The sequence below is a fragment of the Prinia subflava genome, chromosome 2, assembly GCF_021018805.1.
Source record: "Prinia subflava isolate CZ2003 ecotype Zambia chromosome 2, Cam_Psub_1.2, whole genome shotgun sequence".
NCBI classification, from domain to species: Eukaryota; Metazoa; Chordata; class Aves; order Passeriformes; family Cisticolidae; genus Prinia; species Prinia subflava.
Window position 1 is genome coordinate 64341341 of NC_086248.1, and position 71566 is coordinate 64412906.

General features: G+C 41.1%; 2 protein-coding genes across 5 annotated transcripts; both read left to right on the plus strand.

Moving 5' to 3' along the window:
• The first annotated feature begins 13881 nt into the window (after positions 1-13881).
• IFNGR1 (interferon gamma receptor 1) lies at positions 13882-37782 on the plus strand. Of its 3 annotated transcripts, XM_063390287.1 has the most exons (8): positions 13882-13946; positions 13982-14102; positions 23359-23473; positions 23873-24045; positions 25417-25565; positions 26249-26423; positions 27446-27561; positions 32796-37782. In XM_063390287.1, exons 2-8 carry the CDS (start codon positions 14015-14017, stop codon positions 33294-33296), a joined length of 1317 nt encoding a protein of 438 aa, XP_063246357.1. In that variant the 5' UTR covers positions 13882-13946; positions 13982-14014; the 3' UTR covers positions 33297-37782. The 3 variants fall into 3 exon arrangements, with proteins under 3 accessions (XP_063246357.1, XP_063246356.1, XP_063246358.1); XM_063390286.1 differs by having other exon boundaries at positions 13902-14102; XM_063390288.1 differs by lacking the exons at positions 13882-13946; positions 13982-14102 and adding an exon at positions 14471-14494.
• A 4836-nt stretch (positions 37783-42618) lies between these two features.
• IL22RA2 (interleukin 22 receptor subunit alpha 2) lies at positions 42619-50063 on the plus strand. 2 transcript variants are annotated; one of them, XM_063390289.1, is made up of 7 exons: positions 42619-42676; positions 42763-42851; positions 45545-45695; positions 46481-46659; positions 47915-48084; positions 48506-48684; positions 49793-50063. In XM_063390289.1, the coding sequence occupies exons 1-6, from the start codon at positions 42654-42656 to the stop codon at positions 48659-48661; spliced, it is 768 nt and encodes a 255-aa protein (XP_063246359.1). In that variant the 5' UTR covers positions 42619-42653; the 3' UTR covers positions 48662-48684; positions 49793-50063. The 2 variants fall into 2 exon arrangements, with proteins under 2 accessions (XP_063246359.1, XP_063246360.1); XM_063390290.1 differs by lacking the exon at positions 42619-42676 and adding an exon at positions 44311-44517 and having other exon boundaries at positions 42683-42851; positions 49793-50062.
• The last annotated feature ends 21503 nt before the right edge of the window (positions 50064-71566 follow it).

A 71566-nucleotide genomic window follows, 5' to 3' on the forward strand; every position in this document is an offset into this window, starting at 1 on the left:
GAAGAAGCGAGCCGCGGAGACGCGATCGAGAATCGCGGGAGAGCCACGGCCTTGAGCGGAGACAGCGGGCAAAGGAGCCGTGAGCAGTGCGCTGGGGAGGATCCGCGGCGCGGGGAGGCGCGCACGGCACAGCGCGCACGGGCACACCCGGGACACCTCCACACCGAGCTCAAAAAGCGCTCAAATGCGGGAAATCTTGGGTCACGAATGTCAGCTGGCCAAAAACAGAGAATACGAGCGTGGGCACTTATATTGCGCAAACGGTGGATGAAAGAGGAGAAAAGGAAATTGCGAACTTTATTACTATGGCGTAGAAAACAACGTGAGAGCAGATTTACAGAAAGCCTTTTCTATCGAAAGGTGGGAAGAGCTGGGGCAGTTTTCGTGGGCAGCAGCCATAGGGGACGATGTGGTAGCCACAAAATCGTTACCTACGTTGTATTTTATTAGAAATTCATTTTAAAAATTACAATCTGCTGAAGGGACCGCAGCTGCTGCGGCAACCGTCCCCCCCCCCCCGTCCCCCCCCCCCCCGCCCCCGGCGGGCTCCAGAGACCTCTCGGTCAGTATCTCCTGTGTCCGCACGTCTGTTTCTGTTCCCTCCGCCCAGGAACGACGGGAAAGTTACGTTTTGATTCCGTTTTTCATGTTGAAAAGACTACTAAAACATGTTACAGACGCTTGGAAGCCGCTTTCAGCCTAAGCCGTGTGCAGACGCCGGCCGCAGGCGGAACCGAGCGGAAACGCACGAGGCGGGATCTGATTGCGTGCGCCTCTGCAAAATGCTTCCGGCGGGACACGGTGTCCCCAGGCGGCGCGGCGTGGCAGTGGCTGCTTCCGCTCCCCAGGAAGCCGCCGCGGCGGGCGGTGGCCGTGGTGGCCGCGGTGGCCGTGGTGGCGGGCAGTGGGCGCGGTGGCGGGCTGTGGCCGCCGCGGCTCCGCGCGGGTGAGGTTTTATCCTCCAGGAACCCGCGAGCCCCGGGCACCAGTCGGTTCGCAGCTCCATACGGAATCCGCGAGCTCTGCAGACGGCAGGAAGCGGATAACATTTCCTGCAACCCAGCTCCGTTTGGGAGGTGCCCGTTCCAATGGCATTCCCGGCGAGTGTCGGTGCGTGGGGCTTTTCAAAATAAAGTAAAAATGTAAATAACCTGAATCTTAGCACGTGCACACAAATCACCTTCTGACCAAAAAATGAAGTAGTAAGAAAACCACCAGCCAATAGGTGTTGCACACGAGGTCTGTGAAAACTGCAAAATAAGTCATGTGAATAAAGAGTTGGCTTTTTCCATGAAGAAAATGATGTCTCGGCTAATTTATTACGGTACGGGACAAAGTCGTACAAAGATCACACCTCTATAATTCCTTAAACAACGGACAAAGTCTGGGGCTAAGACTGGATGTAGCTGCACCTAGACTTTTCCCTGAGAATGCCTTTAGAAAGCAAGGGAGTTTCTGCACCTCATGAGTCAACAGGAGCACTTCTCTAATAAACTTCATCTGAACTCCACAACAATAAGTTAAACCCAAACCAAACCAAAATAAAGAAGTTATGAGACATAATCGCAAATAAACATGCTTTTGTCAGGATAATAACATGCTCTGTCATCAGTTCTCCTTCCTACGAGAAGCCTAGAAATCTCTAAGGGTTCTTGGGTCTTCTGCATGTCTTGTGGTGTGTAACCTCAGTTTATTTAGGAACTGAGGTTCTCTTCTGTTTTTAGTTCTGCAGACAACACAGAAAAAGGATTTCAAAACTCCTTGAGGGAACTGGTAGCTGAAATGTTCCCTATCATGCAACACTCTTGCACAACTTGAGCCTTTAGCATTCTTTATCAACCACAGTTGGTAATTTTTGCAGATTCTTGTCTACTCTTCTATAATTGAATTGAAGAGATATACTCTTATATAATATAATTGAATCATGATCACCTACTCCAGCTTTGCACAGTGTGACCCCTTTTAATTTCTGCATTACACTTCTTAGTTTCTGGATTCATCCTAGAACTTCTGTTAGGCTATGGTATATTTTAAAGAAAGATTCTTGATTTTGGTTTAATATAAAGTGCTAAAGATCCTGTCTGTCTTCTGCATAATTTGTTCTGACATGATGTACTGTTAATAAATATGTAAATACCTTTTATGAATTGCATCTGTTTACAACATTTTCCATAGAGTGAAGATCCATCTTCTATTAGAAAACTCTTCCATGTCCAGGGAGACCACAATTTGTCCTTTGTCAGATAAACTGTACTAACCAACTTGGTTTGCTTTCTTTTTACCAGGAACAATTTCCAGATCTCAAATTATTCTTTCCTGGATGCACTTCAATTTTTAAGCCATCTAGGCAGCGTAAATAGTCACGACATTGAAGCATCTACCCCAATTGTTTACTCTACAGTTATAACATCGTATCTGTTCCATGCTTGTCTGTTGTTCTTCCGTTTATGCATTCCAGTGTTAGCTGAGCTCTCCGATATTCAGCTTCCCATTGGGAACTCATAAGAAGCAGCATCCTAAGTAAAATCAAAAGTCCATCGAGTCCTTATCCTCATGGTGGCACTTAGGATAGGTTATGTAGAAGCTCAGATTGGGGAGTGCACTCATTTAGATTCAAGGCACATACAGATAGAACCTCTTCTTGATAATACAACCTAGATCTAGCCATGTGCCTCCCCAGCAAACTCAAAAGTTAAGTGTTCCCCATTGATCCATTTATTGGTACCATGTGATGTTAAACAGGTAAAATGTATGATGTCTGTGCTTTTCTTTTTTCCACCACAAGCAACTTGATATACACCTTGCCAACTGTACTTGATTTGAAGGAAAAGCAAAAACAATTTGATATTGTTACTTTAAACAGCATTCTGGACATATTCCTCACAAACACACTATACTTCTGAAGTTGGACATAGAGGTAGTAGGTTTTTCTGATTTTTTTCCTAAGTTTGATTTTTTTTTTCCTATATAATAAAAGTATACGGACATCTAGAATTTTTCTGGAAGTAGCACAAAGTCCACAATTAAACAAAACTCACAATGAACATATGCCGCAAACAATTAGTTCAATGACAACACTTCTAGATTTTCCTAAATGCAAACTGCATCCAGCTGATGGCCTCAGCCCCCTCTTGCTTTGACTTGGGATGGAAGCAGTGTAACTAAATATAAGGAGAAGTTGACAAGTCAAAAGGTCAGACCTGCAAAGCTCATTTTGATCTATGAGTGCTTATCAGTCAATCTATGAATTTACCAGTGACCGTCTGAATTATCTTTACATATGTTAAAAATATTCTAACTCAGACAAAACAGAAAGAAATTACGTTAAATTAAAACAATGTAGGCTTGCTGTAATTTCAGCCAAACATACATTTGCCATCAGAAGACCATATAGATGGGATTTTTTTAGTCTTTTAGTCCCTGTTTTGAGAAAAGAAAGTATTTCTTGGAAATGTTTAATGTCATTTAAAAAACAACACTGCAGACAGTCAGCTTAAACATGGTGTAAAGCCGTTGTGTTAGATTAGGAGTCCTTCAGTGCTTAACTTGCAGATTCTACAATGTTAAAAATGCACATTAGTGAAGTAGCTACATCCATTTCTCTCTGTATCTGTGTTTTAATGTGAAATTCAAGGATACCCAGCTGTGGACAGAAATGTCATTTAGTCTGTGGGTTTTTTCACTGCCTCTCAAACACAGATTTGATTTCTTCCATAGTTACTGTATGACATACATGCTAACAATAGCACCCCTTAGTTCCTCTCCTTAGAAGGAGAGAAAACTGAGGAGGTGCTGGTAGATGTCCCCTGTACAAGTCATTTGACAAGGCCTGCAGCAAGACCAGAAATGGAACCCTGGCTCCTAAATCATGGCTTTCATATTTCCCTTCTTCTTGCTACCTCCTTTACTCCCTAAATCAGGCTATTTCTTTTCTATTTAGACGCATTATAAACATTACAACACCAGAACTCCAGTTTTTAGAACTTCCTCAACCCACATGAAGTGTTGTATCACATACAAATAGTTTTCCAGTTTGATCTGACAGATGGCTTTGGGATGATAACATACCAAAGCAATGAATATGAGCATTTTGGCTGCAAAGCAGATCACTCAGTCACAGTGAGTTTGTCACAATGTTCAGACAGGAAAAGAAGATTAGTAACTATGTTTATATTAATTTTTCTCTGTTAGTCTGTATACTGGTCTCAATCACTAAATTTATCTGCTTGCCCTCCTTTTCCAACAATTGTTTGTTGTTTCCAATAACAAATGTCAAGATCACAGCTCTTGGGGAATCAATAGCAACCACTCATTTAAATACAGAAACAATTGAATCATCTGCTTTATGACAGAGAATTAAATCTAATAATCTACTTTTTATGCTTTGAAACATCAATAGCTAACATTTGCTTTTGGGCAGAAAGCTTAATACCTCTAAGTGTCAGCACAAAGAATAGCATTCAGTTTCTTGACTTAATTTTGCCAGCCAAGTCACTGATCCTTCAGAATTGCAGGAACTGGATGAACAAGTGCCTGTTTATAATTCCAGTCTCTTGAGGGAAAAATAGCCACATCCTCTTTAGTGAAAATAATATAAGGGCTTGGCAATGAACACAGTCCTCTGGTGCTTCTGGCTCCCTTTTTGACCCACTACACATTTCTGTAACCTGCAGCTTTATTTATGTGTTACCAACCCAAGACAACCCTCTTCCAGCCACAGCAGGCAGAGCACAAACGCCTCATGGTCCCCTTGTCAGAGCTCTGGGACACGCAGTGCTTTGCCAGTCAATACATCAGGGCTTGGATTGCAGCACAAGATGTGCTGAAATATCTCACACAAGCTAGGCTGCCATAGGAAAAAAAAGTAGAAAAAGACAGAAGCATTTTTTGGCTTCCACCCAGAAACCAAAATGTCAGTCGAAAGTAAAGGGACTGTTTTGCAGCCCATAATTGCTGGCAAACTTCATCCTTAGCCCAACATCACTGACAAAGACAATCCTGTGAAAAGCAATACTTTTATGTCATGGCTTAACAGTGCAGTAGAGTTTCATGACATGTGTTAACATTTATTAAATTTTGCTCAAAATGCATACCATTAGGAGAAAAAGGATGAAAATTTTTAAAAGACCATTCTTTTCTTCATACCATATTATTGGTGTTTTGAGACCAATATGAAAATGAAGATTTTTATTCTCTGTCTGTAAAGTAAAGTAAAAGTAAAGTCCATATTTACTTTATATTAACAAGGTTCTGAGTGTATGAAATGCTATCTTGAGTCTTCATTTTTTATCTCATATCTGCTATTATTTACTGAACGCACTGTTACTGCTTTTTATTCTAACTTACAGAAACTTTCAGGGATTTTTGTTTCCTTTATGAGCAAAAAATTAAGATTGAGCCATGGTTTCTTTTCTAACAGAACCTGAACACAGTAAGAAGCAAACAAGAAGAAGAAATGTATTTTCTAATACAGTCAAGCTTTCTCAGAACCACTGCTCTTCCTAAAATGTTCCTGTTCTTTGTTTTATTCCCTATTAATTATTTCCTCCGTTCATAGTTTGGTGGAGTTTTATACTTTTCCTTCCTGTTCTCCACATGTTTCTGAGTATGGTTTTCTGCCATGTGTCCCTTACCACCATGTTCCCAAAGTTCATCTGATTTGCACAGTGGCCTCTATTCGAGCAGTAGCTCTGGGTGTTTCTGCTGTGAAAGGTGTGCATGCCCTTGGTGCACAACTGCAGTCCTGTCTGCCAGCTGCAGTGAAGTTTTGCAGTCCCAGCAATTAAAATACCTTCTCCCTCAGTTCTGCCCATCTTCCCAGTGAAGTTCAGAGGCATGACATTCTGTATGGACCAAAAAAAGTGAAGGAAAAAGAAATAATAACAGATTATGAATAGCAAAAAATTCAATTATTATAGAGAAGCCAAAACTCTGAAGAGCATTCACGTACAAACACCCTGCCACACATAGCCTTCATAATATATTTTTGCTGAGCAAAATCTTTGCTGTTGCCCAAGGGACTCCAATGCAGACAGAAACAGGGCATCTATGCAGGGTTCCAGAGGGAGGTACTCCCCATTCCCCCATGCTGAAGATGCATCTGGCCAGGGAGAGAGGAAGCCTGGCTGTGAAGGCCAGTGATCAGAGTCCTTCAGCAGAAGGGGAGTCCTGGACTCTGGTTCTTACTGGTAGAAGTATTACACTTTTTATCTACTTGTTAGGATACCAGGTGACAGCGTGGCAGCAACCTAGTTGGCCACCCCTTTTGGCCAGCAAGTATCAGTGCTATGCCTTTTGGCCTTAAAAATATCTTGGAAACAGCATCTTCCCAAGGACACTCTTCAAATTTTCTTGTTCTTCACTTTTGCTACACAATCCTGAGCCTGTCCATACATTGTCAGCCTCCTTCAACAGACCAAAATGCACCTGACCAAAGGTAGCTGCAAGCCCACATACCTTCATTTCTTCCCAGTCTGATCTGGATGTCTTTATTTGTATCTGGTATCTCAGGAAAGCAAAATTCTCTACAGATCATTCACACTTCCAAGTTATGCCTCTTCTTTTTCTATGGTGGATTAACTTCTGGTTCCTATTAAAGTCTTATCCCAGACTGGATTAATAAGGTACTTTCCTGTGGTTAAATTCTCCTGGATCTCTCCAGCTGACAACTTGAAATTTTCTATTCATTTTCGCTGATGTTTATTTGCACCATGAAGTCTAATTGAGCTGAACAAACCTCAAAGAGAAACCAGACAAATTCTACCTGTGCTAACATTTTTTTATTAAGTAGATGTTTGAAACTGGGCTTACATTTGCTTTGTTTAGGTTGGAAGAGATTTAGTTTCAGGACCCTGGGCTTTGCAAAAGCTGGGATTGTTAGCCAAGGAAAGACTTGGACTAGGATAGCTACAGGAATGAGATAAGGTGTGCAAATCCCTGTGGGAATACGGGTGAAGGGGACGCATGGAGGAACAAAGATGTTGCAGGCAGAAGAGGCTATGAAGGGACCGGTCGAATGTAAACAGGTCCAATGAGTGTTTGTCTGTCCGAGCCCTGCGTGACCACTACAGTCTGTCCCTTCCAGGGGTGAGTGAGCTGAGAGAGGGGCTCTGCACCAGGGGCTGGAGCAGGGCTGTGGGTCACAGCCTGGGTGCCTGTGCCAGCTGCTGGGGTGAGTGTCTGTGTCTCCCACAAAGTGGAGGTGTGGGGCGAGGAGGGAGTGTGTGTGCTTACCAGCAAACTTCAAACTAACCAGTGAGTAGGGGGGCCTCAGGCTGGGGCATCACGCTGACAGGGAGTCAGTGATGCCATGTCTGGGGGCCTTGTGAACAAGGGGTGTCTGTGGAATGAGACGAGTGCATGGGTGTTTGCAGTGAGCCTCAGTGTGGACCAGCAGCAACTGGGAGACCTGTGGGGGAGGCAAGGGAGGGCTGGATGCAGGCAGGTGACCATCAGAGGGGTCATGCTGGTGCCCAGGGGATCCATGAATGCATGTGTGCATATGCACTGCAGAGTGTGATGTGTATGCCTGCACCAGTGACCTGCTGCCTCTGCCAGTCCCAGCAGAGGGGACTTAACTGTCTCTATTCTATGTGAGCTGCTGCAGGCAGTGCCTTACCTGAGGAGGTGGCCTCTCAACACCACTTGACACCTTGTTTCCCTTCCAGACTGTAGAAGGAATTAGCGATTTGTGCATCTGACTTGCAATTTTTCCATGCTCATCTTCCCTTTTTATTCAGCAGACGATTACAAGAGAGAGTAGATGACTCTAATTACGATAATCAGGCCAAGAATAATTGCTTTTCTACAACCCATTCTGTATCTTTGTGAGCCTACATGTGTCTCTACAAATGCATGTACCTGCATCCTGAACATTTGTACTGGAACAAGAAGTTCAAAGGTGCATTTGTTATCTAAGATACCAGAAAAGTTTTTTTTTCTCCAGGTTGACTTCCATAAAAACAAATGCCTTTATGAGAACAAAGACTGGTGTACGATTTTCTGATGTGATTGTGAGTAGTTTTGTCTTACTCATTCACTATGTAGGTTCAACTATTTGATCACTGAAGCATGTCAAGCCCTAAACTTTAACAAAACAATTCTACCAACAAGTAATTTACCTTTCTAAAACCTAGACTCCACTTCATGTCCCAAGATGTGTATGATGTTTAACTCCTTGTCTTTATATGGCTGTCCTCCCAAAGCCAGAAAACCACTACAAGTTTCATGCTGTTCTTCAGTGAAAACAAAAGTAACTGTAGAAAAGTTGTCAGGAACAAATCAGGAAAACAAAATCACACAAATTACTAACTGCTTGGTTAGCTGCCTGTTGGTTGAGTAGCAATATGTTTTACTTTTGTTCTACAGTACGCTGTATAAGTTTGTTACAGATCAGTCTTAGGCACAATTCCACAATCTAAAGCTTTCTTGACATTTTCCTTTTTAACAAGTAATTTCTTAGTTGATGTAATGAGATATGAATCCCTTTGTTGGTCTTACTATGTCAGAATTGTGCCAGTCTGTGTGCAGCTCTGCAGGACATTTTGTTTCAGTATGCTTACAAATGAAACACATGTCCAGTAAAAATCAGAAAGACTTCCTATTAAATCAAGTGCCTTTTCTCTTCTTTTAACAGGTTTTACTTCTCTTTTGGCACTATTTCAAAGTATTGTCAGAAGAATTTTTTTCTCTTAGGGGGATGTAGTTTGCTTTTTTCCTACAGCTTTTAAAAGGAAAGGTTTGGAGGCTATCAAAAATATTCTTTACAAGACAAAGAAGCTCTAAAATACAATACTCTAAGCAGCTAATATTTATATAGTCTTCAGTTCACTAGTAATACAGATAGATTACCAGAACCCTTTTCACTGCTATAGCAGGTAGTCTTCTTTAATAATTATTTATAATATAAACAAACTTTATTACTAACTAGAGTTTCATTCCCATATTATCATATAAAATTATTTTTTTATTATAGTCTGAAACTGTTCCAAGGTTTAATCTCATGAAAATTAGAAACTTTCTTGTAACTTTCAGCCTTAATTCAAGCAGGAACATTTTGTATTTTGTGATTTTGTGTAAACTTTATCTTTTGATTTAAAAACCATGAATATATTTGTAGAGAGAAGTCTCAGTTTCAGTCTTTTCTTTTCCCAGACTAGACAAGATAAGCACTTTTAGCCTCTCCTCAGAATACCTACTTTCAGCTGTTGATCAGAATAGCTCCTTTCAGCCCCTCTTCCTGCAATGTTCTCTTTGGACAGACATGAGCAGTCAGGTGCACTGCTGCAGAAAGCATCTACCTGCTTCCTCAAATGCTAGAATCGCTATTTTCCTCTCTCCAGTGGATTCAACACATTTATAACTTATTAGCCTGATAGCTGATAAAAGCATCTGATAACATTTTTCATAGTTTATTAATTATCACACAGTTCAATTGTGGCAAGTTTCCCAACACAATAAATCATTGGATAGAATAAAGACCAGGTGTTTGTTCTGGCTTCAGCTGATCTGATAGTTTCCTGACCCACCACTAATTTATAAAATATCCTTTTGTTGTTTTTAAGCAACAGAAGTATAAGCCAAACAAATTATACCTAATAAATAGCCAAGGTAACAAAAAAAAGTTGATAAATTTGGAAAGGTGTGCGTCTTTGTAAGTCTCTGCCATCTGAGATTTCTCCAAGACTATCTTTTATGTTCCTGGAAACGCCCAACAGTGTCCTGCTCAGGACACTGTTAATAATCTCTTTCCCTGTGGGATCCTGAACTGACCCCTATTCCATCTCAACTCCACCCAAGGGTAACAGCTTAAAATGTGCTCAAATGAATTACTGAAGTTCCTTATTTTCCTCTTCCTGTTCCTAATCAACTGCAGGGCACCTATTGCAATGGCTGCTTAATTCTCTTTGAAAGCTTGGCTGGTATCAATACACACACTGGCACTTTCATTTTGATTCATCTATTCGAGTTCACCTTCTTCCTCTGCTACTCATTCCAGTTACTGTTTATTTGGCCTCCTCCCTTTCCAGATAATAGAACTTGCTTCAGCAAACACATATTCACATAACATTTTTTCCCACGAACAGCAGAATTAATGAAGCCTGGTTTCCTACAGATTTATGTTGCTGATTCCCAAGTTCCATCCTCACACCTTGTCCCCCACAATACCTTCACTGTGCAAAAGCAGCACTTTAAATGGCCAGTGTGAGTCATATACCTGCTGCTTGGCTCAGCACTCTACATCCATTGCACAGTCAGAGATATCAAGATCTTATGGTAGTGGCCAAGGAGGATACATTGCATTCCTTTGTCTGACTGGAAAATATTTCTCAAAATACTTTAGAATTAAAATAGAGGGGGCTCCAATGGAGTTCTCTGTTTCTTGGAACTGTGAATTTAGAAAGAATGGGTAGCCAAGGAAAACAAAAATGGGCATGCATTTAAAATGACTGCTGGAGAGTTAGGAATGATGCTTCTGGAAGATCAAATGTGTATTTTTACTGTAAGTGTATACGAGAAGATTACTAAACTTCCTGACAGATTAATGGGACGCACAGAAGTGAAATGATCACAAATGAGTGCTTTTTAATTTTATTTATTTTGGGACTGTGTATGTGTTTGATTGCTTTTACCTTTGGAAGGTGAGCACAGCTAGTGCTTTTAATCAATGGGGGAACTTCTGGTTAGACATAACTTCTCTGTGTCTGTGAGTTCTCTTTATGATAAAATTTAAAGAAAATGTGGTGCAATGACTGTGGTATTGAATCCAAGGAGCGGGCATTTCAGTCTAAGAGAGGTGAAAATCCTGTACCTACTTCTTCAAGGATGGCAAAACTACTGCATGTGCACGTGAAGGCACAATAACCCTGTGACACAACTACATGATAACTAAGAAAACAAAGAAGCAAACAAACAAGCAAGCAAAAGGCTATCAAATTTTGTTCCACAATGTGTGAACTTGTCTATCTTGTCAGGACCTTTTCTGACAGAAAGGCACATGACCAGCACTTGAGCTGAGAGTGTGAAGAGCAAAGGAGGAAGTTACAAGACAGTTTACATATTAGCCAATTTTTTTTTTTTCCAATGTGTAACACTTCAAGACAAGGATAAATTTGAGCAAGCTGGCAATGTTTTGGTGGTGATAGACTACATTGACTGCACAGTGAGGACACCCCCTGCCAGGAGCTGTGTACAGGGTTCTGGTCCCACAGGCAGTGGGTACGCCAGGAACAGTTCTTGTAAGTGGAATTATATTTACTTTATCCATAAAGAGCTGGCTTAATTTTTATTCATTGATTTCCCCTTTCATGCTTTTTCAAGTTTTTGAAGTATTGTCATAAAACACCCACAATCTTATTGTTATAAATGAAGGTCCCCAAAACATCCAAATTAAATTTTAGCAACAACTTTTAATTGAGATGAATATAATGATATTGAGATTAATACAAGCATATTGAGGTAAATACATATAATGCAAAATTTGGCATTAATTAAATCTGATTACGGTTCTGATATAAGCAAAACCAATCAGGGTACGGGGTGGGATCATTTCCCTCCTCACGTATGAGGAAAACGATTTGGTCTTGAAGTTTATATTCTATAGGTTAATGCATATGGATTAATGTTTCCCGTGCATCTCCTCCTATTTCCAATTCTTGAAATCTACGTCACTATACCTCCACGGCTCGTGCTCCCCTTGTTGCTAGGGGGTCTTCTGGTCTTTTGGTGGTCTTCTGGGATGAAGGCAATCCCTCTCCCTCGCTGTCCTTCGAATGACCTTACAGGTTGCACATGCGTATTGAGTGTTGTGTTACGTAAGTATTATGTTTCACAAAAATAAGTTTTGCATTTATTAATAAAACTACAACTTCAGATCTCATCCAACTTTGTCCATCCCAAGGACAATTTTCGAGCCAACTTTGTTCATCCAGGATCAAATCCGTCTTGGGACTTTACTTCTCTCAAAGCTACATTCTGCATCCTATTTTTTTTCATGCAACATCTGCTAAGGAGCTTATCTGCTTTGTAACCTAATTTCCTTTATCGCTTTATAATATATATATCTTTTCTAAAATATTGATATAGTTACAATTTTCATTAGCATGAATCATAATCCATTTATAACACTTATCAAGCTCTATTTATGTGAAAGCCACCTTAGGTACACTCTCAGCCTTTGATATAACTGTCAGAACACCTAAATTCTATCCGGGGCTGGTGATGCCTTGCTCTTATTTAATTTTGCATAAAATATCATTGCAATCACAGAATCACATATGCTGGAGAAAACTGTTGCTATCACCAAATCCAACTGTTATTGAAACACTGCTAAGTCACCACTAAACCCTGTCTCTAAGTGTAACATATGCAATTTCTTTTATCCAGGGATAGTGACTCAACCACTTCCCTGGGAAGCCGTGTTCTACGTGTGGTTTTGCAACCACATTGATGTAGAAAATTTTCCTAGTATCTGATCTAAACTTCCTCTGTTGCAATGTAAGGCTATTTCTTCTTGTACTGTCATTAGGTGCCAGAAAATGCATTATGTGTTAGAAAATACCACACAAGCATGTCACCATTCAGGAAGTTAAAATCCACGCGCCAGTGAGTGCTCAGTACTTCATTCAAGGCAGTTAAGTGTGCTTTGGTTGTAAAAAGCTTTGCTAGTGCACTGCATGAAGCACAAGGGTGACTCTGTAAGGGTTGTTTGCTACACAAAGTCAGTGTAGTTTCACAGTCCATTTTCTTCAGTCAGCACAGCTGGGAGGAGATGTTGGCTCTCTGCCCCACACTGATCCTACACCCCGCAGCACCATGTCTCATCACCTCTGGGAACACCACGATCTCTGAGGCCCTAACAGGTTTCTTCAGCATCCTTTGCTAAAGGAGAGGAGAGCTTGTGACCTTCTCTCTACTTGCTACTCATTCTTTCCCACACAGCAAATTGTGCTGTCTCCTGAGTTTTGCCAGTGTGGATAGCAGATGGCAAGACAATTAATTTCTCCACACTTTTCTCTAGGGAGTGAACTAATGCTAGGGACAGGAAATAAAGGTGAGGGAGCAGCTGAACTTTTTCAAAGAGAGTTATTTGAAAGGGGAAGCATAACATTTCAGACAAGTAGCTCTGTTTCTTCCTCCCTGTCTCCTTGAAAGGCTGAGAAGAAATGTGGATGTCAAGGATCCATCAAGGTGCCTTCATTTTAGGTCTGGAAAAAGCATTATTTGGCAAAATCACTGACAAAAGCCTAAACAGCAGCAGCATCCTCGTCACAGCTGCAGAGGCACGTAGCAGAAGAGGGTTCTTCTGTGTCCTACTCATCTGGCCCAGGGTGGCCTTGAGTTTGGAAGGTTAAGGTGCAGAATTACCAGGGACACGGGATGGGAGACACAGGATGAGTAAGGTGGGAAAACTCCGTCTCCATCCTGCTCGGCAAACGTCAATTTTTTGAAGTGCATATACATTTAGGTTATTTCCAAGAAAGAATAACGCCTCTCAGCGTAAGTTAGGATTAATCTACGTGTATGAGTTCAGTGTGCTGTTTCTGAAACACTCCACAGGGTGAACACTGCTTGGGTTTTTTTTAAGAAATGGGGAGGAGAGCACAAGTCGCAACACGACGAGCTGAACGGTGCTTTCCAAGCGGCTCGGGCTGACAGGTACGGCCCAGCACCAGCACTTAAAACACAGCATCAACAAACCCAGCGTGGGCACAACACCCTCCTCACTGCTGGGGACGCTGCCGAGCCACGGTTCGGCGGCTCCCCGCCCCTTCCCCGGCGCCCCGCCGGCGCCCCTCGGGCGCTGCCCGGCTGTGACCCGCCCGCCCCCGCACCACCGTTACCGGCATCCCGCCCCTTCCTGGCGGGCGCAGGCGCCGCAGCGGAGCAAGGCGGGGCGGGCGGGTGCGGGCGTGGGGAGGGCGGCGGGGCGCTCGCTGTGTGCGGGGCGGCTCGGCTCGGCTCGGCTCGGCTCGGCTCGGCTCGGCTCGGCTCGGCTCGGTCCCCGCCGGGCGCCATGTGGCTGCCGCTGTCCCTCCTGGCTGTCGCGGCGCTGCAGGCGCCCCGCCGGAGCGCGGCTTCCCAGGGGGAGCAGCCGCCCGCAGGTAAGGGCGGGGCGGGGGAATGGGGCAGCCCGAGCGGGCCGGTGGGCAGCGCGGGTCACCCGAGGGGCGGCGGCATCCGCAGCGGCCGTGCCGCGCCCCGTCCCGGAATCCTCTGCCGGCCCCGCGTCGCTGCCGCCGGCCGCGGCGGGCGCAGGGAGCCGCCGGGGCAGTGCGGGCGGCGGGGGGGAGCCCCCGCTCGCCGGGGCTGTGCCGTGCTGGCCCGGCCCCGGCCGAGCTCTCTCGGTTCGGCCCGGCCCCGGCGGCCGGGCCGTGGCGCACCGGCGGCGCGCTGGTGACATCAGCGTTCGTTTGGGCTGTTCGCACGTCTGGGCACACTAAGCGAGAGCGGCGTGCGCGTCGGCCGGGCCTGCTCCGCTGTGCTTTGTGACTTCGTATGTCCAAAGAAGTAGAGAAACTGGGGATTTCGGGGTCAAAATGGGGAGCACGGGACTGGGGAGTGTAAAGAAGGTATCGGAATCACGGCCCGGAACACGCGTATTCTGGCCAAGCACTCCTGGGCAGGAGGGGTGGCTTGCCGGAGGGTAACAGCGTTCTGTCTCTGTTTGCACAGAGTTTTGGCAAGTAAATGACGAAAGAAATAGTCAGGCTTACTAGTTTCTTTTTAAACTGTAAAGGTTAATTAAAAACAGAGATTGCTGTCTGATACTCAAAAGGGAACATGCATTTAATTTTTGTTGAGACTACTGAGAGCTGGCTGTGTGCCCAGGCTCCTGGGATTCTGCAGATGGAGATGTCCTGGAGTTCAGATCCATGCCCAGGTGAAGTGAGTGAACTTGATCGCCCCTGAGCATGGGCCACAGCATGCTTTGGAAGTCTGCTTAGTTTTGTCTGATACGGACTACCAGTGCTAAAAATGACAGTCTGCCTGTATTCTTGTCCCTTAATAGTTTGCATTTTGAATATCCAGTTTGTTTGACTTGGTGTCTGATTGTATCTGGCAGATCTTGCAGGGAAGGAAATGTTTTCCCATGTTGGATCAGTAAGGTGGCTTGGTATGTTAAATATTGTCTTGTTTCTCTGACTTACTCTCTTTTAAGGGCATGCTTTAATTGCTAATAAAATCCGCCACTTGTACATTGTATTAAGCATTTTTTAGAGTAAAAAACAATACCAATAAATCACTTGTCAAATAAACTTGCTTCAATCCAGCCTAGTCCAGCACAACAGTTACCTCTGTAAGCACAGAGAGTAGTGCTGTGGTGTAGATGATGTGGCGAGCTGCCTAGAAGCAGAAAGCTCGCATGGAAGTGCAGCAAACCTTCAACTCAAAGGAGCAGAATGTATTTTTGAGGTAGGCTTTGAAAACTCCAGCAGCATTTTTTCTTGGTGACTTGCACTCACCACTATAAGTAAAAACTTATTTTTTTAGTAAACAAAAGCATCATGAAGGGAATTCTAATGGACAATTCTGTGTATTAGTTGAATGAAAATGCTGGTTTTGTATGTAATGACGATTAAAACGTCCTTACTTCATTATAATATTGATGCAAGCAGATGTGCTGACCTACAGGGGAAGAAATAAGGTAGAAGGGGAAGTCTGAAGCATGTTTATGATGCTGTCACATACTGAGTAGCAGAATGGATCAGGTTGGAAGTGATCACAGAGGGACATCTGATCCAGCCTTCCTGCTCAATCACAGTCATCGTAAAGCACATGGCACAGGGTTGCATCCAGGTGGTTCTTGAGTAGCTCCAGTGAGGGAGACTCCACAGCCTCTCTGGGGAGTCTATCCCAGTGCTTGGTCACTCACGTAGTAGAGAAGTTCTTCTTCATACTGAGGTCGAACTTTCTGTGCATTAGTTTCCACCCGTTGCCTCTTGTTCTATTGCTTGGCACAGTGGGGAACTGTCTTCCCGGCACTTCTCCTTCAGCTGCTTTTGTAGGTATTGGTGAGGTCCCCTCTCAGCCATCTTCTCTTGAGACTGAACAGGCCCAGCTCCCTCAGCCTTTCCTCATAACATAATTGAGATGCCTCAATTCCTTGATCAGTTTTGTAGCTCTCTGCTGTACCTGCTCCATGGGCTCCATTTCTCTCTTGTACTGAAGAGCCCAGAATTTCCATGGCAACAATTGTATGATTTTTTTTCCCCTTAAATCTTGCAGGGCTTTCAATGTGCCAGTAATATAATACTACATATATCAAGGCTGAGTGTGTAATGAAGAAATGTTCAGTCATCTTCATCTGCCATTGTAGGATGCCATTTTCCTTAGGAAAGGAATGAAGCCAGACAACCCAGCAGCCGGAGCACCTCCTGCAGTTCCTGCAGCTGGGTGCCTAAAGTGCCTGCATGGGCAGGCCCCTGACTCCACAGTGGAGCTGGGCACTAGCTGGTGGGAGCTCTGCCTGTATTTTAGTGTCAGGAAAGACAGATATATGGTCAAGGTGAAGAAGATTTAGAGGCTATGGTGGTGGTTCAGGTGTTTGCTGCACTTGTAAGCTGCATTTCCAAGAACATGTGTAGTTCATTTAGGCAGCTGACTTCCTGTTGTATGTGATAATCATGGTGGTCTTGAATTATTGTCTATGGTTCAGATTATTGACATTCATAGCATCTGACTGTCAAGCTGCAAACAAAAACAAATTAGGTAGTAGAAAGTGCTGTATTTAGATATAATCTATTAAAACATCTATATATATTATCATCTATAAAAAAAGGGATGAACACTCATAAAATAGATAAACCAATATTTAGCTTGTATTATTTCATCCATTTTTAAGTGTCCATCTTGTACAACTTGCTGTGTTTTTTCTCAAGATGGTGATCTCACTCTACCTCTTAGTACAGCTTACAACCTTGTGGAGTTTTTTATCATAAACAATGATTTTAAAAACTCCACAGAACAATGTCAAACCCCTGAGCTGTTAGAAAATAAAATTCTGTTGTAAATAGAAGCTGTAAAAATGCTCCATATACTGTGTATAATGTTTATTCATGATGCTTTTGTATCATTTAAGTTCAGTAAATATTTAAAAAATTAATAGCTTTAAATCTTACGCCAGTCATGGTACTCATTTAATTTATAAACTAATTCCTTTGTGAATCTGAGGTCTTTCAAGAACTTCTGGTATAACCTTCTGCATAAGTTGCTGTTACATGCATTAAGTTAAACTTGTTTGCAGTAAATTTTTTAAAGAAGTACTATCCAGGTATGGGAGTGGCATTACAAGAGAAATCCATGTCCTGGGTTGGTTTCTTTTGGAGGGAAAAATGAAAGTGGGCAAAGGCAAGCACATGCAGACATTTTCACATACACCACGTGGCTGCTGCCACTTAAAAGAAAGCCAGTCAGGCAGCAGGTACAAAATTTCTTCACCTTGCTCCTTGGTGCTTGCCAGTCTGCCAGGCTCCCAGCCAAGCAGAGCCAGCAGGCAGCTCCCCTGCAGCAGTCTGATGGCAGCAGGAGCTGTTTAGTGCCTGGCCTGCCAGAAGTGCCCAGAGAGGGGCCATGCTAAGCCGTGTGCTGCGGAAAGGGAGCGTGGCCCAAGGCAGAATCGCAGCTCTGACAGGCGTTTCCCATTCCTCCCCAGGGACATGCTTGGTGCTCCTGCAGCCTGTGGTGAGCAGTGACCTCTTCTTGCTCAGTTCCGGTCCTGTGGTGCTGGGCACTGCTCCTAACTCTCCTCTAGCCCTCAGATGGCCGAACTCTGCTTTTAGTGCAGGTCCATTTCGTTTGCTTTAGAACAGATTGAAGTGAGGATATGAATGATTGGGAGGACCATTTTGTCATGATTTAACCAAACCCCACGCGACTGCTTGTTCACTTCATTACCAGCAGGACTGGGGAGAGAATCAAAAGGGTAGAAGCTGGAGAGCTCATGGATTGAGATAAAGACAGTTTAACAGGAAAAGGAGAAGCTGTGCACATAAGCAAAGCAAAACAAGGAACTGATTCACTGCTTCCCATGGGCAGGCAGGTGTTCAGCCATCCCCAGGAGAGCAGGACCCCATCATGGGTATGGGTTACTTGGGAAGAAAAACACCATCACTCCAAATGTCCCACACTTCCTCCTTCTTCCCCCGACTATGTCCTGAGTGTGATACAGCACAGAAAGCAGCAACACCTTGGCCACTTGCCAGCCTCTGTTATCGCCATGGCTCTTACCGCAGTGTTCCCACCACACTGCTGTGAGGTGATAAGCAGTACAGCAAGCAGTGAAAGCAACAAGCACCGGACTCTGTGCAGTCAGGAAAGCGAGCCCCAGGGCAGGCACAGGAGCCTGCTCATTACTAGCTAAACAGCACTAGCAGCTGTAAATTCCATCTAGTACATCCCAGTCGGGTCTGTCGCTATATCAAACTCTTTGAATCCCAAGCTGAGCACAAAAAAAAATCAGGGAAATGCAGGCTTCAGAGATAGACTAAATTCTTTTTATGTGTTATTTTTCATCCTTAGCATTGACTTGCTGCCTTCTGAATCCATCTGTCAGACTACTGGTTGCCTTTTTGCCACCTTTTTTTCCGTTTGAAGTTTTTTTTTCAATGGATATGGCTGCAGCATACTGCAGAAGCATTGAAAGGTAGTGCAAATTTATCTGACTTTTTTCCCTTGTCTTCATTTTCATGGGTGGTGAAAGCTAAGGAGGGTGACTTGTTTACATTTGTGAAGTCCTCAGAACTGCTGCCCTTTGTGGTTGCAGTTAAAGTGGATATGTGAGCTCAGGTCCCCATATGGGCGATTCATGTAAGATTTGGATTCAGTGAGCCTTGTGGGTCCCTTCCAACTCAGAATATTCCGTGAATCTGTGAGCTGAAGCAACTGTAGGTAGAGCACAGGGCTGGCACAAGGAAGGCACACTTTTCCAGTCGGGGCCCAGAAGGGACCGACTGATTACTATTGCAGCTGTCTGCCTTTAAATGATGAGTTAACCATGATTCTACAACAAAGTTCAAACTGTTGTCCCTCTTGGCCTGCTGAAGTGGCTTATAAGTGTTTTCCTACGATGTGTCACTTGGGGATTATAAGGATATTTTTATTTTTAATGGAGCTCCAAAAAAACAACAAACTTTCAAAATATGTTTTTACTTGTTTTTTTTTTGCAATTTAACTTTTCAAGCCTTCAATTTGTGCTTTTGGTTTGTATTTCAGTGCCTAAGTGATGTTTAAAAGTTACGTATTACTTGAATGACCTTTTATAAAGGCTTTTAGGGCTGCTGTTGTCTTAGATAGCTGTACCACAATCTCTGCATTGTGGATTCATCAGACCCTGTTCAGTTACGTGCATTATTACACTTCAGCTGAATTCCACTTGCATGAGCAGTGGTGACAAGTCCCTCTGTGTGTACAGTAATGCTAGAATGAGGGAAGGAATTTCAGTCTTACGTGAGGTACAAGTATCAGCTTGAAGGCTGTCTCATTTTTACTTCTCAGAAATGCCCAGTTTATTGAATTAATTTTTCACTCTAGGTGTTGCCAAGGCTCAGTGAACAGGTAGGACATCTACATATATACAAAATATTAAGTCCTTCTGCATATGTTTTAAAAATAGATTGTATTGAGTGTATGGCTGCTTCAAAATCGTGTTTTGTAAGTACTTTCCATAGGTAATATTGTTGAGGAACACTTACATAGTGAACAAGAATGTCAGGTTTCAAGCTGGTAAAGAAATCTTTCTTTATGTCTGTAAGGTTTGCATATGTCTGACCCTAGTGAGATTTGTGAGAGATGTGCAATGATTGGTTTTGACTCAGGGAAGTTAATGTATAAAACAAGTTAGACTTATTCTTCACAAATTATAGTTGTCTTAAGGTTAAAACAAGCATTTTCTGCCTTGATGATACACACTTTTGAAGCAGAACTGCATTATATATTGTGTGCAAGTAGTGGATTAGTTCTAACATTTATCTGTCTTAGTCTAAGAAACAGCTAGGTACACTTGTTTATGTTACTCTGAAGAAACACCTCCAAACCAACCCAACATCCCCCTTATTTCTTAGCAGCCTGAAATCAGGCAGCAGCAGATACTTGCAGTGAAACAAGTCTTTCGGTGGAGGTTGGCTTTTAATTTCCTCCCACATGAAGGAAATACATCCTTCCTGTCTGCTATTCAAGTTTGCTGAAGATTTAAATGTCTGCTAAATCTTAAATACATTAGTTGACATAGTTGCACATTGAGAAGATGTTTGATTATGTGTATATACATTCATGTCCCACAATAGTCACACCTGATGAGATCTTTGCTATCAGTATGGCAGCAATAGTTTGGATTGTTTGCATGTGGACAAATAAGCACATTTCTGTCCAAGTTATAAGCTGATGCAGGTGTGAATTTGCTGAGATAAACTGTGTGGCTGTATTCCCATGTCTGTTTAATGCTAAACTTCGGGGTCACCCTGTGGTCATGCTTATCTTTACTTTTACCCCTCTCTTAGACTGCTACCTATCCTTTCCAAAATTCCAGTTCTTTATCCTCAGAATACAGGCATGTTTAATTTCTTCTGGCATGTTTAAAGAGGTGAGTCTGATTGGCCTACCTTTGCCTTCTTTTCCTTTATTCTATGGATGTGGAGCTGTTTTCTGAAGTTCCTTTTATGTTGTTATACAGTGCACATGCACACACAATTTTTTATGAAAAAATTTTTCTTGCTGTTCTCTGTTGGCTTCTCAGCAGCCAATATTTGCAGTTCACCTTACAAGGCAAGGTGAACTGCAGATGGGAATCACTTTGAACTGGAGACAAACTAGAACTTGTTGAGTTTTCTGTGTCATGCATTATGACATGAATTGCTGATCAGTTTTCTTCTCTCTTTTCATACTTGCTGTCTCACTGTTTGAATTTGCACCTTGACTGTTGCTGCATTTATTTCTTGCATTTATGTTTATTATAAATTAAAAGGAGTTTCATGTTTAACAATTACCTTCATAGCACTAAGTGCTATTGTCATCCTCCACTTGTGCCTGCACAACATAGAATGTGCTGTAACATATTTAGAAGAACGAAGGCTTCATTATGGGTTAAGTTAAAGTGCTCACATAAAGTATTCTGGCCTCTTAACTGGCAACATGCAGAAGTGGCATCTGTAAAGATTAGACATTAGCACTTTGAAAATGTGCAGTGTCCTCTGTGGTCTGCACTCTTGATGCTGGAGAGAAATGGGACTGTCCCCAGGCGCTGTCTCTGGGCTGTCTGGAGAAGAAATCATTAGAAATCAGATAGCCAGCCTGAGTAAAGGAGCTGTGAGCTAGACAACAAAGACCATGTGTTGAGCTTCCTCTGCAAGGCCCTGCATGCCTTGAGAGGGTAGACAGCACCTCCCAGTTCAGTATCACATTTGCCCAAGGTACATTCAACTCCTGCATCCATATCATTGGTAAAAATACTGAAGAGAACAGGCCCTAGAACTGTCCCCAGGGAGCACTGCTGGTCCCCAGGCAGGTGCAGCCCCATTCACAGCAACCCTTGGAGCTCTGCCCTTCAGCCAGTTCTTCACTCAGTGCACTGTGAGCCTGCATGTGCCAACTTGTTTGGAAGAACACAGTGAGGGACAGTATGAAAAGCTGTACTAAAACGTAGAAAAAGTACATCCACTGCCTTCCCTTCACCCACTAGGCAGGCAATAAATCAGTTAAACAGGACTTTAACTTTGTGAACCCCTGTTGACTGTTCCTGGTGATTGTATTGTTCTTTCAGTGTCTTTTTTTGAGAGCACCTGGCATGATCTTGTCCATCATTTTTCCAGGTGCTGAGGTTAGGCTAACAGGTCTGCTTTCCTGGGTCTTTCCTGATGCCCTTCTTGTAAGTTGGCTGGTGTCTAGTCAGCAGGGCCTCCCCAAACCTTAGGCAGAAAATGGAGGGGTCCTACTGTAACATTTGCTACCTCCTTCAGTGCTCTGGGGTCAGCCCCATTTGTTAGGCAGTTTCTTTTATATAAGAGTACTCAAAAGTTAGAATTTTGTAAGGCTAGCTACACTGTGGCTTAAAACTGCATATTCGAAGTAATGTTTGTGTGCTTTGGTCCATCTGTGTGCTTGACACCTCTTGTGTCACCTTGTCACCTTTTTTTTTTCTTGTGAATTTGATTATTATCTTCCTTTTTTTCCCAATAGCTGAAGTACCACTCTTGTATGTTTAAAACATAAACCACAGAACCATTTGCAGAGTAATCTATATTACATCTGTCAAACCTTTGTGGTCAATAGCATATCTCAGCCTCTGCGTATTACTTTCAGTAATGTGTTAAATTTGTGGTCTTGTTCTCAGGATGTGAAAATTGTTTACTTTCCCTAAATATATCACAGAGTGAAGTTGCAGTACTTGCTTAGTGAACAAGAAGCACTGTAGAGCAGGTCAAATATGAGTTCCCTCAACATTTTGTGGAAGCCACATTGAGAATACTAAGGGCACCAAACCAGACATTGAGAAGCTGAGTTGTAATAGTTAAATTTGGTTAAGTGACCTTCATTTCTCTTCTCTTCCTGAGTGTCATGTGACAGCCTTCAACAGTTACATGATCCTGTAATATTCCTTCCCCTGCAGCTGCTCCCTTGATATCCCTATTGTGGTTGCTGCTTGAAACAGATACTTGCTGCACGGGGAAGACTGTCAGTGTTGCTTCTTATTTTTGGATTGCTTTACTGCATTACCAATGATATTGTTTGCTAAGTGTACTTCAAATGTGTTCCTTCAGATGGAGCTTTGTAGCTTCAGTGTTCAAATTCCTTACAAATGTTTGTGGCTTATTTTGGCCATCACAGCTTACTAAAAATACTGCTGGAGTGGTAGAAGTATCACTGTTAAAAATTCATAGGGAATCCAGGCTTACCCTAGCAGGCCTGTTGTATTTTGGCCTTGATACTCCAGCTCTGGTACCAGCCACTTGAATTCAGTTTCTGAACAGCAAGAGAAATCAACAGGAACTGGGCTAATCTCCTCTAACCTGAGTAAAGTCTTACAACCTGTCTTGCTGTTATATCAGTAAAAAACCACACAGGGATGTAATCCTCCCTGCTTATGGACCTGATACAGGCTGTCTGATGGACTTGCTTTCAGTGGACATGGGTTATCTGACGTTGTTACAAAGACGACAAAAGCTGTCTCTAGGAGAGATGGAAAATAAATCAGCTTACATGACTCATAGGTGTTTGTACTAGTGACAGACCAGCTCGTTTGGGGGAAGTATTTGTGATTTTTATGTCTAACTTGTTGCCTTTTCCAAATAATTTAGAAGAACACTTGGCTGTTCTTGTGTTTGCAAAGGTCTGTTCATCTAAGTGCAATTGTTCTCTTCATTCTAGTGCCTTCACCAACAGAGATTGTAGTAACATCTGAAAATTTCAAAACAGTTTTGCATTGGCAGTACCCACTTATGTCTGAAACTCCTCATTTTATTGTGGAAATCAAGCCTTACAAGTAAGTTCTTACTATTTTGTTATTTCCTATACCTGATATTCTCTAGGAGCATATAAACGCAGTCAGTATGTGGCAAATTCTTTTGTTTCTGTGTGATGAAATCATGTAGGGTAAAGATTGCCCATGTGTAAATTAAGGCAAAATTTGTCAAGTAATAGTATGGTTGAGGTTGGCTGAGATCTCTGGAGGTCATCTGGTGCAAACCCCTTGCTCGAGGAGGTCATCCATGATTATGTCCAGTTGGTTTTTGAATATCTCTAGGGGAGGAGATGTCACAACCTTCCTGGGCAATCTGCCCTCAGAGGTCCTGGCCACCCTTACAGGTTTTGTTACTGGGAGTGTATTGTACAGAACTGTGCAGTTGAAATTGTATTAACTATTACTTCATCTGTTTTACAGTTTAGGTTACTATAGGAACGTCTCAACCTGTGTGAACACTTCAGCTCATTTTTGTGATCTCTCAGAGGAAATATGTGACCCTTATTTATCTAATTGGCTTCGAGTTAAAGCTGTTGTTGGGTCACAACAGTCTGAATATGTTGAGTCAAATGAGTTTATTTTGCAAAGGCATGGTAAGTTATATCTAAACTAAACCTTAGTAATTACCTTGGTAATTATTTCTTCTGCTCTGTTACTGCATTGCATTTGGGAAGATCTTAAAGCCAGGAGTTCAAGATGAAATGAAGCGTGATGAGTGCTTAGGAGGGACTTCGTGGTGCTTGTTAGCTCTGACTCTGTGGTCTCTGAGTATTCGTTCAAAATGTCTGAAGGCAAGAAGGTGATGCTGATGGTGCGCTCTGAATTCTCCCCACGTTCTTGCCTCAAACACCAGTTTAGGGTAGGAAACTCACCAGGCAACATGGACCTTTAGCCACCACTGAAACAGCAATATCTTGCTTGACACTAGAATGCTGTGTGCTGATGGCTTCAGGTATCTAGGTACTTGTAACTGGATAACTAAGTTACTAGTTCTTCGTGTAAATCCTTTGGACTGCTTTGGAAAAAATGCCTTTAACATCAGTACTGTAAAAGTAAATTTTGTGTCTACAATCCTGTGTGGTAGGGACTGGCATTGCATGGGCAGTGCAAAGGAAATGCAGCAGTCAGGAAAGACTGAGAGACTTCTTACCATGCTTGATCCATTCCTGACATACAGCTTTCAGGAGACCCTGGCCCATGAGATTCTGACCTGAGTTATGCTTTAGCTAGAGCTGGATTTCTGCATTGCTGGAGCTGAAGGAGTGGAGTCCCTCTTTGCATTCAGCTATGATTCCGTTCCTACTCAGCAGTCCTATGACTTGAAACAGTGGCTGGTTTCTAGAGTTTGACAAAGGGACACAAGTCATGGTAGTAATGCTCAGTTTGACAGTTTCCAGAAAACTGGTAGCCATGTATGGAGAGACAAAATCCTTTTCCCATTGAGCAAGAAACACATGTTCAGTCAGACCATTAGACACGAAAAATTCACATAGGCCATTGCCTTGGAAAATCCAAAGTTTCCAAATGGTGCTCATGTTGAGATTTGTTTAGCTTTTCATACAGCCGTTTTTTCAGTGCAGTGTTGTTTTCAACTGAGGTGATTTATGGTGGGATCTAGTCAGCAGGACCTTGTGTTTGGTTCTAGTTCATGTATATGTTTAAGTGCTGTTAGTTTTTTGTTGTCAGCTGAATTTTTATGGCCTTGTGTGTGTAGGAAAGTTAAATTGCTTAACACTTCTTCTTCATAGACAATCTGTTCCCATTTTAGAAACTGAGTAGTTACTCTATCCAAATGCCTCCATTACTGCTAAGCAACAGAGAGATCTTACCACAGCTGTGCAGTATTAATAGCATGGAAATAAATACATAATTCTCAAATCTCTGATGATTTTGGAAAACTAACTATAAATACATATTTTGTGTTAAAAGCTTTGGCTTAATAGCAATGGTGCAATGTGTTGCAGGAAAAATAGGACCACCAAAACTGAACCTCTCAAGACATGGTGATAAAATCATGGTTGATATTTACCATCCTGTATTCCCTCTTTCTTGTATTGAAGACATTTATTCAACGCTTCAGTACAGGGTGACTGTTCGGGATAGTAAAAATGAGGTAGGTTCCAAAAATGAAATTGAAAATTAAAACACTTGCTTACCTTAAATGCCTAGACTAGGGATTTATGCCTATGCCACATGGAGCTACCAGATACCAAGAAAACAGATGAAAACCTAACATGTTGAGTGCATTACAATGAGATATGTGAATAAAAGATCTTTATTTTAGTTGTCCAAATGAGTGCTTACAACAAAAATTAGATTATTGTATTAGCTGTACACAGGATAAGTGTTACTTGATCACATGCTGCTGTTTCTGCATACATGCTAAAACACTGGTAACTTAACTCGTGCCCATCTCTCTTGTCTGAAGAGACATTTCATTTAAGAAAATTACCTTTCAAGATCTTTATACCAGTTTATTTAGCAATCATGGAGGGTGAAGGTGAGGAAAATTACAACAGGTGTGTTTACTTATGGTTGTCTTTTCATATGCATCCAGGTATAAGTTTTATAAATGTGAATCTTTACTATGAACAGCAGAAATTTTAGCTGGAAAATACCATGCTCTGATCAAATACAACATCTTAAGGTAGCTGGTACGTTAATGGTCTTTTGCAAGCATGTGGGTGATGCAGAAAACACATCTAATAGTGTTTTAACATTTTTTGAAGTGGTGGAAGGTACTGTAATGTTGTTCTAGTGAGTCAAATGATACAACATGTCTTCCATCTTTTTCAGACTGAAGACCTCTATGAGGACAACTGTACAATGCATAAGTGTAACCTCAAAATCCCAGTTCCTAGTGAAAGTTCCACTTACTGTGTTTCAGCAAGGGGATTTTTTTTTTATGATCTGATGGTTGGCGCTCCATCAGAGGAAAGCTGTACTGCTGTTCATCTTGAGCAGACATTGAGTAAGAGCATTCTACTGCTATAATAAGAACATACTGAATATGAAGACAGACTTGATCTAGCAAGTATTTGATGCTTTGGATGTCTTTGGGAGAATAGAAAAAGTAGGAAAAGCTCAGTCATTCTTTTCCAAATGCGCTTTGACGGTTCTGACCTTTACAAATCATGTACTATTTTCAAGTGACCCTGAATTTTTTGGGGGGTGTTCTTCCTGTGTTGCTGGTGTTACAAAACCTGTTTCCATTGCACATGACCACTGGTATAATTAAAAAAATCACAAATGGATCATTCACTGGCTGTGTGGTTTTCATAGGCATTGTCTCTTCTAGCAACTGGCTTTTTGCTCAGCCTCATCACTGAGGATAATGTGCGCAGACTTTTAACTGGAAGCTTCTATAAGCTTACTATCATTAAATTCAGATATTATTATCTTTTTCTTAATTAAAGAGAGAAAAAGGCAGATAGTAACCCAAATTTATATCTCTCAACCTCTTACAAACATTGTGGTTGTACTTCATCATGGCCTGTAATTTCAGCAAACATACAAAATTAATAAAAGCAGTTTTCTTGAATGCAAAGGAGAAGCTGGATGAGGGAGGGCATTAAGGAGAACTGGACTACTGGAGTCTTAGTAGTAATTGTTAACAATTCTGTGTTTTGAAGATTTCATATTTTACTTTGATTGTACATAAACTCTGTGTAGTTATGTCAGTTAATATGCTATCACATAGTGTACAAATGTCATCATTCCCATCTGTCATCTCTAAGGAACAAAAAATTAATTGCAAAATTCCTTTATTTCTTTAATAATCTGTTTATATAAATTGAAATGCTTCTGACATTCAAATTTTTGTTTACTCCATATAAGTGTTAAGGATTAAATTTTCCTGAGTGAAAAAAGGTAGTAGATTGACAAATTCAGACATTATATTCTGAGCTATTACAATTTCTGAAATTATTCTAAGTGATAGAGCAGTGGCTTGTTTTTCCAAAATTCCTAGTAGATTTTGCTTTATCTTCTTAGGTACGCATAGTGTCATCATTCTGTGTGTTGTTATTGGGATCTTGACTGTAATACCTACAGTATATTGTGGCTGCAAGAAACTAAAGAAAAGCAACATACAGCTGCCTAAGTCTTTGGTAAGTTTTGTGACTACTGTATCTTTATGCCAATCTCTTGCGTTTGTTTGTTTGGGGTTTTTTGGGGCTTTTTTACCATGGTCTCACAGACATTTAGAATATATGCCAGTCTAATATTCTGATAGCCTTCGCAGCCAGATGCCTCTTAGTTCTTTAGGGCTAGACTTCAGTCTCTCAAACTGAAGTAGCAGTTGGTCTACTTTGAGAAGTTGGTTCTTAAAAACTCAATGTGTGCATACCTATGCATGTTTGTGTTCACTCCAGTAGCAGAGACACAAAACCACAGAATCACTGACGTGAGAAGACACTTTTAGAGGTCATCTATCCAAAGCCTTTTGCTCAAGCAGAAGAGCAGATTAGCCATGAGCATTTCCAGATGGCTTTTGAATACCTTCAAGGAAAGACACTCCACAGCTACTGTGGGCAATCTGTTCCAATGTTAAACTACCCTCATGATTTTTCTTATACTGAGAAAAAATTCCGTATGTTTCAGTTTGTGTCCTTTTCCTTTTATCCTGTGACAGGAGCTGTGAGATTCTTTCATTAAATGGTAGTATTGAAATTCTGCTGATTGCTACAATATTCTTAGTAATGTGCAGAGTAAGGAGAGGGAGTTGTGTAGGAGGAAGGACATGCAGAAGCCTGTTCTCACACTGAGCAGTCAGGGAAGAGAGGTCAACAGCTGCTCTATCTTAAAAACTTCTGTAGTCATCCCTGAAAGAGCAGCAGTTGGTTTCATGTCAGGCAAGAGTGGAATATCTAAGAACTACTGTTGTAATGTTCTCCTGATGTTGTGTTAGTCACAATGAACAAACTACCACAACTTCAAAGAGCTGCTACCTGAGGCAGTAGTAAACAGAAATCACAGCAAGAGTATCTTTGCAGTGGATGGAGGAAGTCTCATTTATAGAGAGAATGGACAACAATATTTGATTTCATGTCCTTCAGTTTCAAAACCCTATAAAATGACCTCTCCATAGTCAGTGCCCGAGATCCCTTTGGAATCTATGTTCTCTAGAACAGAATATCAGCAGGCAAGATTGCTCTGACTCAATGAGATACCCAAGCCAGAGGTGGTCCTTTTGTAGTAAAGCAATGATCTAGTCCACCAACTTGTGCAGCACAAGATGATTCATCTTGTTCTGAAATTATATGCACTTGTAGTCAGACAAAACGCTTTCTAAAATTCCTGTTTCTTTCCATGGGCTTCTGTACAGGTTATGATCATTGTGCCTTACCTAAGCTTGTCTGTAAATAAAACATCTAGGGAGTTTTTCCATCTGTTAAAAGGCTGGGCAAGATTTCCTACCTTAGGACTGCTGTTTTTCAGTGATCTCCTTCCTGGCAGCTTGAAGTAGATGCTAAAATATTATTTGAGTGACTTCCAGCAACTTGGAATTTTCCAACAGAAGGAAAAATAAAGAGTACCCATCAAGCAGCTACCTTTGCAAGTCTTGTATACTCAGAGAAAATAAAAAGAAATCATTGCAAATTAGAGCTCCAGAGCTTTTATACCATCTTTTCTATGCTTTTGTGACTCCCAAGAATTACGTATCAGTTATGTCTGGGTCCTACTTCCACAGTGCAGCTGTCCATGAATGATTGTCTTAACCAGGAAACATGTTGGTTTAAATGTTTAAACGTCATTATAAAGAGTAGGATCCTACCAGAATATGCACATGGTGAAATGGGACAGATTCCTTTACATGACTTCATCTTTGTCTTCTGCTTGGATCAGGGGAATCTGATGTTTTTAGCAGTTCAGCTGTAGTTAAAACTTCCTTTCACTTATCTCACAAAAAGTATTAGAGGAGGCTGTCTCTTTCCACCCATTGTGTTCAATCATTGCAATTTGTCCTGTGGTTATTCCCGTACTAGATGTTTGTTCTAAGATTTGTGATGAGGGCTTATCCATTTTTAAAGGAAACGGACAATAATTTTCTGATATGCATTTTCTTCAGTGTCTTTTATCTTTGAAGGGTGGCAAATATTTTTGTGAGTAGAAAACATCTACTGTATAAGAGAAAAGTGAAAATTGAGCCTTACTTAAGTCTACTTTTCTGTTGTCTGCTGATGTTTTTCTGATTCTGACAGGAATGACAAGGGTGTGTTCTCTTTGTAGAACACTTACAGATATTCACAAAACACTGGGAATTTTCTTTGCAGCTCCTTTTTTTTTTTTTGATTATACAACAAGTATTTTTGATGTGGGGAAACTAATTGTTACTGTAAATATTGACTGACACTTGCCACAAATAATTGTCATCTTACAAGAGAGAAGCTGCTTCATTACCTTTGTGAAAACTTTTTTTTTTCCCCTGTGAGCATCTATAGGGGGCAGTAACATAGTCTTCTCTTTATAATTTAAACAGCATTAATATTTTGTGAAACCATGCAAAGGCCACAAAAATTTTTGCCATCACCCTAATAAGATTTGAAATGCAGTTCTCAAACACTCCTTCATGAAATGTGCACCTGAAAATTACTTGGAATCCATGGGTGGACACGTCATTAGAAAAGGAAGTTGACAGAGAATTTGTTCATTTCCTTAACTGTTATGGATTCTTTGGGATATGTTATTTATCTGTGTCCTTGAGCCTGACTTTCAGCAGTGTGTCTCCCTAGTCTGTTGAGACACTGAAAGACCTGGAAGCTCATGTGCTGTTGTTGGAGACAGGAAGTTATGTGAGTACCTGCACATGCCAGGAAATACTGCTGATCTTAAGATCACTGGCTGTCAGTTTGCTAGTATTAGGTAATGTGAATAAAAGAAAAATATCAACTTACCAATAGTAAATACTTTTCTTCAAATAGCAACTGTATCTTAATTACCTTTGTTACTTAAGATCTTTTGAATGTTACTGTAATAAGCATTCAGTTACTGTATTAAGCTGTGATTCTTATCTTTGAAGCTAGAGGCAACTTCATGAGTTGCTAAGTTGGCTTGTAGTCATGACTCAGTGACTCTTAAAAAACCTTTGGTACCAGGAAACACACAGGAGTTTTTTTCTTCTGATCACTTCCTTCTTTCATGATTGGGAATAGGAGTGTCTTTGCACCCTGTTGCCTTGGTCAGAAACTTGTCAAGAGGAAAAATGGGTTTCCTTTTTTTGAGAAGTCTTGGATGTAGTTGTACAGAGAATATGTATTTTATCCCTAAAGTCTCTTAAGTATTGCCAGCACTCACTGTGGAATGCTGGACCTGTGTAGAATGCAGGGTGATCCCTTAACACATTTTAGGACTATGATTTTTTTAGAGCTGTGTGAAAACCCTAAAAGAACAGAAACAAGAATTCGTTGGCATTTGTCTTTAACTTCAGTTTAGTGTGTACTGGTATGGGGAGAGGTGGAAAGCTGAAAATGCAGCTTTTGACCATGGTTTCTTTGTGGTAATTCACATTCCTCAAGTATCCCACCTTACACAGAGAATTACCTTCTCTTGTAATTTGCTGTGTGATTATTGGATTTTCCTAACTGATTTTTCCTAACTCCCACCCCAAAAAACTGCAGATGTTCATTCCTTCAAGATCAGTGTTGCATAGCATAAGTACCCAATATTTTTGATATATATCCAATATACCTGTATAAAGAGATTCTCAAAAAGTACATTAATCCTTTAAGGTGTTCTTAACATTTTCAGTATCTACCAATTATTGATTGTAATCTGTTACTTGCAACTAACTTTTAAACATCTGCTCCTTATGAATGCGTGGTTTCCATGAATTCTCATGGAAATTACTCTGAAATTTTTTTATGTAATATTCTGTTTCCATAACAGAGAATGAAGATCCAGAGACACTGATGATTGAATAGCAGCTTTTGTAGTTGAATAGTAGCAAAGTTGTAGTTTGTCAGGAATAAATGCACTTTTCAGGGGCAATCCTTTTGATTCCCCAAGGGATTGTCTCACCTAGGTGATATTCACACAGCTGTTTGTAAAACTGACTTAGATGACCAGTGACTGCTCTTCAGGGAGTGTTTGCTTGACTTGTGGTAGCGTTTGTTTGTTTGTCTGGCTGGTTTTCCTAAATTGTAATCCAGCCTTAACCACAAGAGTAGCATCAACAGGTATCAGTGCTACTGAGGGGTAAAATAATGGGACTGAAGTGAGAGATGAAGGCATTTTCTAGTGAAGTCAGCATACTCTGCAGGCTTGAATGTAAAGCTACAGTCTCACAACCTTTTAATGAGGGAAGACTCTTGAAAAGCACGGTCAGATTGCATCATCTGGTTTTGATGGCCCTCTCAGTTCTTACACTAGTACAGACTGGGAGGTTCCTTGTGCCTATTTGTAATTTTTCTTTATGTTATTTTACTTTGTCTTTGCCCCTCCTGTATATATCTATTCCAAATTTGCCTCCATCTGAATTTTCAGACATTGTTTTTTTGCAAAGTATCTGAAAAAGCAGTGATTGTGTATTTTATTAAGAAATTCACAGATCTGTAATACTGGATACTGTGTGATACACTTACATAGTGAATTGTGAAATCTGTGAAAGGATACTATTAACACTTTCTCCCTAGGTGTTCTGTTATCTTTAGGGAACACTATCAAATAGCTGAAAATTTACCCTACTTTGTTTTTCATGTGTATTAACTCTTGAAAAGATATTTTTTAAAAAAGGCTAAAGAATCTAAGCCGCCTGAAGGCATATTGTTAATGTTTAAAGCAAGCTTGGGGCCTGGCCATTGAAAGAATTCATATGATCAACCTGTGGAGGGATTTCAAAGTGAAACATTAAAGTTTGTTGCAGCATTGAGGGTCTGCTTAGTGGCTCTGTGAAATAAGCTGGGAGACTTCAGCATAAATGGGGTTACTGGGTGTTGTTCACTTCTCTCCTGGCTGAGACAGGTGCCAGAAATTATCACAGCCACTGTAAGTTACACTCATTAGCTACAGGGTATAAAAGGTTTCCCCAGCTGGAGAGTATTACATCTTTTTTTCTTTTGCTGTTTTCCTCTATGTTGGAAACTTTAAGATATACTGCGTGACATGAAAAAGCTCCTTGCAAATATGCTTGCCCAGAGAATGCATTTTTGAGATCTTGCAAACAAGTGTTACTGGAACTGTTAAACTCATGGACATAGGCCAATGACCATGCCAGATTTTAATTTTGCAGTTTTGGTTTGGAATTGGTTATAATGATGTTACATTTTTGTTACTGTCAACTTACATATTTTTCAAACTTTTAACCTCAGTGTTGTTTTCGGTTTGTTTTTTTCCCCCATTTAAGGTCATTGTGATGAGAAACCTGAACACAGGAGCCTTACTGGGACCAAGATCAGAGAGGAAGTATTTATCCGTAATTAGCTTCCCGTCATGCCACTCGGAGTTGCCAGTGAATGGTGAAGTAACCTTGCTGGGGATAGAGGCAGAAGAACAAACTGTTAGTCCTGTGAATTCCTGTGACAGGGAATCTTCTGTCCCCTCCCCAGAGGCACCGGCCAAAGCAGAAGAGGTGCCTGTGCAGGAAAGCACAGAGGAGCTCTCTTTTGGTGCTGATGAACAAAATTGTGTAGTAAAAGAGAGTTACTTCATTTCTGACAGTAGCCAAATGGATATTTGCAGTAAGTCTTCAGGGTCAGAGGTCTCAACCACAGAAACACAGCAAACAGTCATTCCAAGCAGCTGCTTCAAGTTTTCTGGCTATGACAAGCCTCATGTTCCGTTAGATGTGTTGATGATAGATGTTGGTGAAGAACAGCCTGTGAATGCTTACAGGCCAACTGAGTAACCAGGATAACTGAAATGCTTAACCACAACTCAGAAAGAACAGCATTACTGAAGTTATGGAAAGTCTGGGTTAAACTGTGACCATCTACAAGTTGTACTTGTTCCATCAGTACACATTTGAAAATAGTACCTGAAAATGGCATAAAAAGTGTGGGGAAATTTCATAATAACCACTTCTTGAAATGCTTTTATATATGATTTAACTCATTATTTTTCTGTTTAAAATAGTGCTGTATTTTTTAACAATAATCTATAGAAAACATACCATCAGCTATAAAACAGCAACTGTACCATTATTCACTTCTGCTTCAAATCTTGCTTGTTAAAATTAGTTTACAAACATAATGCTTAAGAAATTCTTCACTTGATACAATAGACATGTGCAAGAAATGTTTGAGAGTTTTTACCATTATTAGTGGCATCCTCTTGCTTATCTTTTTCCTTTTGAAGAGTATTTTTATATTAAATAAAATGCTTCTATTTCTTTTTAATAAGACTATGCCTATAAACTCTTCTTGTATATCTTAAGAATTTGGTTCCGTGTCAAAGAAGTAAGAAGTAATGGCCATAAGCTAAAAACACAAGAAGTTCACCTCACATGAGGAAGAATTTCTTTGCACTGAGGGTGCCAGAGCATGGCAGACCACTGGAAGAGGCTGCCCGAGGAGATCTTGAAGTCTCCCTCTCTGAAGACATTCAAAACCCACCTGAACTCATTCCTGTGTCACCTGCTCTAGGTGACCCTGCCTTGCCAGATGATTTCCAGAGGTTCCTTCCAACACTAACAATTCTGTGAAAGTACCAGCTATTTGTAGTCTTTGCTGTTAACTTCAGTACAGCAGTGCCTGTTTGGATCACGCAGTGGCGTGAGTAACCACGTCACATTCTGGGAGAATACATTAGCAAAGCTGACTGATCATCACTGAAAAAAAAATCTAATGGGTGGTTGCACAAATTCTCTTAGAAAATGTCCTCAAAATTCAAAAGCCTGATTTCTTCTGGGACCTGTTTTATATCCTAATTCTTAGACCAATATGTTCTTTAAATAGAAATCAATAGAACTTCTTCCAAGCATGTTTTCTAGCAGGATAAAAATCACTGCTATTTTCCCCCCTTTTAATAACATAATTCATGAACGACATAAGTTGTACTTTATAAGTTTTATTGTCATCTGACAGCCTTCTGAATTTTGTGTCATAGAGACTGTAGTTTTGAAAACTGAGGAATAAGTATTTTACATTTTTATATTTAGTTTTTTCATATTGAAATCCATGCAATCTATTTATTTCCCTTTAATGAAGATTTGATAGGTATTTTCTATTTGTAGGAAATGTTTAGAGCGATTATTAATGAAGTTTAGTTCAGGAAAAAATGCTTTACGGGTATAATTTGGTCCATTTACACAAAACTGTGGATTTGTTTTAAAATACATTTTTATAGGATTATCAGAATTGTTAGCAAGTTGCAGCAGGTGGTTTTAGAGGAAAACCAGTGTCATAGTATTTCTGTCCTTAACATTTCTCAGTGATAAGATGAAGTTAGTTTATACAGCAGTTTCAGGAGTGCTTCCGTTCTTATATATATCAGATATTGACCACAGTGGTGCAAAAGATAAAAGGACAATAGCTATTTTTCTCATTTCTACTTACAGGAAAGTAACAGATTGGTAGCAGGGCTTTGATAATTTTAGGAAAAGCCAAATCAAGCAGGTGAATTTTTTAGTTACAATGTCATGGAAAGCCCAGTTAGTAATTCTTAGCTGGCTGTGATTTGTTTCTGCATTATATTCAAACACAGTGAGCCCCCCTGGCAACTTTTTCAATGTCATGTTCAAGGCTGAGTTCCTAGGAGGCCATGCTCAGTGACTTACCGCTTAGGATGCACTAATGTGTAAGTCTCCCCACGGCAGAGGTGCATAAAATAGCACTCTTGGTATTAGGAGAAGGCTTTTTGAAAATCAGCATTAATTGCACTTGAAACTTCAATTAAACGACTTTCCAGGCAGTGATTGGTTCATCACTGAAGCTCTTAGCAGGCTGTCTACTAAGTAGATGAGCAGCGGTGCCTTGTGCAGAGATCAGAGTTGATGTAATTTCCTTCTGAGTTCGGAAATTTGTTGATGCTTATGAGTTGCCATAAATACCTCAGGAATTTATAAATGTCAGAGAAGTGTTTATGTTAAACTTGGCTCTGAAGGGATAAAGAGGGCATTAGAAACTGTGAAGTTAATCTTTTTTGGGAAGAAGTTTGTGACCAGACAATTTGCTGAGTATTTGCAACTGCTCAGAGTATTTAACCTTGCACTTGGTAGCTTGTTTTCCTTCTGTCATTTTTGTCAAAAAAAGAAAAAAAATGTTGATGTTGTCCAAGAATGTCAGGAATTAGCTCTAGCAGGTGTTGGATTTGGTGTATCTGCTTCAAAACCAAGATTTGATTAGAAGCATACGATTTTTTAAAAAAAATTAAATTTACATTCTTAACAGTGCATCAGGAAACTCTGGTGCTGTTAGAACTAAGACTCAGTATCCTAGATTCATGTGAGCTAAGTGTTCCATCGTTTTGGAAGATTTTCCTTTGCTGACACCAAAGAAAAAGGAATGCAGATAGACACATTAAAACCAAGTGCTCAGGTTCCTTTTTTTTACCCCTGCAATACAACTACAGTGTACATTCTTCTGGATCTTTCAAGTCACATGGAGTCAAATGTGAGCAAAAGAACAGAGCCAGGAGCTAGGACATCATTAAGAACAGTGATGTTAAGATCAATAAGAAATGACATAAAAATATATCATAACTCATGGGAAATATTTGATGTGGCAGATAATCACATGTATTGGAAAGGCAGTGTTATTTTAGAAGCTGAAAATCAAGAACAGCGGTATGAGTGCCTTGTACTGTATCACATACAAATACAGCAGACCTGCTCTTGCAATGAAACAAGGTTAAATGGACTTTTTAACCAAAATTTCTGAACTGTAAATACAAAAGCCACGGAACTAGCACCATCCCTGCAGTCTGTCTTCTGTGTGCTGCATACTTACCTAGTCGCACAAGGATACTTCAGATGTATAAATTGCTCAGGCCAGATTACAGCTTTTGTAATTGTGAAATAAAGAAGTTTAAGGTTGCACAAAGCACAGGATTCTTTTACTAGCTGTGTCTAGCTGAAAATGTGAGGCCACAGTAAGACAAGGATGTGTTTCTTGGTCAGTAAGCTCTGTTACCAGCAGTCCTGTTTTTAGCAGTTACTAAAAGTAGCCTGAGAGTAGGGCAAGTCATGGTGATAATCTCTGTTTGGATATAATCCAGTAGCTTGCAGTGGGAGGATTTCTTGGGATGGGATGCAAATGCCTTTCCAGCTACAGCTGGCTAGTCTTGCTTTTGCAGTTCTGTAATACCAAATATCTGAACAATGTGGCTGTGAACCTGTCAGGTAGTATTTATCTGTACATTTTCACCTAACTGAGTTAGTAAAATTGATTATTATTCTTGTGAGGAAGTAGTTTACTTGAGCTTCTGAATATTCATACATAGCACCTTGATCCATAATATGAAAGTGCCTAATGTTTATACACTGAAAATAATTTAATATTCATGCCTTTTTCAGGCCTATCAGCTCTCCAGTATGACACACTTACAAGGTTTTGCCACTTCAAACCTTTTCAGCTGATTTTTACTCTTGCTGCTTAGCACTCATCCTTCCTCTTGCTTGAAGATGATTTGGGTGATTCACTAAGACTACAAAACTTTGTTATCCTGTGAAAGAGAACTTCACAAGGCTTTGGCCTCATACCTGCCAACATTTCTAAGAACTTCTTTAGTTCTTGTTCTTGAGTGGACATTGTAATTTTTGTTACTGGATCTGCAATTAACAATCAAGTATTGTGGCAGTACTGTGTGCTGGCACACATCAAATCTGCTTTTGTGTGGTTTTCCACATAAGTCAGTAATGTAGTTTAAAAAAAAAAAATTGTCAAATCTACTGACTTCTGTGGAAACAAGACAGCATGTAAAGTCCCAGTTCCCTGGAACAGACTCACATATTTTTATGTAATCCCTCACTAAAAGATGGCAGAAAAAGAAACTTGTGTGAGAAAATCTTTTTCAAGGTTAGGAAAAAACAGTTGCAGTGGAGTGGTTCCATGTAAACAGTTGAGTATTAGTAAATAAGAGATGTTGTACTTGGTTCAAATTAATAGTTTCAGCATGGTCTTAAGAAAACCAAAATACTCAAAAACACACAACCAAAACGACAAACCAAATACAAAGCACCTTGAATCTCAGGAAAAGGTGAGCTGTGTAGATTCCTTTAGTGTGATTTTTTTATAGTTCAGTCCTTTAATGATAAAGTTCTTGTTTATTAATGCTCTTTCTCTGTTCTCTAAATGGATGCAGTAATTGGGCTGAAATCTGGACTGAATTTCCTGTAAATACTGTAAGTACATTTTAAATGTTCCTATGTGTAAATAAAAAAAATCTAAGAAAAATGTGTGTCCTTGCCTCTTCATGACTGTTAGCTTTTGTTCTGAAGATTAAGTGTGCTTTTGAAGCTCTCTCAGTTCACGTTATTTACGTGGTGTATGCTTGAGTATTATTGAGAATGAAAACACTGGGGGAGATGTGTGTGGCCCATCTGTGTGTGTGGCTGTGTGCAGCCAGTTCCTGGATCCTACTGACCATCTTCATCCTCAGCATTGCAACTTCTCTTCTGTCCTTTGATGCTGTTGATGCAGCCTGCACTAACTGAAGTCCAGTCCAATTGCTTCAGCCTGGGGATGCTTCCTTTTTTCCTTCTTTTCTCCTATTTAAAAATTATGGACAAGGATAAAATGGTCAAACCGTTTGAATGGATTAATTGTACAGTGCAAGGAAGGCTGACCTTCTTTGAAACGTGGAGCTGTTCATTAAAAGAACACGTTGAAACTTGTTACTGTTCATTAGAAGTTTAAATGATCACAGAAGTCTTATTTGTGAGGTTTTAATTTCTGCTGTCCAGCCACAGCTTGAAAGAGGAAAAGCATTACAAGCAGAGGAAACAAGGAGCAGGCAAACCAAGAGGTTCTGCCAGCCAGCCTGCTCTGTGTCCTGCAAAATTAATCATGCAGTTGTCAAATCCTTGCAATGTGCACAGTACAGCAGTAAGAGTAGTAATTGAAAAGAGTTTTTCTGTGTGCCAACATCACTTGAATAATAAACTCAAAAACTTACATCCCTTCAAAAATATCCTTTCAAAGAGCGTAAATACAGTCCTTTCAGATTGAAAATACAGAGCAAAAAGAATGAAAGTAAATATACTTTGTTTTCTTTCTGGGCCTGACTGTTCTGTGTTATGTTTTGTGGCATATTTTGCGAGTTTATAGCAGCTCAGTTAATTGTAGGAAGGGTGGAGGGCATGTGCAGTTCCATTCCAGATGACAGGAACTGTATGTGCTGTTGTGTGCTTTCCGCTGCCAGGTTTGTTAAGAGTTGAGGCCTGTGATAACCTGCTGCAAATGTGGTGTGAGATAAATTATAACAAGGAAGTAAGAGTTGTAAAAGCGTGCCTGAATGGCTAGAGGGCAGTGGTAGCAAGGAGGTACAGAGCATTTTTGCCTTTTTTCAGCCCCGTCTTCCATGTGGCCTCATCTCGGGTATCAGTCTGGCCTTATATCAGCTTTTAATGCAGTACCAATATGTACTCAGCCCCCAAATCTAAATAGAAACTGCAATAAAGTACTGTGCATTTGGATGGTGAATTAAAAAGAATTAATTCTTCAATTGCTTCAGGGTGTACAGCAAAACTATCAATTTTATTTGAGATACACCAAGCTTCATTTAAAACAATATGGAACAAAGCTTTTTTGTCTTTAAGAATCACGGGGTGATGTTAATGGTTAAAAAGTCATGTTACAGTAGACTCGAAACTAACACCTCTGAGAAGTGTGAAAACCATTAAAGGGTGAAGGGTCATGTCCTGAAAAGCTCAGCACACTGATTCCTGAATGCTCAGAGACTATCCACACAAGATCTTCAATACTGGATTTATTTAGGAAAATAAAAAAAGGCTTGTAAAACAAGTGTGTGTACAAATACAGTAGGTGGTGGTAAAGATTATTGTAAGAATGGACTTCTTGGTCTAGAGGTTGTACTCCTTGGATGATGGAGAATGGTACTGAGAATTCAAAAGACAATCACAGAACTGAACCGCAGGCTAGAAAGTGTGATGCTTGCAAATTTCTCCTTGTGGAAGAGATGAGTAAAAGGCAGTTTCTCTTTTTTCCCTCCTTCTATTTCTTTTTTTCCCTGGGCCAGGGAAACCCCTGGAGCTTGCATCTGTATGTATTACCCAAAGCAGCTACCAGAAGTGTTGGCTCCTTCAGCCCAATTATTGATGACAAATGCAGAGGCAGGCATCCCAGTTCTGTGTGTCTTTTCCTGAGTGCAGGCCTGGCAACCCCATGCCCTTCTTGTGTGATGTGCTGAGTCAGCCCAATGTGGTCTGGACGGGACTTTGTGATCAGATTCAGAGGCTTTGAACCACTCTCTACCAAAAAAAAAAACCAAAAAAACAAAAACCAAACACAACAACCCCCCCAAAAAACCAAGCCCAAACAAAAAACAAAAACCAAACCAAACAAACGAAACACCACGAAACAAACAAAATACAAAACCAACAAACAACCAAAACAACAAATAAACACCCCCAAAACAAACCCAAAAAACAAACAAACACACCCCCCCTCCCGGAAACCAGTGTGTAGGTCATATCCTACCAATATTTCAGGGGTTGCCTTGGCTGCCTCTGGTGGCAGCATTGCCACCAGTCAGAGAGCATTGGCACTACCAGAATTTCTTTGCTTTAGTAGAGCCTTTCTTTACTTTAGTAGGTGGACCAAGAAAGCATGAGCAATGTTTCTGATGTACCTCTCCAGTTTTATCTGTAGGTTCTGTTGGCTGAGTGAGCACTTGGCACCTTTACTATGCTATGGAGACTACCCAAGAAAAACTGACAAATTCTGGAATATTAATTTCACTTGTCTCCAAGTGGGTAGTTTTCTGTCTGCAGATGATTTGGTGAGGGATCCACAACCTAAAAAGTGTGTCTTAATGGGCTTAAACAAGCTACAGCGCTCCTTAGTGGTAGGAAAAAACATAATTCTATGGCTTTGCAAGTGAGAAAAACGGAAAATTTTAAGGGAACTTGTCATCTAAATAAAAGACTTGGGGTTGGGTATTAATTTCAGTTCCTAATGAATGTTAGTGTTGGTTACTAACTTCCCGGTCAATTCAGCGAGTTGCACATTGTTAAATAAATACTGCACGTGCAAATGATGAATTGCTGCTTTTGAGCCTTCCTCAGATCTTCATCCTTAATATGGTCAAAGGTCTCACTACGTAGATGCAGCTACAGCATTGGAATTTCTGCCACCTTTAAAATGTTGACCCAGGTTCTTTAACAGTGAGAGAGAAGTTTGTACCTGTGGGCAGGAAGCAGGGAAGGCACACACTGTGCAGTGAAAGTCTGCATTGCTTCCTCAGAAACTTCTCTGTAAGAACTTGAGTGATGCAATGTCTCTTTCCTTCAGAGCAGGGAAGAAAAATCCAGAAAGTCCCTCCTGCCTGACCGTAGGGGTTTTCTTTGCTTTCATTTTAATTTTTGTGTGTAGTGCAGTGATTCCCTTTTGCAGTCCCCACTGAGCTGCTGAAGGGCTGTCCTGCTGCACGTGACACACCAGAAGGAGCTGAGGGAGCTGGATCCCTTCATCCAGCAGAGGTGGCACTTGGAGAGATCTAATTGCCAGCTATAGCCAACTGTAGCATTTGCAGAAATGGCAGACTTTTGCCTGAAGCTCCCAGTAAAAACACAAAAAGCATCTGCCATAAACTGCAGCGGAGGAATCCCACTAGGATACGCAGGAGGAAACTCACATTAAAAGTGGTTAACTGTGGGATGAAATTGTCACTAGCTCCCTGCTGAGGCTGGACTGGATGACCACTAGAGTCCCCTCCCAAGACAGGTTTTCCTCAGAGTCCACACATGCTGTTTAGAAATACTGAAAACTGGCTCCAATTATGAATAGTCTTTAGGTCTAGAGTAACATGAACCACTCACTTTTTTATTTTTGTGTGAAATGGCACACATGAGAGAGAATTGCCTTACTTCTGGCAGTTACTAGAAGTATTCTCTGTATGCTTTGAGTATGCTTTTTTCATCCTCCCACATCCTCATCCAGGCATGTAAGCAGAACCCACCCTCACATCCACCGCAAATATCAGACTCGCATCTGAAAAGCCAAAGTTCATTCTACAGTAGCAGGTTCAGGGTTACATTTTCTCCTCTTATGTATGGCAAACAACTCACTCAAGGGCAAAAGGAAAAAAAAAAAAAGAGTAACAAGGAGGTGGTCCTTTCAAATGAGATGAGTCAAGCAGCTTTCAGCAAAAATGTACTTGACTTTTACCTCTGTGTAGCAATAATCCATCTTCAAGAGAAAGAAAGCTGTTTACCCAGCATTCATATAGGTTTCCATTCCAGCAATGGAAAAAATTCTCATATTCATGGTTTTCTATGTTGGTTCACAAAAATATCAGGTCTACTGTTTCACAATGATTTGGATCAGAAAGATGCTGCAGTGTAAGCTGAGCTAGTAGCATAACTACTTATGTGGATTCTGCTGGGCTAAGTAATACATTTTAACTTCCCATTTCTTCATAAAGTACTGTTCAGAGTACCCTCAATATTGTTTACAAAAGTTCTTGTATTTTAAATAGCATTGTAATGTGCATCATCCCGTGTTCCTCAATAGCTGACATTTTGAAATGCACTATATGCACCGTATGCACATTCTGTGAGACTCCAGACATGTATGTATGCACGTGTCTGCATGCGTGTGTGTGTGTGCAGCAGGCCCTCCTTTGACTGTGGTGAGTTTTATCACACAAAGCACTGAAGGAGTGTGACTGAGGCTGATGAGTAGCAGTGTTAGAGGTGCCAATACCCTGCTATTGAAGCAGCGGCTCTTTCAATGACAGAAATGATGTGCAGAGTTACCCAGTACTGCAGAATGCCGAGCCCAGCTGCAGATAAAACACGATCAGAGTGCAGTGCACAGAAACCCTGGCTTTGCCCATGTAACAGGCAGTTCATGCCCCATTTCACCACATGCACTGCAGCCTTTTCCCAGCAAAACTGGCCTTTTCCCAGCAAAACTGGTGCCGGCGGGCTGGCCCTCAGCTCTGCCCTCCGAGGTGGAACTGCCATCAAAAGGAACGCTGGCAAAGGTCCACGCTTCAGCTCCTGGCAATGGGCTGCTTCCTGGGATACGGGAAGGTGTGCACAATTCAAGTAAACAAATACGTGACCTGTGACTAAACACTGATGACTTTTCAGTCTAGTGATTGGTTTGTAAAGGTTCCCTATTCCCGTACTTGAGCTCATATAACATGATGAAATACTAATTGAATTTGGTGTGGGAAACTGTTTAAAGGTCACTGGATTTTGAAGATGTGTTTGGGAAATGGATAGATAAAAGATCTGCAGCCAGAGATAGACTTTCTGACTTCTGCCTTCATTTTGGTGAGTTTTTTTCTTCACTTTTTCTCAGTTCTTTAATTCCCTAAATTGGTTTGCCTAATTCATTATTCAGAGCTACACAGTTAGCATTTTACTACATATGCTGCAGGTTTGGTGCTAGTATAATGCGATATAGGTGATCAGCTGAACTGAGACCCTGCCTATCTATCTGACCAAGGTCAGCTTCTTGACTAGATGTTGTTCAGTTTGTTCAATATAACTGGTGGCCTTTAAATAAGTTCATTTGAACCAGAACTTGCACCTTTTTTTGACCTGACAAGTCTTCAGTTTCCATGTTTTCTCAAAGTAAAGATGATTTCATGACAATTTTTTTGTTTGCAGACAGGTACTGTTCACATCCATTACTCCTTTTGTGGAAGCTGTTACAGAGGGCTGCACTAAGTCCTACAAAATTAGCATTTTTCTCCTCTTTCTTATCATCATGAGTTTGCAAAAAGAGAATGCATCCTGACTTTTGCTTAGTTGCACTAGTGCATGAGCAGTGAAGTACCAGTGGGTGTCAGCATCGGGGAGCTTTTGGGGAGGGAAGAGTGAGGGGCAAGGCTGGGCAGTGGCACCATGTTCATCACCAGCAACTGAATTGTCTGAGCTTTCCACACATCCCAGGAGCATGAAACTCATCTCCCACCAGGGAGGTATGCATGTGGCATTGAAGCTTTTGTAAGCACAAAGTGAGATTGTTTTCATGGGGAAGCCGCAGCATCCCCAGCCCTTGTCAAGCTTTTAGGGATGGATATATTGTGCAGGCAGGATCCAGAGGATAACACTGACAAATGCCAATATTTGTGCAGGCAGGGTTGCAGCACACCTGCACCAGCTGGGGCATATAATTCCGGGCAGTCTGAAAGTCCAACCCAGAGTGGCACTTTGGCCCTGTGGGCTGGGCTTATCTTCCTAATCTCTGTCTGGAAACTGTCAGTCATGCAACTTCCCGGCCTCCCAGCATCTCAACATGGGGTGAACGTGCTGCCCAACAGCCAGAAGTGATTTCACAGCCCCTCGTTCCTCCAGTGACAGGACCCTAGATGATGTCTTGCCACCAACACACCTGCAAAAGCCCATCTCTTGCTTTTGCCCCAGAGGCAGTTCATCAAACCAGAGCACATCCCATGGGTAGGTCTTTTATACCTTTAGAGCAAAATTTCTTGTGTTCTCCAGCTCTGAGCAACTATGGGCTGAAAAATAAATAAATAAATAAATAAATAAATAAATAAATAAATAAATAAATAAACAATCTTAGCATGGCAAGCAAGAAAGCTTCTGTGACAAGTTTATGGAAGAAAGCAATATTGGCAGACATCATCTGGGAATTAGTGCCTTAAAAAAAGGACCCTTTTCATAATGGCTTGGCTCATAATTAGTTCCAAACTCTGCGTGATCACAGCTGCCAAGAAAGAAAAGTTGCTCATGTTTAATTTAGAGCCACTCATATGTTTCCCAGCTAAATTAAACCAAAGCCAAACCGGGGAATTTGGAAACCACTGAAAATAAGGGGAACTCTGGAGTGCTTAACAATTACTTCCTCATAAGACATGCCCAAGAGGAAGAGAGGTGCTTTTCAGTCATGGAGCTGCTCTCCTAAGCATGAGGAGGATCATGCTTTCCTTCCTCTGCTTACTGATGCACCTGCTTCAGGATGAGACAACTTGTAAGTAACTTGTAAGGGCTTTTTGCTCTTTTCCTGTGTGTGAAGGGAGGAGGGGGTGGGATGACAGGGCTTGTTACTGAATTTTTAGATGAGTCAAGAAATCTCTGCACCCTTTCATGGGTTTCAAAAGTCAGTCACTTTCAAATTAGTTTGTTGTTTTATCTTTCCAGGTTCTGAAGTGGAGATGAAATGAATGTGTTGACCATTAGATTTTTTCATGGCTGTATTACCAGTTTCAGTTCACCCAGTAAAGTCTTATTTGATTCTGTGCTATGCCAGGGTAAAAGCTGCTGTCATCTGTGTTGCAAAACCCACAAAAATATTAGGGTTTGAAAGATTCAGAGAGATTACTAACTGAATCTGTTATAGAAATAAACTGAATCTGTTATGGTAATATTGCAGTCTGAAAAGAGGTGATCTTGAAAACAGTCAGGCAGCTTTTCCAGTGGAACAGATAGGAAAAGCTGTGAATTTCAGGTGGCTGTTTATTAGGCAGGAGCTGGTTAGCAGGACTGTGGCAACAGTTAAAAGAGTTATAATCTCTTTGGATTAAAGCTGAGTTATGGAGTAGAGGGAAAGGGCACTTGACTTTTAAGTATTGATGGAGCTTCTTACTGCAGGCTCTGGGAATAAATCCGAAGGTTTTGTTTCCTGGGATGTGCATGAGGCATCTTTCACAGCAGAAAACTCACTAAGGAAAAATACATCAACAAACCAACAAAAGAATTGAAAAAAAGAAAAAGAAAACCCAAATAACAACAAACAAACCCGAAACAAACAGCAAAAAAACCCTCCTCCAAACACTCAGGCCACATGAAAGTATTCCTTTCATAGTTCTAAATGTCCTTCTTTTGTAACTGCTTGATTTCATGACTTGGAAAGTTTTGAATGTGAGATCCAGGAGATGTAATTTCCCTGTGGTCTGCTAGTCATGAAACTGCATGGTCAGTGTCAATACCCCCTGGTTCCAACACGGGGCAGTGTGTCTGTGACAAACACGTTACCTTATTATTCCTTCTATCTGCAGCACTTCTAGTTTTGGAGAAGCCAGACCTGCAAGATTCGATTAAGCCCCAGAAGGTAGAGTTCCATTCGTTAAATTTCAACACCACTTTGCATTGGCAGCCTGGGTGGGCCAGAGAGGCGAGAGATGCGCTCTACTTTGTGCAGTATAAAGTGTAAGTACCGGGGCCTCCCACTGTGCTGGGGCTTAGTCCTGCTGGGCACATCAAAGTGGTTTCTCAGCTCACAGGATGCTCTCATTCCCGGGGAACAGCCGTGTCCTGCTTGGCTGCCAGCTCTCAGTTGTTTCTGCACCTATCAGTCCCATGAGGTGCAGTCAAGCAGCATGCAGCAGGCACCTTCATGGCACCAAGAGTTTGAAGCAAAATGTAGTTTGCAAGTGACCTCTGAAAGTCACTGGGTCCAGCTACCTGCCTCAAGAAGGTCTAGGTAGGCCCAGATCTTCTGTAATGGAACATTTAAGGTATTTCAGTGGCCTACCTTGCCCGTGGCACTGCCTCAGGGTGGCTTGCTTGGAAAGACTGAGGCAACATTAGGGGCCGGTCTTCAGGGTCTGCTCCCATCCCTGGCACACTGTGTGTGCCCGAAACCCTTATTGCCCTTGAGAAATTGTTTGGTGAAATCCGGCATTCTGCCCATCATTGAACACACTGGCTAGGCCAAAACTTGCCCACCTCTGCCATGGGGTAACTAAGAGGTGGCTTCCTACAGGGCTGGTGAGCCATGTCTCTGCTTCAGATTTCTTCCAGAAAAGACAGGAACCTGTAGCTCCCAAATGCCCATGAAATCAACTTTCCCTGTTATCAAATTGAAGGCACGTAATTTCCATGGCAGGACCCTTGTCAGTGCCACGAGAGTGAAACAGATGGCTGAGAATCTGCAGGGACACAGGCAGTGACCCCTAAAGATTGTTTAAATCCTTCCTCCTCTTCCCACATAGGTATGGGCAGAGCACGTGGCAAAACAAAGACGAGTGCTGGGGGATTTCAAGCCGTGTCTGTGACCTAACACATGAGACCTCTGACATCCAGGAGCCTTACTACAGCAGAGTGAGAGCAGCCTTGGCTGGTGTCTATTCCAGCTGGAGCCTCAGCTGCAGATTCACTCCTTGGAGAGAAAGTAAGTGCAAACATACATGTCCCCCAGGAAGGAGTTTGATCTCTGTGGATGGAACGCATCATTTCTGCTCCCAACATGAGTTTCTGCTTGCAAACATGAGTAATCCTTTTCTAGCCACAAAGCTGAACGGAAAGAAGTGAGTCAGTAGCTCTCAGGTGAAGTGTTATGCCAAGGTAATTCTCCACACACTTGAAAGCTGAGTGATTACAGCTAAATAGCCACTTACCAGTAATTAGGAGATCAAAAGATCCCTTTAATTCAACCTCTTCCTCTGGGCATGGAAAACATAAATTATTTTCAGGCATTTTTTGAAGCTGCTGGAAGGACAGGACTCAAGACAATAAAAAAGGAAGCATTTTTTTTCTTTGGGAGGAGAAGAGAGAACAGAGCTACATGGTGTGTGGCCACTAGTCTTCTCATATTTATGTGTTATCCTGACTGCAGGAAAAGACATAGAAAGGACATGTGCAAAGCTTCTGGTTAGCACTGTCATTATAGTGCCACAGTCTGTTAAAAATGGAGGATTGCCCAAAGACTGAACAGCAGCTACCAATAAGTTCACCTTGAATTCCTTTTTCCCTCACTGGCCAATGCAAAATCAAATTGTCAGTGTGGGTCACGTCACAGCCCCGAAGAGCAAACTACCTTGAGCCTCCTGCACAGATGAAACCACAAGCTTTGACATAAAGCAAAACCAGAACTACTTTCCCTGTTCCTCCTCCTCCTCCTGAAGAGATTTGTGTGGCAGCTGCTGCCCTGTGTCCCCACATTTCTGGTGCTGCACACACATGAATGCAGGCACAAGCTTGAAGCCTTACCTGTGTTTAACCAAGCCAATTGCAAAATATTTGAAAGTGATGATGTAAACTACATCCTTGGCATAGCTGAAATGGTTCAAACGGACCTTTTGTGCAGTCCAAGCACAAAGGCAAACACAAGGAAAAAAGAAAATCAGAGCAATTTTGGAATTTTGCTTGACTAGTCAGCACATAACAACATCAGCTCTAAGGGATTTCAAAAAGTTTGGCTCAAAGATGAATTTACAAATGCAGGAAATGTCACCCCCAAAATAACAATAACCAAACCAAATAAACACCAAGAAGTAAGAATTTACAGAGTGTCACTTGAGGAGTAAATACAGCAAAATATATAATTGGTAACATGAACATTTGTTGAATGGATTCAAATTGCATTCTAGGAAATATTATTAATAAATGATAATTGTGTTCATAGCTTTGGTGGGTTTTTTTTGTAGCTGTGATAGGACCTCCGACGGTAACTGTGGTTCATAGCAACAAATCCATAACAGTAAAGCTCCAGGCTCCACGTTCTCCTTATAAAAGGAAGAGAGGCAGCAAAATACCCATGACAAATTATTATAACCTGCTGTATCAAGTCTTCATAATTAATAACTTGCTAGATGAGGTAAGAGTACATTCAGATATGAACCCTTTACCATTGAAAAGCAAGAAAAGTGTGGGTACTTGTTCTACTGTTGAAACTGTCTTCTGGGATTATGACTGTGCAAGTGTTTGAAAACAAAGTAGGCTAACTTCTCAGGAATGAAATTTGATTGAATTGAGTTGTATTCCTCCCTGTATAATTTTCCATCTACTTAATACCTCTAAATCTATGACATATTTAAAAAATTTGGGACAGGAGAGGAATTTGGTAGGAGGGGGAAGGAAATTTCTTTAAAAAGCATAAATAAGTTATTAATGCTGTTTGGTTTGTGCAAGTCCATGTGCTGTTCTGCATCCTCTGTTCTCATCAAATTTTACTCACAGACATACATGCTAGGGAAATGTACTTGATTCTTGCTCTTTTTTCTCCACTCTGTGTGAAGCAACACAGGCTCCTGGTGTATGAAGGGAAAGACAAGGTTATTGAAATACGAGATTTGAGGCCTGGAGTCAGCTACTGTATCGTGGCTAAAATGTACATGCCAATGCTGGACCACAGCAGTGCCTACAGCAGCAGGCAATGTACCCTGCTGCAGTGACAGGGATGGCACCTCTGAGACAGGTAAGTCACTGGCTGAAACTGGAGATGGTTCTGGAAGTCAAGATCTATCTCCTTACCAAAGGCAGATACTCTCCGAAAGTAGAGGAAAAGTGTGTCATAGAAACTGCCGTCCCACATGACAATATTAGCTGGAATATTTACATAATCTCCACACACCGGTATGAATGATAAGGCCAAGATGATTATATGAGTGGGATAAATAATTATTTGCATGCTGGCACTGTCCTCATAAATATCTGCTTCTGCCCTTTCTTTAAACAGTTGTACATAGTACAGTTAAATAGTTATACATAACATGGCTCTCAACAATTTTTTTTCTGTCAAGTAATAATTAATTAGAAAAGTGAATGATCTCCAACTTTATTAACATGCAATTCTCCTGCAAGCTCTTCCACCCTTTTTTGCCCGGGAATTGATCTGATGGGTTAATTAAAATTAGCCTGTTGCCTTTTCATGACCACTCTTCAGTGTAGTATGTTTAAAAATAAATCAGTTATCAAATGTCATGAGTTCCCACGGGCCAAAATGCAAGAATTATCTCCATTAGCTGATCTGAAAAATCTGTTTTTTTACTTTTATCAATCACTAGATTATTGTCCCATATCATATGCCTAGCCAAAAGATTTGCTATCGATTCTGCTCCGCAGGTGCAAAGGCATGGAGAGGACAAAGACCTAACCCAAACTTGACTTCATTGGAATTGGCCTTAGCAAGCTCAGACTTGGGGTAACAGAGGAAAACTGGAAAAATGTCAGATTTAACCTGGACTTCTGTTTGCAGTTCTGTGCCCTAGAACCACAGAATTTTTCCTGTATTCTGCTTCATATTATGATACATATCATTGGTGTCTCTGGAGTTTTGGTCAGTGGGTTTAGGCTAAGGAGGGAGTCACTTTCTAGGGGATTTTCCTGCTTTTTTTTTTTTTTTTTGCTTTCCCTGTACTGCAAAGAGGTGGAAACTCAGGTTAGAGCTGGACTTCCAGACAACCTGCAGAGGGTCAGGACAGAGGCAGGTGAATGGCATGGGTTGAATGTCAGTTCAGTCTAATACCACCCAGCTTAAATGCACATGCCAGCAGCAATTCTCTTCTCTCTCTTCCCCATTGCAGGGATAATGGCAGAAGATGCCTTCCATCACAGGTCCAGCTGTAAATCAACATCTGCTCTCTATGTCTGGAATACCCACTTGGATACTTTTTAAACCAGTTTTTGCTGCATCAAATTATTTGATTCATCACAATCATCTTATGCTACATGAAGGTCAAGGATTCTTTGTATGTCTCGTATTACAATTTATGATGGTATATATTTGCATTTTCAAAGGAAACAGACTTGTATTATAAAAATAAAACCATGAAAAAAGTCTTTGTGGAAATATCCTTAAGATTGCTTCTAGAGATTTTGTATTTTAGGTCTTGAAATTAATATACAATCTATAAAATAGAAGTTTCAGATATTTTATGTTTTCTACAGTGATTACAACAGAAAATGAAAAAAGTGTCCTTTCTTTAAAATAAGAAACATTCAATACAGGAGTAATCCCATGCTCACAGTGTCTTAATAGTACCCTCAACATAATATTTTGGACAGTGAAACCAGTATGTGATTAGCCAGAAATGCATGTAAACTAAACCAGAAAGATCCTCTTTTCCATTCAGTGAAAGACAGTTAAAGGAAAGAGACCCTCAGCAAGTTTGCTGATGAAACAGAACTGTGGGGAGTGGCTGATAAACCAGAAGGCTGTGCTGTGGGACCTTGGTAGGCAGGAAAATTGGGTGGAGAGAAACTTAATGAGGTTCAACAAGGCCAAGTGTAGGGTCCTGCACGTGGGAAGGAATAACTGCAAGTACCAGCACAGGCTGGGGACTGACTTCCTAGAGAGCAGCTTGGTAAAGAAGAACCTGGGAGTCCTGGTGGATGACCATGAGCTGGCTTTGCCCTAGTGGCCAGGAGGGCCAATGGTATCCTGGGGTGCTCTGGGAAGAGTGTGGCCAGCAGGTCAAGGGAGATGGTCCTGGCCCTCTACTCAGCCCTAGTGAGGCCACATCTGGAGTGCTGTGTCCACTTCTGGGCTCCTCAGTACAAGAAAGGTGAGATGTGACTGGAGAGGGTCCAGTGGGGAACCACAAAGATGATGACAGTTCTGGAGCATCTCTTTTGTAAGAAGCATCTGGGAGAGTTGAGTCTGTTAGTCTAGAGAAGAGAAGACAGATATTAATGCATGTAAATATCTCAAAGGTGGGTGCCAAGAGGGTGGTGCCAGACTGTTTCCAGTGGTGCCCAGTGACAGGATGAGGAGCAATGGCCATAGGCTAAAACACAAGAACTTTCACCTCAACATGAGGGAAAGCTTCCTTACATTGAGGGTGGCAGAGCACTGGAGCAGGCTGCCCAGGAAGGTCATGGAGTTTTCCTCTCTGGAGATGTGCTAAACCACCTGGACATGTTCTTGTGTCACCTCTAGGTAGCCCTGCCTGGGCAGGGGGGATGGATTGAATGATTTCCAGAGGTCCTTTTCAGACCTAAGAATTCTGTGATTCTGTCACCTCTGTTTTAGCCATTTCACAGTAAATGGTGACTGAATGCTGACCATTACCCGTGATTTCTAATGATTTTAGCCCTTAATCATACAAGAGAAAAAGTTGCTTGGGCAAGGTCTGGTTGACTCACTAAGCCATGCCAGGAGGGAGAGGTGAAATAGCTTTTCCAGATCTGCAAGGTCTGTAAGTAACGAGAGTAATCTTAGCACTTAACTGTGTTCTGTTACTGCAGATCAAACGAGAGGAGGTGGGAGTGGCCCAGACACAAAAGGGCAAAGCAAGCCCTGGGAAAAATGGAGGTTCTATCTACATAATCACTATCCACTTTCCCCCCAGTTCATGTACACAAAGGTGGATCAATTCAGTTTAAGTAACAGATCTTGAATTCTCTTAAGCCACATCCAAAGCATTTTTATGGTCTGTCATTAAGCACCTCCCCTGGAGGCATCAGAGCTGAGAGCTGCATCAAGATGCTGGCAGTGGGCATTTGGGAAAAGGTTGTGTTTAAGGAAGTTAAACTCTTGCCTTTAGCAAAATAAAAGAGGTCATTACATAATCAATATTTCCACCACCTGATTCTAATACATGTTATATTTGAACACTAGGTTTGCAGACATCCAGCTGTATCCACACATCTAGTCCATAAAACGAGGTTTCACATTTCCTGTTTTACTCCTTTCTCAATTCTTCCACTTGCTTTGCCCACTCATATCCCACATTTTCTTTATTTAGGTAAGATTTTTTTGAGAAGCAAACCTTTAAATCTCTATGCAATACCTGGGGCCAAGAAAGTGTGAGATCCTGCTGCCCATCTTGCACTGGCCAGAAAAACTGTCCAAAAAGCATAAAAAATAGTCTATCTTTTTAGTATTTCAGCAGTGGGTTATCACAGTCTTCATCCACTTGTGGGTTATCACAGCTTGAAAACACTATCTGTAGTAATTGAAGTTCTTTCTCAAATTATTTCCTTAGGGCAGCTTGTGTTGCCATCATTACACAAAGATAAAGCTTTATCAGAGAACAGATTCTGACAATTCCAGATACTGTACCTATGTCTGATGCAGAGGATAAAGCTATTTCATAGAAAACATAAAAAAAAAGAGGAAGAGAGAAAAAAGAGGCAGAGCCATAAGAGTACCTGAAACATTGAGACCTATCTAGAAATATAGCAGCTGTCATGCTATGAGTCTATGAAGATATTTGAAATCGGAACAATTTTCAGTTTGATAAAATTACGAAAAATGTGCAGCATGTATGCTGGGAAAAAACAATAAAAGACCTGAAGAAGTCTTGCATAGTTGTGTGCTAAGTCGTGGGCTAACCAGATTTCACTTCCTCAGCAACAACACGGGCTTACAGAAAGGAGTGCAAGAGTTGCAGGAATCCACTTCCATTCTGATAGTACCGTGATTTATTATTGCCAACCACATGATGTTCTGCAAAAGCAAATTTTCCCTTTCCATTTGAAATGCAAATTCTCTTTCAGTGCTGTTCCGACACATAATTTTACTGGGGAAGGGTTTGGTGCTCTATTTTTTCTTCCTTAAGGTTGAGTGGTCTGCACTCACAGCTTCTAGATAGACTTGGTAATGCTGTAACTTTAAAAAACAACTTATTGTGCCTTAGACTGCATGCAGCATTGTTGTTTACAGCTCCACAAGGGTGGAATGGAGAAAGAGTTCTCTTAGCTATAACTGGGACTTTCCTGCTGACAAGTTGGTTTGGAAATACCTGGAAGAGTGAGTTCTAGCGTTCCTTTGTCTTTCTTCTCATGGGCACAAGCAAACCATCTGCTGTGGGTCCACATCTCTACAGCTGCCCAGGCTGGTACACAGCTCCACAGGGGGTTGTGCATGTGCACACCATTCAGTTCAGGATTTCACATTGTTGGCTTGGCTCCTCCTTGCAAAAGGTTTGCAAGACCCAGCTGAAAACACTCATCTCTGGTTATTTTAGTCACTTACCCAGCAGGCATTTTCTAACCAAGTGCCAATTGCCAGCTTCTGTTTCAGGAAAGAGAGAAATGCTGACTTCTAGGGCTGTGGCACTGGGAGGGAAAGATCAAGCGGTGTAACAAAAGCAGGGCTTGAGATCTGTTCTGTGAGCTCTCACCTGCTGCTTTGCTGAGGGATGTCTGCAGTCACGGCTACAGCCTGTCACAATGGCCTCGTCTGGCCAAGCCTCTGTGTCACGGCTGAGGGTCCTGCCCATCAGAAATAGATATTATTTCTTTTAGAGTTTGCAGTTTTGGGTTTTGTTGTGACGTAGAACCCATCCCACAAGGGCATACCCTTCTCTCTTTCATGACTTTGCTTGAACACTGATCTGCCAGACAGAATAAGAGCTTATCTCCTACTATAAATGAGTCAATTTCCCATTCTGCTGAAACTCAGAAGCGCAATATTCAGCTACCAGAAATTCAAGAACAGGCCTCCAGAAAAGCTAATAGAGCAACAGCAATGAACCAGATGCTCCAGCCTTATAAATTAGGAGAAGATTATGCATAGCCAGCTGTACCATGTAAATGCCCAGTTTTATAGGATACCGTGGTCCTTGGTGTTATCATATGGTGCAGCGTCTGGCCAGTCCCGTTCATACCTCCCATGGATCTGCTTTAATCAGATGTGGACCTGGGGTTTACACAGTTTGCATGGCTTGATCTCAGCTAAGAACCACTTCGTGGCTCAGGGTGGGGTTGTGTTGTGAAACAACATCGGCTTTTGCCACAGATCTGTTAGACATTAGCAAGTACTCCAGACTGCAGGGAATGAATCATATATATAGGTGGGGTTTTCTCTGAATTTCAGTGTTTGCTACAAAGATCAAAGACACTAATCTGTAAAACCTGTCTTAAAAAAAAAAAAATAAAAGGAGAAATCTCAAACTCCTGAGTATTAATTTGTCACAAAGGACGCAGGACACAAAACAAGGGTACTTTCCGCAGAGAAGGGAAGGGAAAGAAATTACACTGGTGTTGATGATCAGGAAAGTTACAGTCTCCTTTGCAACTTGTTTTCAGAATCTTTTGCAAAAGGTTTCCTAAGAAAGAAAAAAACCCTTTTAAATGTAATTCCCTAAATTACAAAGTCACTATTTGCTCTATTGTGTTACGTGTTTACTCCACTGAAAGCCCAGTTAAAGGAGTCATTGCTACCAGAACTTTGGCTTGAGATGGGGAAAAATAGGAAGCTTGAGTCCTGATGCTTACAAGGAAAGGAATACCTGAAAAAGTTCCATCATCTGAGGTAAATACTGAAGACAGTTTTAAATTTTTAAACACTTTGATCTTTTCTAAGGCACTGGAGCCCTGATGCTGAGCTTCCTAAATACCCTTAATAATGACAAAATGCAGCCCAGGAGTATCACACTGAGGAGCAGAAATGTCCTTACTTTTAAACACAGGAACAGGATGACAATGAAGAGCCATTGTGCTAATTGTTATACCCACAAAAGAGCATAATGAAAATTGTTATTAAGTTAATTTATTTATTTCAGGCAATGTTTTTCTAATACTTTTTTTTCTTTTTTGAGTGTAAGAAATCACAAATCATACCAATTTCCAAGAAAGCTCTTGTTTTTCATTTTTTACAGCAGAGGACTATTTTTTGACATTGTTTGTTAGGTGACACTGGGTTTGTTGAATAGCTGACAATAACATGATGGTTATAGGGCTAAGGTCTTATTTCCAGGCTAACTTCTTAATATAAATTCTTATATCTGGAAGAACAAAGCTCCTAAAATATATCAGCAAAAAGATAAACAATAGTATTGTCTTTGTTAAATCAAATTTAAACACTTCCAGAGGGTCTGTGAAATCATGCCCTGAGTGGAATGAGACTCAGAGACACAAACCTGGAGAAGAAACTACTGGAAAAGACAGAAAAGGAAAGAAGACAAAGAGCACATAGACAGGGGCTGGGAAGCAGCTTTAGAGCAGAAATGTACATTTCAACAAGCATACAAAATAGGAGCAAATTAATTTGATGAACAACACAGACATTAAGCAGTTTCTGCCTTGGAAAAGGAGATCCATATTTCTATGGAGAAAACTATTTCATATGTGTCCATAGTCAAGGAGAAGATATACCTATAGAGGCACAACATAGATGTGTTCTGATCAGAGAGACCATTTCAGATATTTCAGCAGCAACCTTAGAGGGAGAAGAGCCACTACAGAGATGATTTCTTAAGCCAGAGAGGGAAATTCATATGTGGTTGGCAGAGACAGTGAGGGATCTGCGTGAGATCCTCACGTCCTGGGGGTGGCAGCTGAAGTCATGCACACCACATCTGTGCTTGGGTGACTAAAGCTGTACTCCAGTCTCTGAAATACTACTGTAGTGTACTAAGGGGATATTTACCAGGCATAAGCTGGACCATGAAGTCAGGTGCATTTGATTTGTAGGGATGCATTAACAAATCTGAAGAGAAAACCTGGTTATGGGGATGAATTTCAGATGAGATAATGTGGATATGCAGACTGGAGTTGCAGGGTACCTTGGGCACAGTAGCCTTTCTAGTGCCAAGGACCTTCTCTTTGCCTTTGAATGATTACGTTTATACTTGAATGATCACCTTTAAATTTGAATGATCTTGTGGAAAATGGAGTAGGATGAGTGAAACTCTGGAAAATGAATGTGAAGAGACTTCAGAAATGGAGGTCCCAGTTTGGTACTTCTTTTTGTCACATTCATTTTGAATACTTGTTTGAAGCTTATTCTCTCACTCAATGAAATATTGCTCCACTCTTATAAGTACCATGAAAATTCATGCTAAAAGTACAGAAAAGTACTAAATAAATAGTAAAATCCTCTCAGCTGCACAAGATGTGTCATTATGTTAGTCCTGAGCACACAAGGACATTATTTCTTGCCAATTTGCTCCTCACTGCTGTTTGCCACAAAAAGACAGATTCCCTGAAATAACAGGAGACACAGTGATATAAAGTGCAATGTACTTTGAGTGCCTAAGATATTAAAACACAAGAGGCTGGGATCAAGCACAAGCAATGGGAGGACCTGAGCAGAACATACCCAGAACTAGGAAATCCATCTAGGACACATAGTGAGATCAGGTATTCTGAATGTTCCAGTCATAGCCTGCTCACTCTACAAGCTGTGCTGTGACCTCAAAAAAGAACCAGAGCCTCAAACAAGCAAGAGCTACTGCAGCTCTGTGATCCTTTCAGTGTGTGCAAACACAGTATTTGTGATGCACTGGGGGAAAGCTGGGTTGGGCTGGGAAAAGGTACTTCCCCTAATTTTTATAACTGCTGCATATTAAAGACAGCTGAAAGCACCAACTCAAATTACCATCAGTTATCTAAAGGAACATTATGTTGTTAATGGTTTTGCCTTGACTGACTGTCACAACAAAAATGATTCTGCTACTTCCAGATGAAGCAGGAAAGTAACATTTCAGAGTGAGACCATGAATCTGATCAAACAGAAGAGCCATGTATTGGTGTAACCAGCACATCTGAGGCAGGAAACATGACCTCTGAAGGTCCAAGGATAACCAGTTATGTGCTGGGGTAAGGAGGGGAAATAAGCCAGACAGGGTAGGGCAAACCGAATAGCATGGAAGCTTCAGCTGATCTTCCATAAGCCTCTGCCTGCATATTGAGAGTATCAACAACACTTCCAGAAAAATATATCCAATGAAAAACTGGAATTTTGCTGAGAGGAAAAAATACCACTTATTAAAATATCATTCATAGCATTTTGGCTTTTAAGTGAAAAAATAAAATAAGATTCTCTGTAGGAAAAAACCCTCATGTCCCTAATTTTCCAGGCTGTGAGTTTTCCAGTTACGTGTCTAAATTTCCTGGAATAGGACAGGAATGGAAATTGTCCTTGACAGCTCTGATCAATCTTTATCTAACACATCCAGTTACTCATACTGCAATCAGTGTTCTTTGGGAATACTTTTAGTGAGGTGCTATTTCTCCGGAAGCAGCATATAATTCAATATGTAATATTCAATGATCCTGCCTGGAATGCAGCATACACATGTCATCAGAGGCAGAAAGTAAAAAGAGGACATTGCTCTGCACACTCATCAGTCTTACTTCAGGAGTTGTGGTTGTTCCAGTCACCCTCAGCTTCTTGTTAATGACAGCCCTGTGATTTCACCAACAGAGACTGACAGATCAGCATTACAGTCACAAGAGAACAGTCTCCCCTGCCTTGGATCAGGCCTCTTCCCTGCTCCAGGGGCTCCTGCTCACTATGTGCAAGTTTCACAGGTTACACTTCACAATAACTTGTTTTCTTGCTGTGCTGTCTGGAAAAGAAAAAACAACACCCAAGAAACTTCTGCTGTGTAACCATGAGGGTCTGAACAACTCACTGAGGTTTATGTGCAGCAAACTCCCACTCCCACTCTGCATTCCATTTCAGCTGGTGAACAGTGCAGAACAGGGTGTACCTCCTTGAACAGTCAAGATTAAAAACATCTGTCTGATGTTTACAATCCAAACACCAGTGCTAATATTTCTAATGGATTTCAAGTCTTGAGCAAGCTGAAGACCAAAGTGATGCAAACAGCAGGCCAAGAGAGGAGACTGGAAGACATTACACCCACGTTATGCAGAAACCAACCTGCTAGCAGGCACGACAGAACAGAGAAACCAGCTGCTTGTATTATTAAACATACGGTATTAATGTAATATTTCTTAAGTAGAAGCAAGTTTTGAGGCACTTTTCTAGATCTTTGCAGATTATGTCCTTCCAGCCTTAAAGCATTTCAGTTAGCTGGAGAACAGCATGGACAAACTAAACATGACAAAGCCAGCCCAGTGGGTTCAAGTCCTAGGGCATCCTTGGGATTTGGAGAAGACAGAATTCCCCAAAACTATCATCAGTTTCTTAGTGGCAAAGTAGGAGAAAAGAGGAGATGTTCACTTGTTCCTCTTGGGCATTTTCCATTTACTGTCAGGACCCAGGAGGCTTTAAGGGTGTATTTAACCCTTACAAAGAAATTTACTCATGGTTTCAGGCAAGGACTGAGCAGGTACTGGGGAGTGGTACTGGACGTGATGGGTATGGATGACCATAAGTCTGGGTGGTATCACAGTTATTTGGAGAGGCTGTGAAGCAGAAGTAGGGACAGACTCCCTGCTTGCTCCAGGGTGTGCCAAAATCAGAGCCAGCTCTCACAGTCCAAACACTAACTTCACACAATGATACAGATCCTCCGTTCATTTGCTTAGGAACAGCATTTTAGCCATGGTCTGCATAAAAATGCTAGATGTGAATATTTCACCATCATAGAAAAATCAGAATTATTTTGTATAGAAAATCCCAATTTAAATACTTCAAGTGAAAAAAAAATCAAACCACAGTCATAGGGTGCAATTTCATTTTTCATTTCTAAGTGTACCTAGCTTGGCAGGAGCCAGTCCTGGAAAAGTACATTTCAGAACTGAGCCTTTAATGAATACTTGAACTCTCCCTTTTAAAAGAAAAATATAAAAAGGAGGGATTTATTCCTGAAACAAGTCTGCATTACTTTTCTCAGAAGAGGTAAATTTCTTCTCAGTGCATGCAGCTGTTACTTCACAGATTGGGAAACAAATTAAAGCTGAAAAGAAAATGGCTAAATCCCAAATCCCAAGGCAATGTGTTCTAAATAAACCAAAGAACTATAAAGTGTGGCTGAAGCATATATGGGATTATACTGACATGTTGTGGCCAGACAGAAGTAATGCAATGCCTTAATCTCGGCTGTGACCAGCAGCTGCTCTGCTCTTTCCCCTGCTGGAGGAGCAGAGAAGTGAGAGGTCCTCAGCCCAGACCGAGGACAGGGACAAGGAAACTGAGAAAATACACGAGCAAGACGTCATCACTGGATCCTTCCAGTGTTTCCAGCCACGGTATGTGGAACAGTGAAGTCATTTCCACACCTTAACATGGAGAGATGCAGAGCAGATTGCTTCCCTGTCTGAATCCAGAGCTGGAAACCCTCATCCCACACAGCTGCAGATATGCATTTGGAGGCCTCCAACCTCTGAGCTTTCAGCCAGTTGGAAAGCTCTCTGTTAAAAAATAAAAATAATAATAATTAAAAAAAATCCCAGAATGATTCAGTTGAATAATCTTTCCCATATCACTGATACTTTGGGAAAAAAGGTTCAGGCACAAGCTGTGTCCTGAGACATGATATTTTCAGAGGAAAAAGGGCATGCAGAGAAAATAATTAACAGAACTGAGGCAGTGAATAAGCTCCTCAAGCATGGGATTATAAAGTCTTTCCATCTAAGGAGTCCCAAGAATCAGTCCTAGTGCTGGAGAGCTACAACTCATCCCAACCAGTGAATGGTTGTGGCAGGGAGGTAAAGGGTGACATGAACCAAGACTGGCCACTCACAGTTCCACCATGCCATCAGATCACCAGCTGGAGGACTTCTGCAGGGTTAGCTGCTGCACTTTCTTTCTGGACCATGAGAAATATCTGAAACATGGAGCATCTTTGCAGAACCATGAAGACCAGTCATTTAAACAGCAGAGCAGCTAGAAGGGCTCATTTTTCCTAGGTAAGAAAAAAACATGTTCATGTGGGGAACATCATTCAAAAACTACTGACTTCAGTGGGAGTTATTAATCTAATTACCTCTATTTTTAGAGTGTCTTAAATAATTTTATGTACTTATTGTTGTAGTATCCATGTGATTGCTAGGATTACACAGAAAGCCTGTGGGCAACGCAGGGAACTGGATTTTGTTTTCTATGATTTTAGGACCTCAAATGCTAGACTGCTGTGATACTGCCTATCACACAAAATAATTTTCAAGGTAATACACAAATGCCAAATTTGAACACAAGTCTTCCTTTGCAATAAAGATAATGGCAGAGTTTATATCACAGTTAACAGCTTCAGTGGTCAAAGGTCAGCTGAGACCATAAGTGCCAAGTTATTTTAAGGGAATATATCCATTCTAGCAAGCTGTGTTTCAAAAGATGCAGGAAGTTACAGAATGGCTGGCTCAGCAACAGAAAGGATGCTCCCTTCTCTGAGTCAGCCCTAAAACTACTAAAGACCATTCCTTTTGGTTTTGCTACGTGGAAGAGAACACCAAAATTAACTTAGTTGGTTAAAACATGGTGCCAATAATGCCCAGGTTGTGGGTTTGATCCCAGTATGGGCCATTCACTTGAGAATTAGACTTGATGATCCTTGTGGGTCCCTTCCAGCTCAGAATATTCTGTGATTCTACTATATACTATTGCAAAAAAAAAGCAGCAAGCTTTTTTACTTTTTCTCCCCGTGTTCTGTGTTTCAGCAGCAAACATCAACTCCTTTACTACCAGGCTAGCAAAAATGTAGACACTCAACCTACAACTTGAGATGTGCTAACCACTGCTATGTCTTGACTTTTTTACCCCTGCTGTAATTTAAAACCAGATTCCTATTAATGACACTATTATGTACAAAGGCAATTGTGTGAAGCAGCAGAACTTTTGACTGTGCTGAACTTCACGTTGAGGTAAAATCAAGTTTTGTTTTTCCCTGTTACCTTGCACTTGGTTCCTCAGGCACAGAGAAGTATACAACTAAAGAAGAGCTGTGACTCCTGTAAAAATCCTGCAGTCCCCAGAAAATATGCAGGAAATGCCTGTTGTGCCCACTGAGGAAATGTTTTCTGGAAGTTTCTGGAAGAATTACATGTGGTATTATCATCTGTAGTATAAAGGATATCTATAGTAAAAGGAATCATTTTTCTCTGGCTGCTGGAACCTCATAACATTGTTTCACATCCCTACCACTGTCTTGTGTATAATTTTTTCTCCATCCTGACATAAATGTTAGTTAGCAGAATAAATACAGACAAAAATACCAGATGGCATGAGGTTTACTCACAAGAAAAATAAAAAGCACTCTCTGCAAAACACTCAAGGTACACCAGTGGTGAGAGGGTTTAAATCAGTATTTCTTTGTTATACCTACAATTTCCTTGGTCAGAGACAAGAGAGTCGAAAAAAGCTATTTCACAACTCAGTGCTCCTGGTGCTCACATGGCACTGTGCTTCCTTGCGCTGGTAATTTTTTTTGTATTTTTTGTTACTGCAGAGACAAGAGAGAGCCACTCCAGCCAACATGCTGGTTACCAGGGCGCAGTTTCACCCTTCCCCGCTGCACATGCCACTGCCCACCTCTGGAGGAGTGCGCTGAGCCACTGCAGGAGCGCCTGCTCCTCCTGGGGGCAGCCCCTGGCACACACCGCAGCGCCGGCAGCCCGACTTTGGCTAAAGCCACCTTTAGCTGTCCCAAGGAGCTGCACAGCTGCCAGCAGAGCAGAGTCTCCTCTCATGTCCTAAAGGCTGCACCTGTAAGGGAGCAGTAGCATCCCTCCAGCATCCATGGACTCCTGATCCTGCAAACAAGAGGGATGAGCTGAAAGCCCTGCCCTGTCACCTTTCCCCTTCAATACATTGATGCACAGACAGCTTCAGACTCCCTCCAGGCTCTCCAGCATGCCAGCAAGGCAAAGACAAGGCATGAAAGCAGCAGCCAGGCTGTGCCAACACAGCAGATTGTAACAAGAGAGGCAAGACACGGAAAAATTCCGGTCTGGGATTATGGTAATAAGAGACTTCTCCCCAGCAATTCAGGCACTTCACTAAAGATTGCGCATTGCACTAAGCACGATGCCTAGAAACTACATATTACAATATTGAATGCTGCAATGCTGAATGTTGCAGGGCATGAATCCCATTTGTCTCCCTATCCCATGGAGCCCTGTCAGGATTTTGCACGCATGTGGTGACCAGCAGGAAGCAGAGAAGCAGAGAAGAGAACAGACAACATCAGAGCATCTTGTGAGCTGCCAAAAGAATACATGTGCTATCTTGAAAAACTTATCATTTGAATGCTTGAAAATGAGAACTTGTTTTGAAAACTCTTGTCAGCATTTCAAATTTGGCCATTAGATACCATATCCATGATCTTTCCAGAGAAACCTGAGGAGGCAAAAGGCCTTGCTTTCCTCTTGAACTTCTGCATCTCCTCAGAGCTGACCTCATGGAGAAGCAATCTGACTGTCCTCTGGTTTCTTGACACTCACACCTTAAGCATGCAAGGAAGTCTCTGTGGGTGAGCTGTGAATTTTAGACCTGATGAAGTTTTCACATACAGCTCTGATTTTTTTTCACTTTTGTTTACAGGACAAGCTTAGCTCCCAAACCCTCCCCTGATCTGCTGAAATCAGCAGAGCACAGAACAACTGTAGAAGTTGAAAATCTGATTTCCCAAGGGTGAAGCCTGTTACACGTGTACATGAGTACACATGCCAGTGACAGAAGGTAACTGGTAGAGACTCAGATGTTTGTGATGCTTGCTGCTCTTTAAACCAGTTGCTTTTATAACACTATTAATATAACTAATAAAAACTTCTGCGCAGCAGCAAAGCCAGACCAGTAAGGACATGACTTGAGAAGAGCAGAGAAACAGAAGGTTCCTTGAGGTGAGATTAGTCAGGCAATGGGCAAGTGGCAGCATACCTGCTTGGGAGTGACAGCAAAGCCCAGGGGACCATATAAAGGCAATAACAGCAAAACACCTGGTGGGCAGGGTTAAACATGAATAGCCAATTATTAAAAGAGAAACCTCTACCTAATATTTGCTTAGAGGTTTTGTGCTGGGTTTTGTGAACACACACACAACCCAGGCAGCCAAGCACTGGCTATATATCGATCATCTCTGAAGCAGGCAGCCACAGCAGACTCCAGCTTTGGTCCACCTGTAAATTCCCCACTTTCCCATGTGATTTGCTGGAAAGAGGTGTTCCTGTGACTGGAAACAAGTGTATGCCTTTTCTCCATTCCTTTAAAGTCAGGCTGTTGCTCTGACTTCTCGTGCTGTGGCCACTTGTCAGTAACATTCCATAAGAGATGAGGAAGTACTAACCATCACTGTTTTATTTCCTTGGCATTGGTAATGTGAGATGTAAGAGCTCAAACTGGCACACTTGGTACCTTTACCATCATTTTAGAAAATATCACAGCATCAATCAAGCTGAAAACCTCTCAGATATTTTCCTATGTTTCAGCACAGAACCACAAGTATAATGTAATGGGACTGTAACTTCTCTCTGTAGGCAGATGGCATGACAACACACAAAGCATTATAACGACCAGTGTGGGGTGTTGTTAAGACATGAATTAAAGCTCCGAAGTGTAAATCTTTTTTTAAAAAGATTTTATAAGTTTGAACTGCATTATGGACACACATTTTTCAGTGTGGGCTCATCAAAATTACCAGAAATTAAGAACATGCTTAGCTGGTACTTTGAGGTTGATCTGATTATGTGTCACCCATCCAGCTTTGTCTACATCTAGCTGCTTTCAATGGAAAGTTGAGTCCTCTGACATACATTTTCAGGTGTTGCAACACATCCTGTGAAGTAACTTCAAATCAAATGGAATTGAAACTGTACCTTTGAGCAGGCTCTTTCAGACCAAATATCCAACATGAGATTAGAAACTTTATTTATTTTCCAACTTTAATAGGACTCCATTGTAAACATACCTCCAGAACAGGATGTAGTTGCCTAAATCAGGGAAGCAGGTACATTTGAGGTACTGAGGGTATCCTGCCTGGTCTTCCTCTGCCACTGCAAAAGAGATTTCAGGTCTCTCTGTAACACATAGGTCTCCCTATACCTGTTCTTGCATGTGTCCTGTATACTCAAGGAAATGGTACCAGAGTTTCTGATATTCTCATCTACCAGAGTGCTGTGTATGGATATCTCTGTCCATTGAGGTGGTGATCCATGTTTCCCCTGCAAGGTCTTGGCTGAGATGCAGCAAATCACACATGCTCTTTCATAGAAACTAAAAACTGCCACCAAAATGAGTGCAGGTCCTGCATCAGTGTTTAGGTGTCCACTCCTTGGCTGACTTGAAACTAGCTAATTTGGATGCTCTTAGCAAGGTAGTAATGAAAAGGCCCCAAAATGCAAACCACCTGACTACTTGCAGCTCACAGAGAGTTTCTATTCCCTCAGACACACTGCTACAGGCATCTCAGGTACCTCAGGAACAGGTCTGGATGACACCACAGGAGAGCATTAGACTGGCACAGCGAGTGCCTAGCTCTGGCTGTGCTGTGTGGAGAAAGCCATACATGTGTCATGTCCCTGTCCATGTTTCTGAGGTCTGTGTGACTCACAGTGCTGTCCCGCTGTGGCTGCAGTGCCACCTCACAGCAACCCATTCTCATGGCTGGGGAAATCTTCTCCCTTGCCTGCACAAACCACCCCTGCTATTGTATGGAGATTTTTGCTTCCTTGAAGCAGCCATGGTAGACCAGTTTGGAAGCCAGGATACCAGACTTAAAAGGTTAATGATCTATCCATTATGCTAAATCCTATGCAGCAGCACTAATTCTTCCTATTCAAACATCCTTTTCCCAAGAGCTTGGGACAATACGAGAGAGGTGGAAGGCTACTGATTTATTGCTGTCATGCAAAAGGTCAGACTAAGGAAGACCAGACTCCAGAGTCTCTTGCCCATAAACTTAGTATATGACAAGCTGTCTGTTAGTTTGTCTTCAGAACATCCTTTAACAAACAGCCACTATAAAAATAACACTTGGAGACTTTCAGTAACTTGTACTTCACTTTTCAGGGTTTTCTCCCAAAGAAAATGAGAAAATAGATTCTATTACCTTCCAGCATCACATGTTCACTCTGGAATGGAAGCTAAGATACTCTGATTTACCATATCAGCACATCACATCTCCATGAGGGGTGAACTGATGAAAGTTATCACAGAAGGTAACTCGATGTTGAGACTGTAGAAAAGATTTCTGTTATTGAGTCAGAAACTCAGAGTATACAAAAATCGTAATAAATATTAAAATAAACTGGCATATCTCTCACTTTTAAGCTCCAAACTAGAGTTTAGGACTACTGAGAACACAAACATCAGTATATACACACACCAGCAGAAAAATGTGCTTAAATATGGTATATTTTTGAATATAAAAAACATATATGTGTGTAATGTAGATGTGCATTTAAGATATATGAGGATATATATTCTCTGCAAGCTGAGAGACACAAAAGAACCTAAGCCACCACTTCTGAGCTTCTCTCTGTAGGAGAGTTACCTTCTGACAGCAAGATAAATGAAGCGGCAGCTGTGTTCATTCTCTAGCGCTCATGCTTGTTTAGTACTCTGATTAATGATGAGTGCTTTACTTAGCCTAATTTCTCTCACAAGCCTTTATACGCCGCTCAGAGCCCAATGTAAGCTTTATGCGCAGATGCACCCACACAATAAAATGATTCCGTATTGAAAATTACCTCAGTTTAATTTCAAAGTGAGTCCCCAGGGACCTCATTGGTAGGGATTAGGTGTCTTGGTCTGCCTTGACTTAAAACTTTGGTTCATAGGCCATCCACAAAAGTTGCAATACTGCAGTAAAAAATAAATATTAAATGGAAATGGTGATATACATTTGCAATTTTGGTAAATTTTTTAGTTCATTTGGACATTGTGGAAAAAGAGAGAAAGGAGCAAAGGCACTGATAGAGGAAAAAACCTTTCATATTGGAAGTCCATCTTGGGAAGATTTATCTATTTAAGCAAAGTAAGACACTCTAACCTTTACTCTAACACTCCTTCTGAGAAAGTGATTCCATCCCAGAAAAAACTATGAAGCTCATCATGACATGAGCCTTCCAAAGGAAAAATAAATGATGGAGTCCTGCTGTGTCCTTATAATGATTTCTAACTACGTTTCCACTATCATCTGAATAAATATTTTATGAGATGAAAGTAATTCATAAAATGGCAGAATGTGGCATCATCAAGAAGGAGTTTCAACACATTTTCGTGGACTGGTTTATTGCAACCTTTGCACTGAGAAAGAGTCAGGTGAGTGAACTCTGTATGAGTTCACTCAGTTCTAGACAGCTGTAGAAGCTTAGAAATAGCCTGTGGTGGTAGAGTGGGTAACAGGAAAAAAAACTTTGTCACAGAGACAAATGCACACAGTAAGGCAGATGTGAACTCAACACATTCACTGGCTTTCAGCAAATCGGGCAGAAACCAGCAATAACTCTCAAATTGACAATTCTCAAATTGACTCTTAAGAGAAGAAAGCTTATTAGCCAAAAATTAAAGCATCTTCTAGATGGAAAGGCAAAAATTAAAACCAAATTAATGGGTAGTTCTTCACATCATAACAGCAAAGAAGATAAGCCAACCTAGAACACATATCCATTCTTTACATTTAAGTTATTCTTGCTTTTTCAGAGATGAATACTACCATCTATTTGGCAGGCCACTGCTGAGACCTGCAAAGGGCTTGCACATCCTCATCAACTGGCTAACTGGACAATAATTTTGAGACTAATCTTACTCAGACCTGCAACATCAGCTTTGACTGTATATTTTCTCTTTGTTTGGTGTTTAATTTTAAATGTAAGTAAATGCATTGAGTGCAACTATTCTAAATAACTCTGCTCTAAGTCAATAAATACAGATATTCATTCATTAGGATTTTAAAAATAACAGCTAGTGTTGTAGAGAAAACACAAATAAAAATTATCCTTAAACTCTTTGAGATTCTTGTAGCAAAAATAAACTTAGCACTTGCTTTCCTAAGGCTGAGATGCTCTAATGTGTTTTGTATGACATTGATGTTGATAAATGTAATGCAGAAGCTGCAGTTTTCTGCAGAGATGAATTGCTGACATTTTAGAAAATAGATTTAATAGAATTTATAGTGACCCAAGTATTCATGCTATCAAGCATTTGTGTGGTCATATTGATTTCTTTACCGTTGCATAGAAAACAAGTGGCACCAATGCTTTATTCCTTCAGAAGTTAACAGTATGAGTTATAGCTAATGCTTTCAGAATGATACCATTATGGCTTCTTTATAGGCTACTGTTTCTTCATTCCATTTTCTCAAGCAACAAAATACTTGTAAAAACTTGATTTCAAGGGTTAATAGTCGGATACTGGAGTTAAGCAGGAAAGACAAAAGTAACAAAAGCTTTATTCAGAAGCTATGACATTTGCTTGTTTTCTGAACAACTATAATGGAAGCAAAATTTCTGTTTAGGTTATTGCTGTTACTGTAAATGCAAACTTATCCTCTCGCCTCTGAAAATAGGATGGTGATTCCTCTAGATAATTTCTAGTTGCTAGCCTCATTAAATCTTTGCTGTGTAAACTTCACCATACTCACACATTCACCGTGTTCCTGCTTCTGTGAGTTTTAAAATCACCTTTCCCTTCCATGGGTTTCAAGGGACTTGTGTGCATCATAGTAACAATTATTCACAGAATCATAGAATTAGCTGAATTGGAAGGGACCCACAAGGCTCATTGTGGGTCTCTGCACAGCACCATTCCCAAGGCCATGGCAAGTGCCATGTCATATCACCTGTGCATGCTCCTGCTCCACTTGGAAGCACTTTTTGCTAGTGTTAGGACAAAATCCTGCCTTTAGGGATCTCTCCTTCCTCAAAAAGCACTGCTAGAGTGTCATCGCTCCCTCTTACATATGTGCCATGTCTGTCATTTTCACAGGAGAAGCCATTCATCATTTATATGGAAAAAGCCTTCTCCATCCGTTTGAGTAACTTTCAGCTGTTCTTTATGATTTATTAAGCACTTGCAATGTTTCTCCTTTTCTTTGTTACATTTTCATAACAGGATGGTACCACTTTGAAAAGGACAGTTTCCACTCTGTTCCCAAGGGGAGGTAACAGAGCACTCTAACAGTAAAACCTTTGAATGCTTGACTTCTTTACTCACAGTTTCTTGGGTATGACCATACTTTGCACATCTAATTTCTAGATGGCAGTACTGCCTGGGCTAAGCAGACCATGTTAGACCTCAGTCTGAAGGGTGATCACAGCAAGCACGGTAAACACAATTCTGGACATGTCACACTACCTGTGTTATGGCCATTGCATCTCCATGCCTGCAGTGAACTCTGCCCTGACTGGGGTTGTCCCAGTTTTACTGCCCATATGATAAAGAGTCCTGACAATATGAGTTATTCAGATTCAGGCTTATCTGATTTCAAAGACATGACTGACTTTGGGCACTTAAGTTAATTATTATTGTCTGACTTTCTTGCTGTTTGCAGCACTAATCAGACGAAGATCATCCAAACTGAATTGCAGTCCTCTGTTTTAGGAAGACACCTAAAATAGGTGTTGTTTTCGAAATGCAAACATGTGAACAGGTGACTGAAAATCAGACTTTTTGAAGCTCAGGCACGTTAGCCATGCAGATGTAGTAGCACCACAAACATCAAGCATTAAAAAAAACCAGCAGGTGTTCAAAAATAATTTGTGAACATAATTTGTGGGTAAGCCCACAAATTCAGATGTCTGATCTAAACCCAGATGAGATTGCGTCATTCCTCCACTTCTCAAGCCAGGAATGATGCATATAGCAGCAGGGGAGGTAGCTGAGACACCTGTCTGTGGTTTCTAGTGCCATACTATAAAGGACAGGTTGGACTCTTAGAACCCAGACAGGAATAGGTTTCCGTCCTGTTCCAGGTGTTTGCTAGACTCACTTCTGTCCTACAAGGCTGTATCTTAAGGTTATTAATGTTTCTGATAAGCATTTTAAGAAGTCTGGTTTACAGGACAGGCACGTTTTTTAGCATATCATCATCATCATCATCATCATGATTTTCTGAAGGTTCATGAGAGACCTCTTGGGAGTTACACCTAATCTTTCCTACTTTTGCACAGCAGGATTTCTCTAGTTATGCCTTATCATACCACTTAAAATTAATAAAGGGGAGAGGATGAAAGAAATAAAATGGCTTGAGTAGCTCAGTGATACTTGTGTATACAAATGCCATACTGAGTCATTATTCCTCTACTAACCCCTCCCAAAGAGACAGTGAAGAGATATGCAATTAATTCATGGTCACTCCAGTCAGGCTGCTGGTGATCCCACTTAATCCCTGGGCACAATCTCCTGGTGTTCTGCACAATGTCCTGATGTCCTGATGTTCTCCTGATGTTCTCCTGATGTTCTCCTGGGCACAATCTCCTGATGGGGGCTGACTTCTGAGGACAGGATAAATTATATCTCTATAGGAAGGATACCAGTTGTCTTCCTCTAGACAGAAGAGACATTAACTGATTTCCATCTCCAGCAGAGGATCTTAACTCAGAGGGAAACTTCATCTTGTGGGCTGTTGTGCTCAAATATTTCCCAGGGCACTTTCTGCTTCAGTAGTGTCCTGGGTCAAGTTCAGTTGGGGATAGTGCTGATTATTATGACTATTACTTCTCAGTCATGGTTATTTTTTTCCCATCTCTGTGAACTCACTTTGGATTTGATTTTACAAATCAGGAGTTGGCTATGCTTAGTGGTTTGGTTGGCTTTTCTGGGCTATTCAAATCAAGATTTGTGAATACACCACTCAAAATATCTCTGCAGCTGTGACTTAGAAGGGTGGAAGAATGACTTTTACTTCTGTGTCTGCAGTGGTTTAACTTTACTGGTTTTGGTAGCACCAGTAGACCGAGTCAGATCAAGAACACGTGCCACATCCTCCCACATGTAATATGGAAAATCATAACTACTCTTTGAACTAGGGACAAGGAAAAGTTCTGTCAAAGGTATTAACCAGTGTGATCACTGGAAGGCTTACCATGCTTTCCCAGAATGTAACTCTTATAATAAGCAGTTTAATTTTAGGGGGATTGTCAAAAGGAGATATGGAGTATTCAGAAGAATTTGGTTTTTTCTGTGAGGAGACCTTTATTTTGTGATTCTACTGTCAAAAAGATCAAGAAAAAGTGTATGTGTAGCAAAAACCCTGTGCTAGGAACCTCAGCCTCAGCAAATGGCTGCTTTAACTGCTCTGCTGAGGGTTAGGGTTACACTTAGGGTTATGCTTGAAAAAACCACAAAGCCCAGAGGTCCAGGCATGCCAAGGGGAGCATGGCACAACAACAACACTGCTCCCTGAAAAATTTCCTACTCAGAACAACCTATGTTTTGGGAACCTCAGACTCACCAAGACGCTGTTTTTACTGCTCTGCTTAGGATTAAGGTTAAGTTTAGGGTTAGGGTTTAAAAAAAACACAAAGATCTCCAGGGATACTGCAACCACAAAAGGCATGCCAAGGGTAGCACAGCACTGTGCCAACATTTCTCCCTCCACACTATTTTCCTTGGCACCACCTAAGTGCTCAGCAAGAGGCTGCTTTTACTGCTCCACTTGGGGTTAGGGTTCCCAAAGCCACAAACCCTAGAGCTCCAGGGATACTGGAGGGAGTTTCTTGAACAGATTCTCTTCAGTTAACCCATGACATGGTGGAGTTGAGGTTCAGCTGCCGGTGGGACCATCTTGTTTGACACAGGACTGATATTCTGGCTTCTTTGGAGGGGCACAGGAACACAGAAGGATGTATATGTCCACATTCAACTTTTTCACTGCAGGTAACCTATATGTAAAGCATCTCGACATATGTTGGCTCTTCATATATGAGAACTTTCTCCTTGGCCGTGTTTGCATTTATCAGAAACACTTTGCAAGAGACAAAAGGCAAAGCATTTGCAAAAGATCCAACTGAACTATCTCCCGGGTTTAGGATATGTACTACTCTCATTTGAGCTTGGACTTTATGTAGTTCCTTGTACAGCTGTGTAGGTGTGCTCCTAATCACAGCTGTTTATAAGAATGACTTTTTTATTGATGCTGAATTTTCTACCTCTGAGTTAAGACTGCTTATTTTGTTTAATCAATCAAACTACAAAAGAGTAAAGAAGCAATTTTTAACATGTTTCAATCATTGTGAACAAAAGCAGGACTTTCTGGGCTGTTTATTTTTTCAAAGTTCTGAAAAAGAACTTTGTTTAAGTGAGATCTATTAAACTCTTTATCCAAGGTCTTAAAGAAATATAAATGCCTGATCCTTTTCTTTCAGCCTATGACTGAAAATAATTGTGCTGTTTTGCATACCTTGAAAATTGTGAATTTTAAAATAATCTTTTATATTAAATGACAGAAGTATCTTAGGAAACAAGATTATGAAGAATCACTTTCACAAGAGGTACTTTACAGGGGAAGATGAGTAACTGTTGTTACACTGAAACTACTGTAGCATGAGGAATAACCTATAAACTCTGTCTGGAGGAACATGAATCATCACTCAAAACTCTCTTCCACAGCACTCAGAACAATTTCATTTCACTCTAAGTTTTCTCTTCAAAAGAGAACTCTGACACATTCATACATCAAAGAAGGTGGAAAATGCTATTTAACTTATTGTTGCCTAAGTATACATTTCTTTTCAAAATGTGAATGAATTTCAAAATCAGAAAAGAAGTATCACAAATAAAT

What these genes read in the sequence shown, in the direction of transcription:
- IFNGR1 (XM_063390287.1), top strand. Translation starts at nt 14,015, where the DNA reads ATGTGGCTGCCGCTGTCCCTCCTGGCTGTCGCGGCGCTGCAGGCGCCC. An exon ending in TTCGGGATAGTAAAAATGAG is followed by an intron (nt 25,566 to 26,248) that starts GTAGGTTCCAAA and finishes CATCTTTTTCAG; the next exon opens with ACTGAAGACCTCTATGAGGA. An exon ending in TCATCTTGAGCAGACATTGA is followed by an intron (nt 26,424 to 27,445) that starts GTAAGAGCATTC and finishes TTATCTTCTTAG; the next exon opens with GTACGCATAGTGTCATCATT.
- IL22RA2 (XM_063390289.1), top strand. Translation starts at nt 42,654, where the DNA reads ATGACTTTTCAGTCTAGTGATTG. An exon ending in TACTTTGTGCAGTATAAAGT is followed by an intron (nt 45,696 to 46,480) that starts GTAAGTACCGGG and finishes CTTCCCACATAG; the next exon opens with GTATGGGCAGAGCACGTGGC. An exon ending in TTAATAACTTGCTAGATGAG is followed by an intron (nt 48,085 to 48,505) that starts GTAAGAGTACAT and finishes CTCTGTGTGAAG; the next exon opens with CAACACAGGCTCCTGGTGTA.